The sequence below is a fragment of the Dunckerocampus dactyliophorus genome, chromosome 18 (assembly GCF_027744805.1).
Source record: "Dunckerocampus dactyliophorus isolate RoL2022-P2 chromosome 18, RoL_Ddac_1.1, whole genome shotgun sequence".
NCBI lineage: Eukaryota > Metazoa > Chordata > Actinopteri > Syngnathiformes > Syngnathidae > Dunckerocampus > Dunckerocampus dactyliophorus.
The window spans coordinates 2,154,357-2,208,040 of NC_072836.1; the positions used below are offsets into that span (position 1 = coordinate 2,154,357).

At 45.0% G+C, this 53,684-nt stretch overlaps 4 protein-coding genes across 6 annotated transcripts; all 4 read left to right on the forward strand.

Moving 5' to 3' along the window:
- The first annotated feature begins 3,978 nt into the window (after positions 1-3,978).
- Positions 3,979-31,258, forward strand: LOC129171635 (protein shisa-6). 2 transcript variants are annotated; one of them, XM_054760488.1, is made up of 8 exons: positions 3,979-4,822; positions 9,861-10,018; positions 14,331-14,426; positions 14,626-14,694; positions 29,195-29,263; positions 29,424-29,444; positions 29,737-29,865; positions 30,093-31,258. In XM_054760488.1, exons 1-8 carry the CDS (start codon positions 4,284-4,286, stop codon positions 30,674-30,676), a joined length of 1,665 nt encoding a protein of 554 aa, XP_054616463.1. In that variant the 5' UTR covers positions 3,979-4,283; the 3' UTR covers positions 30,677-31,258. The 2 variants fall into 2 exon arrangements, with proteins under 2 accessions (XP_054616463.1, XP_054616464.1); XM_054760489.1 differs by lacking the exon at positions 29,424-29,444.
- A 2,380-nt stretch (positions 31,259-33,638) lies between these two features.
- On the forward strand, positions 33,639-34,580 carry LOC129171505 (phosphoinositide-interacting protein-like). Its single transcript, XM_054760206.1, has one exon. It carries the CDS (start codon positions 33,769-33,771, stop codon positions 34,174-34,176), a length of 408 nt encoding a protein of 135 aa, XP_054616181.1. The 5' UTR covers positions 33,639-33,768; the 3' UTR covers positions 34,177-34,580.
- A 274-nt stretch (positions 34,581-34,854) lies between these two features.
- LOC129171733 (transmembrane protein 238-like) lies at positions 34,855-41,414 on the forward strand. The gene is made up of 2 exons (XM_054760686.1): positions 34,855-35,394; positions 38,211-41,414. The coding sequence occupies exon 1, from the start codon at positions 34,912-34,914 to the stop codon at positions 35,386-35,388; it is 477 nt and encodes a 158-aa protein (XP_054616661.1). The 5' UTR covers positions 34,855-34,911; the 3' UTR covers positions 35,389-35,394; positions 38,211-41,414.
- A 963-nt stretch (positions 41,415-42,377) lies between these two features.
- foxk2b (forkhead box K2b) lies at positions 42,378-51,120 on the forward strand. 2 transcript variants are annotated; one of them, XM_054760685.1, is made up of 10 exons: positions 42,378-42,878; positions 45,183-45,377; positions 47,367-47,520; positions 47,612-47,758; positions 47,840-48,033; positions 48,204-48,403; positions 48,512-48,748; positions 48,821-49,021; positions 49,113-49,274; positions 50,177-51,120. In XM_054760685.1, the coding sequence occupies exons 1-10, from the start codon at positions 42,586-42,588 to the stop codon at positions 50,197-50,199; spliced, it is 1,806 nt and encodes a 601-aa protein (XP_054616660.1). In that variant the 5' UTR covers positions 42,378-42,585; the 3' UTR covers positions 50,200-51,120. The 2 variants fall into 2 exon arrangements, with proteins under 2 accessions (XP_054616660.1, XP_054616659.1); XM_054760684.1 differs by having other exon boundaries at positions 42,379-42,878; positions 49,113-50,574.
- The last annotated feature ends 2,564 nt before the right edge of the window (positions 51,121-53,684 follow it).

Consider the following 53,684-nt stretch of genomic DNA (forward strand, 5'->3'; position numbering starts at 1 on the left):
CTATTTTTAAAATATTTACATTCTAACAGTCTGCATCTCAGCTTTGTTTTATCAGCAACAAAGCGGATTATTAGTATTTTCCTTACATAACTTTTTTCTGCTTTTTTTACTTTTACAAATATTTTTCCTCCAAATAGTATTACTTCATTCTCATAATATTTTGACTTTATTATCAGAATATTCTAACTTTTTTCCCCCAACTGAATTTTCCTACAATTTGAACTTTATTCTACAACTTTTGTCTCCAGTAATATTTCAGATTTATGGTATTTTTTTCTTAATATTTTGACTTAACTCTCTTAATATTTCATCTTTATTCTTGTAAAATGACTTCTCTTTGTTTCCATTTTTGCTGCTGTTTTTTTCAGTGGCTCCCGGGCTGCACTTTTGACACCCATGAAACATTATATACTGTTTATAGTACATTTAAAATATAGATTTGAAAAAATGTATATATTGTATTGTAAATTGTCTCCTGTTTGTGCCCAGACCTTGGAGACACCCTGCATAACAACAACGTTACTTCCACAAATGCTATTTTCAGAAGTGCTCTGCATTTATTTTTATTGACGAGACATTCTCTTCTTTGTCTTCTTTGGTTTCTAATTGAAAAAAAGGAATGTAAATGTATTTATTTATTCCATCAAGTAGCCAAAAATTAGGCTCATCAAAATGTCAAATCCTCTCCGTGCACGAGGAGTCTTGGTTTGATTTGCATAATGTTTTGTTAAATAATTCATGGCATCGTTGGGGTGCGCTCACGTAGGAATGAAGGCTGCGTGACAGGTGCGGCAGGCGGCCATTAAAACCAACCTGGGTGGTGGTGGAGTCAATAAATAACATTAAACAAGTTTAAAAGCTTCTTTTTTTAATACGCTGACTCACAATGAAGCTAAGACGCCAATTTCTACTGGAGAAAAATGAAGGATGTTTTTCTTTATCCAAGTAGTGCACTTGCATTCACACACTCGGGAAGTAAGTACACAGTGTACACTTATGGAAGTGTACTGACCGAGGCAGAAGAGAAGTGAGGCATCACGTATTTGCAGCGACGTTAAAGAGCATGTGAGGATCACTTTCTCCGCGTGTGTTCCACCTTAGAGAACTTCACGCCACGTCATCATTGGTGATGTCATCCACCTGAGGCTTCGTTACTCGTCGTCAGCGTGTGCTGCGTTCACGTAAACGGCCGATCCCGCCTCCCTTGCCGTCGGTGTGACATGTGATTGGCACGCCAGCAGAGGGCCAATTTGTACTCCTCCTCCACCGATGCTTATCCAAAGAGTCTCTGCGGCCCTTCTTCCCGTCTCAGTCACATTAGCGGCTTCAGGGGTGCGTTGACGCGTTTGAGCGTTCCTCCCGAGCGCTCGCTTAAGCTCCTCTCTGCTTCCTGCGAGGTGTGAAGTGAACAGTGTGGACTGGAGTGCTCCTGGCAGTCCTTCAAGGCTTTTAATGAACTCACAGGACGCCATTAAAAATCATCTGTGTGCAAAGATGCTTACAATGGTGTGATGGCCCACACTCTACTTATTTTATGGCTGCTTTGTGAGACTTTAAGATCAGGTGGCCCCAAACCTTTTCCACCCACAGAAAAAATGAAGGATGAGGGGTATACTGTACTGTAGGTCAGTATGCTAGGACTTTATGTAACGCTACCTCAGGATGCAAGGACATTGTGCCACATTGCTTCAATCGAGTCTAATGACCAACAGCGCAGCACCACACACAAAAAGAACCAAAAATGGGATCTAACCTAAAACTCACCATGGGAGGTGGAAAGAGAAAAGGAGAATAACAGCAAAAGAGCTAACGGAGCAGAATGCCTCAAACACACAGGTGACCATACGTAACAGTATGTTGGACGTTGGTAAACCTCACGTCCTCAACCTTAAGAGGCACGCTCGTGGGCGTCAAGTTGACAGTCTGGGCTCTTAGACTGACGCCGTGCTCCACTCTCATCCCGAAGGACCCATGGTTCAAGGCCATGGCAGCGCACCCAGGCGGTTTACACATGGTCCAAGGAAAACTGAAGAACTGGTGACTAGCTAAAGCTCCATCTGAACTAAATGGAACGCTCATTACAAATCTGAGGCAGGTGCGCTCCCCAGCTCCCTCTAACCACAGTAAAGGTGATGCATTCAGTCCAAACAAGAAACAGATGTAACAAAATAAAAGCACCAAACAGGAAATAAAAATATAACCCAACCAAAATCCCAAACATGACACAATATGATACGATCGAGATACAGATAACTGCTAACTTTTTTTTATATCTACTTTTTTTACATTTAGATTTAAGTATAGTTTGTGCACACCTGGAGGTAAAGACTGGAACAAATTAGGATTTGACAGGCTGTACCCGCTGCTTTGTCCTAATCAAATATCATAACATAGCTACTCCCACACCACCACTACGAGGAGAACCAGAGTTTTGAGCAAGAGGAGCCACCTGGCGTGGCCCAGCAAGCTGCACTATATTCGGACACACACCCCAAGCAGCCGGTGTGCCGCCATGGAGGTCTCTGGCAAAGCTTTTGCATTTTTCAAACACCACGGCGCAACATGCCCCAGGCCTGGTACCGATGTTGTCATGTTCTGTTTTAGCTGCTCTGCCGCCGCCTGTCTGTGTTTTGCAGTACACTGCTGGTCGTGCCAGGGCGGAGCCACCTGTGCACACCTGAGAACAATTAGTCATCCGGCCTCCATAAGCCATGCTGTGAGACTCACTCGTTGCCAGGTTGTTTCCTTGGACTTCACTCGCTCCCTGCTCAACTACTACCTCGTGTTGTGCCTCTCATGTGTAGCAACTTTCTGGTCATCTGCTCTTCTAGCATTCTGTTGTTGTTCTCCTTGGCGTTCTCCAGCAGTATTTTCTGTTCCTAGCAGCACCGTTTGCTTTATCTTTCTGCTTGGCTTTTCCAGCAGCACTTTTTGTTCCTGTTTTACTTTAGTACCTTTTCTGCTCAGTGTCTTCAGCAGCGCTTTTTGTTTTGTTTGTGTTTATTTTGTTTTAATGTGGCTTCGCCCGGCTGTTTCAGTTGTACTTTGTATTGTTTTTCTTGCTCTGGTGGAGAACTATTTTTGTAGTAACCTTTTTTTTGGTCCTTTTTTTTGTCCTTTCTGCATTGGGGTTCAACTACCGGCTTGTGCCAGTCTTAACAGATGTGGCTGATAAGGTTTTTGTGTGCTTGTTAGTTTTTTTCCCCCCCTCACCATTGGTACAATAGCGCTTCAAATGTCTCTGAAAGTGAATGTTTGTTTCCAAGTGAGCTCAGGGGAAGTTCTGACAGGCCGTTAACGTCACAGGCAGGAGAAAAAAGGAGCGCTTGATTTGCTCACCCACAGCACGGGTAATCTCGCCTCATCAGTGTTTTTTAAATTTTTTTATTATTGGTTATTGGAGCTATTTTTAATGTTACCGGTATGACGTCATAATTCCCTCGTATCGGCGATGTGATCGTTATCATGCATTCCATCCACATCAAGCATGTCAGTGTCATATCTAATAATATATCTCACGTATTGTATTGTTACAATTTGCCTGGTGACAATAAAAAGCTGAAAATGGCCCTTCAGCCACACTTTGGACAGCCTTGCTTTCGGAGAAACACATCTCTTTACTCTCTGAGACATGAAGACAGAAGATGATGCAAACATCTCAAAGACACCGCTGAGGAGGACAAAGAATGATGCTTGACGGTCCAAGGACACATGATGAGGACAGTAACGACCTCTTTGACACATGCCCATGCCAAAGGCTGCTGTCCTGCCTGCTCAGCAAAATCATAAAGAGGAATGGAAGGTCCAAAGTCTGCAGTGTTTCTTCATGGTGGATGTTCATGTTTGCTGCTGGCCAATCATGGAGTGTCCGGGGAGAGACGGAAAGGAGAGCACACAGCCAATTAAGGCTGGCACCTGACTGATGACGTAGGAGAGGGAGCATTGGGGCGGGGCGGGGGTCCTTGCTCTGGTTTGTTCACCTCTCTTCCAGTGAGTTGAGAGGAGAGGAGAGGAGCAGCAGAGCGGAGCTGCTAAGTTGCTCTTCTTCGCTTCCGACGAAGTGAGCATCAAGTCCAAAGTCTTTTTCGTCCAAGTTATCTCTTCCTCCAATACACCTTCTCCCCTGCCCCCCCCCCCCGCTCCAAAGTGCGCGAGTCTCGCGTGCGTGCGCGATGACAGGAGGATGCGGCGGCGTGCGCGCGGAGGTGCCGGCGTGGCGGGCGCGCGAGGACCTCGGGTAAATAAGTCCACGAGAAGCTCCCGGAAGTGAGCGGCGGGGAAGCATGAAGCCCCTCCTGCTCCTGCTGCTCTACCTGGACACCCTGCACGTGCTTTGCGCCCCCGCCAACAAAAGGACCAAAAGCCCTGCCAGGACCTCCAAGCCCAAATGGCTCAACGGCAGCACCACCGCGGTTCCGGACGGCGGACCGAGCCGGATCACGCAGCTGCGGGCCCCCGCCCTCCAGCACGACACCTGCCTGGGCTACTACGACGTGAGCGGCCAGTTCGACAAGGAGTTCGGCTGCAACAACACCGACCACCGCTTCTGCTGCGGCAGCTGCTTCCTGCGCTTCTGCTGCGCGGACCGAGCCAAGCGTCTGGAGCAGAGGAGCTGCACCAACTACAACACCCCCGACTGGATCAAGACGCAGCCCCCCTCCCCCGCGCCCACCGGGGACACCTACGACCCCGAACTGGACCGGACCAACGCCACCGTCTACATCACCTGCGGCGCGGTGGCTCTCGTCATCGCCGTCTGCATCTCCGCCAAAGTGGCCTACGACCACGCCACCAAGCCCCCCCAGGAGATGAACGTGCACAGGTGGGTGATCGACCCCTGCCGACTGTGTGCGTGTGTGTGTGTGTGCGCGCGCGCGCGTGTGTGCATGAACTGATATGAAAAGTAAAATAAACATTCCAGAAATGACTTCCAGCAGACCTTCATCACCATCGTCATCATGCTGCACGTGTAGGGGTGTGTGTGTGTGTGTCCAGAGGCAGAGGATGTTAAATGTCACACATTGTGATGATGATGATGATGATGATGTTTCAATGGAGGCCTGAGGCTGGCTGTGCTCACTGAGCCCAATCAGCGTTAACACAACACAAACACACAACCACCTGCCTCAGGATCAACACACAAACTGTGTCTCAATTCACATGCTCATACACTTACACACATCAGTACACATCAATAATTCTACTGTGTCCACTGTTAGTTCCTGAGTGTGTGAATGTGTAGTGCTGTCCCAAACCCATTACCGTTTTACACTTTCCACCGCTACGTGCTGTTGTGAACACACTTATGCACTCAAAAGAAGTGTTAGTATGCAGAGTATGCCAGTCTTGAGTGCATAAGTACGTTCACACTGAGAACGCTAAAGTGCGCTAAAGTGCAATAAGTACACTGACAGTACCCGGGACACACCTGCCCTTCTAGCATGGCGAAGTTCACCCAGATTCTTTTGTTGTACCAGCTGTGAAATCATGCACGGAAGGTTTACAATTGAACATTCATGGCAGCCGGAGAGAACGGTCAGCCCACCAGCCAAAGTCTAGCCAAGTCCAAGAGATCTGTAGAGTGAAACTGTGGTCGTCTTCCTCATAAGCCTGCTGTGGAGGCCGTCCCGTTGATCAAGAAACTTCCTGGTAACTGTTTGTTGGTGTATTGGTCTGGTTTGATTTCAACCAATCCTTGGCTAGGGGGCTGGGCATGTTGCAGAATCTGGAACAGAGTGGAAAACATTCCATTCCTAACAGTTGCGATGGACTCAAAAGTCATCATTTTGGCTGCGTCGCGAAAGGGGAGTGGCTACCACACAAAAGCGACACTTCATTTGAAGCAGGGCGTACATGCAAGCCAAAGAAAGTCAAACTGTAGTCGTTCGCTTATGGTGGCTAATTGGTTCCAGGCCCGACCACGATAAGTGAATTTAGGATTCAATATTAATAAATATATTTTCCTAGTTATGACATAGAAAACCTTTTTTAGGATCTTCAAAATCCAATTTTCAGCGTTAGAGCCCTCAAGACATGAAATATCACCCCTGTAGCCACCTTTCCACTCATATTACCCAATATAGTAGATATAAGCACAGAAAATAAGACATTAGACATAAATAACACTGACTCACACGTTAGCAGTTCCTTGTTTTTACTGGGCAGCGTACTTGAATCGTACTTCCTTATGGCTTTACACTTTTATTGTCCAATATAGTAGACAGGATAAGAGTAAGTAGGCCTGTCACGGTAACAAATTTTGAAACCATCGCTTCTGTGCCTTCATTCATGTTAGCGTATGCTGCCTCATGAAGCTAACTGCTAACCCTCTGTAGCCACTCGCTAACAGCCCCGCCTCCACAAAGAGGCTGAATGAGATGAGGGCTCACTCTCCGTTCATTCCACTGCAGAACCAATGCGCCAGAAATGTTTCATTGGGGTGGCCAAGGCGAGACCGTTATTCACATGGGGTGGCAATGAGTTGATACCTGAATTGTCTAGATGGCCAATGGGGTGGCCAGAGAGTGACCACCCCGTAGCTCCGCCCCTGCAATGTGCCTCATCCAGCCTGTGTGACACTGAGAGACGAGCAGATGAAACACACGCATACATGCACATGTCATTTTATCAAGAGCGTCATAATTATAGACTTGTTTTTTTTATCGTTTGATTAAACAATTTGATTATCATGGCAGGCCCACACGTAAGACGTAAATCAAATTCCTGCTCGAGCAGTGTAATGCTCTGTTGAGTGGTTGCAATTTAGCGTTAAAAAGGAGAGAAGAGGAAGAAGGTAAATATTGAGCTTGTCATTTACGTTAAGTGTACATCGACAATAATGGGACGGCACTCACACGCTCACTACACTACTTAGTGTACTTCTTGAAATGTGCTGATGAAAGTCTTGCATTTGACGAGTCGTGCCACGCCAACACTAGTTGTGCCACGCCAACACTAGTTGTGTGTTGCAGCAATACCAATAGTTGTGTGCCTGTCAGGCTCCACCCACTGGTGAAGAAAGCCGCGTTTGTCATGGTTTGATTGACACGTCGTCCTTCAACGTGTGGACGTCTGCTTGGTGACACAAATGCAGCAGCGTGACTTCCTGTCCCATCATGCATCACTCCTAAATGTTTGCACCGTCTTAGCAAACATGACACACGCCATCAGGGGTGTCCAAATGTTTTCCACTGATGGTGACATGCATACAATTGAAGGGAAAGGTGCACTCTTTTAATTTTATTTTGCCCAGCATCCACAATCCTTATGGGAGACGTGAACACACCACTTCCTCTGTTCTGTGCCTTCTAAAGATATAAAAACGGATAGAAAGAGGCAGGTAATTAATGCACATAATGTTTGTATATCTTTAGAACGCACAGAAACAGAAAGACACGTGTTAATGTCTCACATAAGATTCAAGATTCAAGATTCAAGAGAGTTTTATTGTCATGTGCATAGTACAACAGCAGTTATACCATGCAATGAAAATCTTATTCTGTTCATTCTCCCAAGAAAAGAAAGAAAACAAATGAAAGAATAAGAACATAAGAAACATAAACACATAAACATATATACCAATAAGGATTGTGGCTGAGGAGCAAAATTCCTTTAAAGGGTGGGGGTCACTGATGCATTTTGCACATGAAAGACGCTAACAGCAATCCAGTGAAGGTCAACACATGCTAAACTATCATTTTAGCTTACAAAGCTAATTGATGTTGTATCCAATAATAGCTCTCATTAATAATCGAGTAATTTTATTTTTGCAAAATGCCAAGGGACAGACCCGGGGTTGCACTTTGGACACCCCTGGTCTACAGTACATGCACACGGGGAAAGCGGTTACAACTTCCTGTCTTGTAGGAAGTGTGTCTGTGGGAATTATAATAATAATAATAATAATAATAATAATAATAATAATGAAGTAGATTTTACAGTAGCCAAACAACTTCACAGTAAGGTTTTAGTTGGAACCATGACTCATGCAGTCATCAGTCACACATTGGTCTTGGTCATCTACAACTGTAGCCACAGCTGCTCTGGGGTCGTCTGATGGAAAAATGGCTGCCAGCTTGTGCTTCCGGCCTCTCCGACCACCACCAAACATTCATGTGCATTCATACACCAGTGTGGGCAGCACTGGGGGCAAGATGGGTGAAGTGTCTTGCCCAGGGACACAACGCTAGCGACTGGGCAGAGGGAGGCAGGATCAAACCGCCTTCCGGTTTCTGGACGACCTGCTCTGCCTCCCGAGCCACTGTCTCCAAAAATATTGTCCATTTGTCAGGTCAGAGGTCACTGCTGTTGGACCTGTTCTAGTTCTTCCACACCAAACTCCCCCAAGCATGCCTGTGTGGCGCTTGCCTTGTGCACTGGGGACAGAAACGTTCCCCAAAGTCTTCCCACAAGTTGGAAGCGTACAATTGTCCAAAATGTGTCCCAGCACTTTTGTCCACATAGTGTTTAATAGAGACATAGTTACTGTATGTAACTGTAGTGTACTGTAGTGTATATACTGTATCCTGTATATATTTTTTGGACTGCTGGGATGCTGAGCAGAATGTTTATGGTCTGTCAGACCGTTGGTGTCCTCCTGTGTGACCTTCAGCAGAGTAGAAACCCAGCTAAATTCCCACATTTCAACAGGGACTATTGATCAGGTGATATCCAGCAAAGTGAGACACATACAGGGCTGAGTGCAGTGTGTGTGTGCGTGTGCGTGTGTGTGTGTATGTGTGTGTGGTCTCATGTTGCACAGACCCAACAGCGCAGATGGACACAATTTGACAAAAATAGAAGCCGAACAATTGATCACATATTTTGGACTATTTACATTGGTGTGTCCAAAGTGCGGCCTGGGTGCCATTTCCTGCCCGTGGCTCGTTATTTATTGTCCCTTGGTGTATTATAAATAAAAAAATGTGCAGGGGCTTTGTTCCAGAGCCACCAGCGAATGGTGGAAACCTGCGAGTAACTGATACGCCCATAAAAATGTCTCATTCTGACACGAGGCTCACTCCGGACCCTCCTGCTAGCTTGACGTTGATGTTCTTCTCCGATTTCGAATCAATATTTGTAATAAAAGTGATTGTTGTAATTATTAGTTTAAATTCAGCTCCAGAACCCTCCCCGTCTCTCTTCAATTGCCATTGTTCACTCGCCACACAATCCAGGTTTAATCCGTAAATATGCCTCACGCACTCATGAACACATTGAAATATCACATGTATAGCTACTCACCACTCGTCAATCATCAAGGACAATGATCCATTCACACATGGAATGGGAGTCACGGTGTAGCCAGTCACAGCATACGACTACGGTGCCTTCATGGACCGCTGAACAAAGTGCGAAATCTCCACACTTGATGAAAAAACATGATCAGTGAAGCATAAAGATGTAAAAATCATGACCTGTTTCTAAATTATAACTGACTTACGGTGAATGAGAAGCGTTTTTTTCATGAATGCTGATATTGAATGTGTGGGGATGCGACATCGGAGTGATATTAGTTGGGTTTGTTGTGTACCTAATGTTGTGTCCTGTGAGTTTTGTCCAAACAGTCTTCTTCTGTGGTGGTGTTCCTTCAGCTGAGTTTTTCAAATTGCAACCTTTGCTGCCTCGCTGGGCCAACTGGGACGATCCAAACCAGGCCGCCTGTGTTGCTAAAGTGTGCTTATCCTGGAAGGGAAGTGCTATTAATACTCCCAAAGTCACACACTTGTGGAAAAGTGGACTGCGTTGTGGCTCTAGGTGGACGCTGACACACTTCATGCGTCCTTTCACTGAAGTGTGAGACTATGTTTATTTGGGGGACAGTGTGTGGCTTCAGTTAAACGTCCATGTCGTCCTTTCAGAGCCCTGGCTGACATCCTGAGGCAGCAAGGACCCGTTCCCATTTCTCAGTACGAGCACGACAACATGGACGCCATGGACTGCTCGCCCAAGGACGAGACGCCGGTCAGAGCCTCAAAGAACCACTACACGCCCGTCCACAGCAAGTCCTCCAACCACGGTACGTTCCAAAACAGCTAACGCGTGGACTTGTTTATGTAAAAAACTGTCCCGGCGATGCCGTCCTCGCTTTCGCTAATCTGCGGCGTCCTTTGATTGACAGCCTCGAGGGAGCGCTGATCCTTTAGCTTTACGTGCCAATCTTTCTTAGCAGGGAATGTGACAAGTTAAATACCAGAGACCCAAGCCCGACTTCTACCCCTTCATGCTTTGCGCCCACTTGGCGTTAACCGCCAGCTGGGATGCTGATGGTCTCCTCGTGTCCGGGACGTCAAGCTTTTTGTCCTGTCTTGCCTTGCTGCTCCTCCTACTTTTATCCCCTCTCCACTTTCCTGCTCCAGGGATCAGCTCACCAGCTAAGTGGCCTACTATCATGTCCCAGATTCAACGTGTCACCCTCTCCTCTCATGCCCTCCTTTAAACATGACACCATGCATGCTAGCTAACCAGCTATCAGCGCAACATTTGACACATTTAAACACTTGAAAAACACGCTTCATTTATGCAACATTAAACCTGGATGAATGAAATGATGTCATCGTAAGGAAGGAACGTTCGTGTGGGGAAGTATTCCCCCGGTGGGCCGCTCTGTTGTGGCGGAATCTCATCCCAAACTACGTCAACCAGAAACACCGGCGAAAGTTGGCGCAAAGCCTTGGAAACCTCTGTGTCAATAATAATAATATCTTACATTTATAACATGACTGGAATTGCATGGGTGACTGCATTTCCTTCATCATCACAAGCACGAGCGTTAGTTACTCTCGGAGATTTTGTAGCAATGTCTGCAGAGCCTGACATCCCATTCGAGACGTTAGCCGGGCTACATCCATTTCTTACTGGGCTAAATTGGCAAATCATGTATTGCATCAATAAATGGAAGGATTTTTGCATTTAATTCACGGACATTTTATTCACTAACCCAAAAAGTGTAACATGTAAAAAAAAGAAGAAAAAAAAAGGAATTCTTAAAAATTAAAATGGAAAAAAACGGAATTTGGGAAAAATAAAATGGATTTCATGGGGCCCCAAATGCTGTACAGTGAAGCGCCGCATCTTCCCAAATCAGCATTTGCACACTTGTCCAACCAGAGGTTACCCAGTATGCCTTGCGGGTTACACGAGTATCAAATAGTATTGCTGTGCATGTATTTGTGTGTAAGCATTACCCACATGATCCGTGTGGTGCTGTTGCATGATGTGTTCCACTGAGGTCACTTGTTGTTTTTGCTTGCACCGTTGAGGGAGTGAGGGAGGCATTTGGTTTGATCGCCCCCTGCTGGTTTGTGTTAGAGCGTCAAAGTAGACATTTTTAGAGGCGTCTCAATTACTTCCTCATGAATAGCAGGGATCTACGGTGCTACACACCAGACCAGCCTCATCAACCTGAGCTTTCCAATGACGTATAACACACAAGGAAGAGGTCTGCATCAATTAAACCAAGAATTCCGTTTTGATCAGTTTTCAGTCAAACGGTGTCAATGATGTAACTCCTTATTGCACCGCCACACATACAGTCAACTTCCTCTGTCAGCACGTATGCATGTGCCTGATATGCTGATGATACGCTTGTTTATCTGCGGGGGAAAATGTTGATGATTCATGAGAACGGCGACCGCACCGCTAACGTCAGGTGGTGCCGCGCGCCGACTGTGATAAACGACAGAGAACCCAAGCTCCTTATTATCTGCAAGGATGTTCCTGGGCACTGCTTTATCGTAGAAAAAAAGATCCTCACCTTTGGGTAAAAGGCGCCATTAAAATGCATCATCCTTCGCCCGTGACGCGCCGCGCCGCTGGGTTTGTTCCACGGCTAAATGCGGCACGTTTACGCAAGCGGGAAAGCAAGAAGCAAGGTCGTTAGCAAGTTCTGCTTTATGGAAAGAGGGCAACCGCTAAGAATGATTATTGCAAATGTTAGTAAAACACGTGTGAGGCTGATGAAGATGTTTAAATTAACGCCATTAATACAGGGGTGTCCAAAGTATGGCTCGGGAGCCATTTTGCAGACCACAGATTTTTTTTATTGGCCTGCAGCACATTCTAAAAATATTAATATTAAACAAGAAAACTACCACAAACACCAAAAATGCTACAAAAATGAGCAGTAATTTTGCAAGGATAAAGACACAATATTCAGCAAAAAAGCTGTACTCTGAAAAGAAAAAAGCAGCATTTTATGAGAAAGTGTAACGATCATTTTAGTAGCATCAACTTGAAATATTAAAGGAAGACAAAAAAAAAACAACAGAAGAAATGGAAAAACAGCTGTAATTTTACCGGAATAAATTCAAAATATGAAGAGAAAAAAGTGGTATTCTAACAAGAAAAACAGTTACAATTTGACAAGAATAAAATTAGCATTTTAGCAGCAAAGAGTTGAAATATTAAATCATTGTTTAAAAGTAGTAGTGTTATGAGAAACAAACAAAACACAATGATGTAGTTTATGGAAAATTAGCTTGGGGAATATAGAAGTTATAATATTAGCAGAATATTATGAGAAAGAAAGTTGAAATATTTGGAAAGTTAAAAAAAAAAAAACAGCAGCAAAAATGTGCAAAAACAGTGAAGTTGATATTCACAATCGGCTGTTTTTTCCTGGAAGTATATCGAACTTCCTGGCATATTAGCAAAGTGGCAAAGTGGCATGGGTTCGTTTGTCAGCATATGGCGCTCGCTGGAGAAAAACATTTGCACACCCCTGCATGAATGGGTAAAGTGCATTTAATGAGGTTAAGTGCACAGCAGGGATGCGCTGCACTGTGGCGCTCGAGGCCAACAGCACATGCAGCGGTTCCCCTGCCATTATTTTAGGGGGGCACCCCAAAGGTAAGTGTGGAGGAGCCATGGCAGGATGGACGGAGCTTTGTTTTGAAATCCACCTTCTCCATTGAGAAGCACTCACGCCTGCAACGTGATGGCGGGCGAGCGAGGCGGCGGCGGCCACACAGGTTAGACAATGAAGACATCTTGTGTGGGGGCGCCGCGCAGCAGCACTGAATCACACCCAGGAACACTTTGCTTCCAACAAGCCTGCAGGCATGCACGCTAAGCACTCTTAATCACACACACACACACACACACACACACACACACACACACACACACACACACCAGGAAGAGCTTTTCACCAAGGCCGCCGCTTGTCAATAAGGCGGGAGTGAAGGTTTTATGTAAATGCATCGAGGCCTTTCAATGAAAACACTTGATTGATATTCAGCCCTGTTTTATAGAAAGACTGGCAACTAAACAGTTTGGCCGATGAGGTTAAATCAGCTTTTTACATCAAGCCTGAAAATGCTAACGCTGGTTTCAGCATCTCCGGCTCATCATGAGGTGCACATCATCAGTAAAAAGTTGTACTGATTTCCACCGCGGAACACATTAACAGTGCAGTCCGACCTTTGGCTAGCAGGAGTCATGGCTAGCGATAGCGCCACACCAAACCTTACGTCCATAAGAAACACACACTGCTACACACTTTCATCATTTTCATCAGATAATCATATTCCATCCATCCATGTATGCACTTTCTTCCACTTATCCGGGTCGAGGTCGTGGGGGCAGCAGTCTCAGTAGGGTGAGACATAATCCCTCCAGCGTGTCCGAGGTCTGCCGAGGTCCGGGGCCTTCCCCCAGCTGGGCATGGTCGGAACACCTCATCAGGGGGCCCCCCGGACTAGACGCCCGAGCCACCTCAAATGGCTCCTCTCCATGTGAAGGAGCAGCAGCTCTACTGTGAGCCCCTCCTGGGTGACTGAGCTCCTCAGCCTCTCTCTTAGGGTGACTCCAGCCACCCTACGGAGCAAACCTCACTTGTATTCGCGATCTTGTTCTTTCGGTCACGACCCAAAGCTCACGACGACCACAGGAGAGGCAAGGAACTCCGTAAATTGAGAGCCTTGCCTCCTGGCTCAGCACAAAAGCAAGGAACTCCTACGTAATGGAGCAACGTAAAGCACGGCCTCTACTCTGTTTATTTTCCAAATAATGATGATGAAACGGTCAGGAAGCCATGAAGTTTTGTCTCCGTGGAGTTAGTCAAGGCTTGGACCAAGTGTGACCAAATGGACACCTTTGGAACGCCTGATCCCAACTTTAGAGTAAAATACTCCATATTTGTGGTATGGTTGTACGTGTGGATGGGATTAGGTAAGGACTCAAGCTATGACCCCTTTGTGTTTAGCGCTCCATATCTCCAAACTTGTATTTGGAAGTACAGCTCTACATTCACTTTGGGTCTGACCTTCACTTTTTTTGCCAAAATGCAGTACTTTGAAGGTGTTAGTGATGTGTGTGTGTGCCAGCAGGTCATTATGGGATGGAGAGTCTTCACAGCGGAGGAGCAGACATGCACAACTTCATCTCATCAGGCTTCGTGACGCTAGGCCGCGGCCACCTGAAAGGTAACGTGCTAGCTGGAGAATACGCTGTCTTCTGACAGCAGAGTGGCTTGAAGTGACATCTTGCACACTCCGTCACGTACGTCCACACTTGGCTAAGTGACACGTCCTCACTCGGTAGGCGAGCGTGAACGCCGCATGCCGCCATTGTTCTCCCGCTCTGATTCATCAGCACCAAGACTCGTTGTTGTTGTTGTTACAGCGCAGCATTCCATCGACGAGTCAGCCCCCATGTCCTGGCAGGCCGATCTGGACCTCCCCATCTCTTACGGTATGTCCCCCAATTCTTCCTCCACATGAGACGCTTGCTAATGCAGTAACCCGCCCACCTGAGGGGAGGGGCGGGGCCTTGGTGGCTTTCTTGTGTTGTGTTTGCACTCTTTTCATTCTATTCTTGTCCCGTGTGGGACAGACCTGCTAAGTCCAATGATGTCCCCATTTATAAGTCCAATGATGGGATTTCATCAGAACATAATGCAGTACGACAGGACACACAATGATGAATGAGGCGTCAAGTTGTGGCTTTTACAATCTTTTACACTGTAAAACAAACGCTAGGTAACCCAAACCTCAATGGAAAATGCTGTACATTACACATGCAGGCTAGCAGGCTAGCAGGAAGTTAGCCAGGCTAGCAGGAGGTTAGCTACCAAGCTAGCAGGAGCACCAGACCTGAGAGATATTCGTCTTTAATGACTTACGGTGTAATATTTTACAGTAATATAGAGCAGATGATTTTAAGGCAAAACGTAAATAAAAATGTATCTTTATAGTCTTCCAACTTTCTTCATGTTTTTAAAAGATGAATATCCCTCAAGTGTGACTAATTACCAGCTTTCCTGGCTAACTTCCTGGTAGCCTGGCTAACTTCCTGGTAATGGGCACTGAACTCTATACTACTGGAAGGGACGTCCCTGCTGACCGCATGATGCCATTGGTCGGCCATCTTGCTTCACCCAAAAAGTCATAGACATACATCCATCTTCATTCACTACATTTATTATGTTTCGGTCTAAAAATTAACACGAATTAACAAAAAATCCATTGAAACAGAGTAAATTTACTAGACCCAAATCTCAAAATTTCCCTCCAGTTGAAGTTTTTTCCTACCTCTATGGTATGAAATTACAATGCATAACAAGTCAATTTCAGCGTTGACAAGGTATTTGTTATGATAAGGATCTACGTAGTATCAAAGTTAAATGCTAGCATACCTTTAGAAGATGATCGGGAAAGTCAAGTATTGTTGGAACTGCATTTTGTCGTAATCTAACAGTCTGGCCGGTCCTGTCCAAGTTCTCCTCGGTGAAATGACTTGAACAGAGTTGCGATCTGGCTGCAGGAATCCACCTGTCTCTCCGCATATTTACTACCCATTGCTTTAGAAGTTGAACATTGCAGTGTGGAAATCTAAAGGAGAATAAGGGCTCATTTACAACTACTTAGATGAAAAGATGCTTACAGATTTAAAGTATCTATTTTTATTATTTATAAGCATTTACCTACCTGTGAAATGTAAGTCCCTTCTTGCGATGTTCACGAGTATCACGATTTGTGCAATTAATAGCAGCACAAGACGGCATCTCGAACTCCACTTAGTTGTTAGGCTTTCTTGTTTTGGGTGAAACAACATGGCGACTTCTATACTTCCGGTGGCTTCAGGCCTCCAATGCCAGCAAGCGATCGGGGCCATTCCAGTTATAGAGTTCAGTGGTAACGGGACTGACTTCTTGCTTGCCTGGCTGACTTCTTGCTAGCCTAGCTAACTTTCTGTCTGACTAACTTCCTGGTAACCGGACTAAGGTCCTGTTAGCCAGCCTAACTTCCTGTTGTTCTGGCTAACTTCCTTGTAGCCTAGCTAACTTCCTGCTAGCTTAACTAACTTCCTGGTAGCCTAGCTACATTTCTGCGTGAGTAACTTCTTGGTAGCCTAGCTAGCTTCCTGCCTGAGTAACTTCCTGGTAGCATGGATAACTTCCTGGTATCTAGGTTGTAGCATTTATGTCATGCAGTTGTTGAGTGTTTGCTCGGCCTGTACAGCATTCTTATGCATTTGTGTTTGATTCTGCAACATTGATGTGATTGCAGCATTTTTAATTTGCAGCGGTTTCCCGTCACATTGGGTTTTTTGTGTTTGTGTGTTCTTGGTATGCATCATTTGTGAGTTTGGAGCGTTTGTCGGCCGCCGTACTTTGACCTTTTATAACAGCAGGCACCAAAAAACATCATTCTCTACCTTTTTACATTTCCAGCAAGAATAAAAGTCATTTGCAATCAATAAGCGGCACTCCTCCTCAATGACTCTAAAATCCACACAACTTGACTAAATAATGAAATTAGCATTTGAAAAGGCTACACACACACACACACACACACACACACGCACACAGACACACTATTGAATGGTCCAAACGATGAAATGTCAAAGTTTGCAAGGTGATGGATGAATATTTTAAGTTCAATGAGGGAAAATAATGTGACATTTTAAAACAACGTTTTTTGTAATAGCAATCACTTTGATGCTTTCAGGCTCTGTTGAAATATTTTGTGATCTGCTGGAATGACTGCTTGTCTAATGTGGCGCTCCATGCCTTGTGGTTCTGACGTTTGTGTTGAGGTTCTGGTTGTGCTGAGTGTCGACCCAAGCATGTCATCACCTTGTGCAGGCACAGGGAAACACACGCAGTACGAACGAAGACGTAAACACGTGTTGCTTCACTGATCCGCTGGTGTTGGTTCCGTGTCCAGACGTGGCGTGTTGGCATGAGCGGCCTGTGGCGTGTGCTGCTGTGCTTCTTGCTTAATTACTTTTTCACAAGTTGCTCCGTGTTTCGGCCCTGAGGGGATCGCGAGCCCCCAGCCCCAAGAGCCCCCGCCCCCACACTTCTTGTCGACAGCAAGCACTTAAGGTGACCTTGCTGCGGCTCCCCCGCCTCGCTGGGCTGGACCACATGTGGGCCGGGTTCTGGATGGGAGCCCATCATTTATTCTTATTACCTCTGCCAAGCACAAACGCATAATGCTGCTTTTTAACTTGGTTAGCAGGATTAAAACATAAACAAATATGTTTAGAACGTCACATGACCTTTCTTCTTTTTTAATGCGACAAACAAGACGGAGCCACCTGTGAGCACTGAAATGTGTTTTTCAAATGATTAATGTCAGCATTTCAACGTTTTCTTGTTACGTCACATCTTCTTGCTCTTTTTTTCATGTTTGCTGTAGTTTTGTGTGCATTTGGCCGCACTTTGGACACGCCCCCAAAGTAGAATGATCATCGCGGCGGAATGAATCTCATCTTTGCATTCACTGGAAAAGTGGGTGTGTCATTTGCACAATGACATGTGTGTGTGTGTGCGTGTGCGTGTGCGGTGACACAAAGCGAGCGAGCGAATGTAACAGCAGCACATGACAAGAGGAATCCTGTTAGCATGCAGATTAGTCTTATCTGCGGCGCACCTGTCAATATCATTTATGAGAGGACGCCAAGGACGGGCCGGGACATGGAAGTGCTTCTGTCAGCGCACAACAACAACACACAAGCACACTATGAGTGTATTGTGATGCAAAGGCCTGGCTGCGATACACAAGCCGCTGCTCGTTGGCCGCTTGGGACCCGAGGGAGGCCTGACGCACGGAGGCGAGGAAAGGAGCATCGGTGTTTGTGGAAGATGCTGATGATTCCTTTTGTGAAAGACGCAATCTGGGAAACAAGTAGGACTCACTTGCACAGCGAGCAAAGACACACGCTGCATTTTTTATTTGAAGAAAGAAAAAGGCTGGAAAGCGTAACGGAGCGTGCGTGAGAGGAGTCACTGCAAGGTCCAAGCGTGTATTTATAGTGCACGCTGGAAAGCATTCACACAAATTGGACAAAATTGTAACAACTGTAAAACGTCTTATAATTCCTCATTCATGGCGCTTCATCGGGTCCGGACCCGACCATGTCAAGTCAGTTTCCGCAAAGTAGGATTCTTTTTTTTTACAAGTTTCATAGAAGAAAACATGTTTACCAGCTTCTAATACACTTCTTAACAGTATTAGAGCCCTCTAACGTGAAATAACACCCCTATAGTCACCTTTACACTCCTATTATTTTTTTACTTGCGGGACTTTTTGCAGTGGCTAATGTAATGTAGCGTTCTTATAAGTCATACAGAGCCTGACGTTCTTTTCAGGTTTGATTGCCAGCCTCGGAACACCAATAGAAGTGCTCAATTCCGACAAAATGACTCATTTTCCAAAAATTGCAGTTTTTTTGTTACCACTTTTTCTTTAAAATGTGTTTTTAATTGAATATTTCATTCATTTGGTCCTAAAATGACATCATTGTTCCTTATAATATTATGAATTTATTCTGGTAAAATGACGACTTTTTTCTTGTTGGAATGTGACCTTTTCTTCTCTTCATGTTTAGATTTTTTTGTCATAAAATGTACTGCAGTTTTTGTTGAGTTTTTTTCATCTGCTGTTGTTGGGGTTTTCCCAACTATTTCAACCTTCAGTTACATTTTCTTCTCATACTGACGATTTTATTCTCTTTTTCTCGTAACATTCCACCTGATTTTCCACCTTTTTATTCAACGTTTTGTTTGTTTTTCATAATATTACGACTTCTTAAAAAATGTCTGTCTTTAGTATTTCAACTTGATGCTACTAAAATAGCAATATTGCGTCATTCTCCTAAAATTACGACTTTTTTTCTTGTTAGATTACATCTTTTTTCTCTGGGTATAGTGACTTTATTCTTGTGAAATGACTGCAGATTTTTCCATTTTTGATGTTGTTGGGTTTTTTCTTGTTTTCTTGTTCAGTGATATTTTTACAATGTGCCGTGGGCCAAAAAAAAAACAAAAACATCCACGGGCTGCAAATTGAACTTTGGACACCCCTGATTTCATAGTAGATTATTGAATTCAGTCGTTTTATTGTGGAAAGTTGTAACGTAAGTACATATCTTTACTACGGCATGAGAGTAAATGAAGATGTTTGAGTATTAGCGGTAGAGGAATGAAACTTGGAGCAATGGAGGGTGGAAGAGTTGGCTTTAAAACGCTGCTGCGTTTGTAGCGTTGCTGTTTTGTTTTATGAAGGATCCACCGCATGTGCTGCTTGCTTTTCGGCCAAATAAGTGCTTGTGCTTTGAATTGTCTTCAGTGTTCCTAAAATTTGTTTGGCCGAGCTTTTAGTGGAGGTTCCTCCAGTTATGTGGATGTAAAGCAGGCGTATGCTGATGCAGTCGTTACCATGGCAACACAAGAGCAAGCACGCTGCCCCTTGTACTGGGGTCCGTAGGGTTTAAGATTCAGGAACAAGCAAGGATTAAGATCACTTTTGGCCGTGCTGGAGGAGATGCTAACCAAGTCAGTGTCACACACACACACACACACACACACACACACACACACACACACACACACACACACACACACTGAGCTCGTCATGATGATGCCCGCACACAAAATGGCTGAAGTCATCAGCGGGTTGGCGTGATTTAGTCATGTTTGCTGTGAATGAAGGAAGCTTCTTCCTGTGACCCACTCGCCACGCCACGCTTCATTTATCTCATCGTTCTCACTTTCGCCAAGCACTCGTCTTATTGTGGCACGTCCGTCCGTTACAGTCGACACGCGCAGTCTCCTCACCGCGCCTTTCTGCTTTCAGCTGCTCCCTGTCGGGTGTTTACACTTTTCATCAGATTGACCATCAAAGTTTGTCACTGTGCCCCGCCCACATGCTATGCCGTAGGCTAAATTGGATCGGAATATATCATCATCCATCTGTCTCGTATCCGGGATTTTCATATGGGCTCATTCGGTCAAAGTGTCGAGGAGGAGTTAGTCAAAGTACGACCCCTGCTTTTTGCCCTAAATGGCTAGCAAAAACCAAAATGGCCGACTTCCTGTTTGTTTTCACACATGGGTTCTTTTTGTGTGTGTCCTGTCACGCCTGATGTTGAAATATTCAAATGTATCATACGCCCATTGGCCACTTCATTAGGTACACACTGCCTTTACAAAGATAATAAAATCATTTTGATTGACAGCAGGGAAGTTCTTTCATTTGTTTGCATTAGCAGAAGGTCCAAACATAAGAAAGGCATCTAGACGGACCCGTACTGATGCATGAGTCCATCTCGTCACCAGCGTGTTGCCACATTGTGACTTTAATTTGAAGCGGAACCGCGGCGCCATCGGATCCGACGTGTCTGTGGGCGCTTGGAGAGGAAAGAACGCGCGTGGCTTTCTGTCCAGAAGCGCACGACAGGCACGCCGCACAATGACTGGCGGTGCCGCCAACTGTGAAATTAATTGAACTTGTGATCCGGAGGCTGGAGAACGCCACCCGGCCCCGAGGAGACGAGCGAGCAGCCGAGCTCACATGACAAAGAAACACTTGAGAACACAAGCGCTGATTGCTTTTCTGCTCGCTCTGGACCCGCTTCTCCGGGCCCGTGTGACGCTGAAGAGGGGACAGAGGTAGCATCGCCTTGTTTGCTACTTGCTAGCAAAGTCTCTAACGCGCTTATTGTTTTCTAGTAGCAGGTAGTCTCATGAATTCCACCGTTGGCTTTAGCGACTGTGACGTGCGTGGCGTCGCTATGCACCGATATGTACTGTATGTCAAGCATGTGGGTGTGGCTTCATTGTTCACTGCTGCTACACAGGAAGCTAAACAGCTAGTCAACAAGCGCTCACTCTCAGGAAAACACTGCCCCCCCGCGTTTTGGTAGAGAATCGCAAGTGAAGGTTGTTGTTCTTGCAGTGGCTAATGTACGGTAACGTAGCGCTTTTTTCCACAGAAATTACAGCTTTATTTTGTTTTGTTTGTTTCCCATAATATTACCACTTTTTAAAAAAACATGTTTTTCTTTAACATTTCAACTCTTTGCTCCTGAAATGACATTATTTTTTAAATTATTTTTATCTCATAATATTACGAGTTTTAATTTTTTATTATTTTATTATTATTATTTTTATCTCATAATATTACGAGTTTATTCTATTACATTTTTCTCGTTAGAATGCAACTTTTTCTCTCCATATTTTGACTTAATTTTTGTACAATTGCAGCTTCTTCTTTTTTCCATTTCTGCTCTTTTTTTCTTTTCTGACTGTTGAAACGTTCTTGTAGATTTTCTTCTTCTTCTTAAAGATGACTTTATTCACAAATTTAGAACATATTCTCGTAACATAACATTTCCCGCAGACGAATATTCCAACTTCATTCACTGTTTTGTTTGTTTTTCATATTATGACTTTTTAAAAAAAATGGTCTTCCTTCGGTATTTCAACCTTATGTTACTAAAATATTACGTCATTCTCATAAGATGACTTTTTCTCGTTAGGTTGCAACTTCTGTCTCTCAGTATTGTGACTTTATTTTGTCGTTCAAGCTCAGCCCTGAGCGTTAGCCTCATGAACCAGCAGCGCGCTCCACCACTAAACTGAATCCCAGTTCTTTCACATATTTGAAGCTTCTTTCCAAATAGTGATGCAGTAACTAACTGCATTCATGAAGGAGTCACTCTTTTGGGAACGTAACTAGTAACTTCAACAAGTTACTTTTTAAAAGTACTTTTAAAAACACTGCTGATAAAATCCTCCTGGCCAAAGTGGGCGGAGCACGGGGGTGAATGGATGTGGTCTTTGCTGTGGGGGTTGTGTGTCGTCCCACATGGTGAAGAGTGGGACGTCTCCATCATCCAAGCCCGCCGTGTCCCTGAAGCACACAATCTGTGCTGGCCCACATGAGGCCAACATCCTGCAGCTTTTTGGGTCACATTGCAGCAGCAGTGCGGCGGGACTTCCTCAACTCTCATGACAAAGATCCAAAGTGTTCCAGGTCAAATCCTCATGCTGAATAAGAGGTCGACTTCGTGGGCCCAACTCATCACGCTGCACACTTCAACGTGTCTGAAGAGGAGTAGGAAGACTTGGTTTTTAATCCATGGGTGTTCTTGATCGATCGTTTGCTTTCGTAGACGATGTAGCTGAACAAAATATATTTCTTCATTTGGTGTTGTATCATGAAATATTACTCCGCTATAAAATTACTACTCTTCCATTTTTTTTACAAATATTTTATTCTATATTATTCTTGTGAATCATTTTGGACAGAAATATTTTGACTTTATTCTCATATTGGAACATTTTTGCCCAACTGATTGCATGTTTAGTCTTTTCTTCTTTTTCTTCATTACATTATTTTGAAAAAATAATCAATCTTTTTTTCTGTTCCTGATAATATTATACTAGACTATTTTCTGGTAAATTGTGACTTTTTTTTCTTGTAAGATTACAACTTTTTAAAATTTTACTCCTTTATCAAATTGCTGCTCTTTTCTTGCAGTTTTGCAGGGGGGGGGGGTTAACAAATATTTCAACTTTATTCTAATGAATCATTTTTCTAATAATGTGACTGAAACCCAAAATATTTTGCCTTTATTCTCATAATATTATGACATTTCCCCCCCCACCTCATTGCATGTTTATTCTTTTATTTTTGTCCTCATTATATTATTTTGAAAAAATAAGTATTTTTTTTCTTTAATATTTCAACTTCTGAAATGCTTCTAAAATAATTGTTTCCTCATAATATTATGACTTCACTGTGGTAAAATGAGTTTTTTCCTCATAAGATTACCACTTTTATCTCTTCTCATTATTAGTTTCAGTTTATTTCAACCAGCCAAATAAAATGAACACTTACAAAAATACATTACAATGTTGCTCTCCTAATATTTTGATGTTATTTTTGTAAAATGACAACTCTTTTCTTGCATTTTTGCTGGGTTTTTTTTGTTTGTTTAATTGTATTTTTAGAACGTGCCAAGGAGCATTAAAACCACAGCCCCCAGGCCACACTTTGGACACCCCTGATTTATGCTAATAAATATGTCGAATTTGCTTAAAAATGTGCTTTTGTTGATATAATAACAGGTTGTAATTATGGAATAAATGTCATTTAGCAAAAGCGTGCTAGAGTGACATCATAAAGCATGAAGTAGCGAGGGATGACTGTATTGGCCTGCATTGGATTGCTTTTAGCATCTTTACTGTACACTATGTGTCACCTGGACCCCCCCTCACCCCGCTTTAGACAGATGAAGATGCAGTTATCTTGTGTGGAGTCTTTCATCCAATCTGCGGGTTTAAATGTCGACACTCAGCAGGCAAAGAGTGCGAGTGAAGATAGAGTTTGCCAAGTGTGACTACCAGATAACAAGAGTGTTGAATTCAGTGGAAAGACTGATAGAAAGTAATGAGCAAATGTTGAATATGAAGTGAAAGGCTGTGGGTTTTTTATGACCACGTAAGAAGTAAAAGAGCCGCACGAATCAAAGCTTGCTTTCATGTATTTCTGATGGCTTGTGACATAATTGATGACACGGCTGACCTTGAGGGAAACAAAGCGTGGTTGTGATCAATTCAAGCAGGAAGCTTTTAAGCTCATTCCTCTTGATATCTGCCACGCATACTAACGAGCTCATTAGGGTGGCGGCCGGCTGCATGCAAACACGCTTTACTGCCGCTAATGTACCCTTCACGCAGCCTGCGGGAGCGTGCAACGCGCGTGCACGCGTGTGCGTGTTGTTGGTTGACCTGTGAGCTTGTGTTTGTTTGTCAGTGGCCGCCATCTTTGGAGAAGTTTCAGAAGGTGTTCTTGTTGTGTTCCTGGTGAGGGTCACCAAGCTTTGTGTTGTTTGGTGTGATGTGTGTGTGTTCTTTTCACATTCTCACCTTTTCAGCCTTTAAAGGTCCTTTTTTATGTTGTCAGGCCTTCGTTACGCAAGCAGACACTTTCTTGCTTGTAAAGGCCAACATGTCTTCGCTGCACACGCGCTTTTGACGTGTTTCATTGGCGCGCTCGTGACGAGAAAGCTGACAAAGCTGCGTTTGAGCGGCCGTGGAACTTCTTCAGAGACTTGAGGTGAAGTCACGTGACTGTCAGACAAGCTCAGTGCGACCTCGCAAGGTTTGAAACCACAGCAACAACCAAGGCAGCAAACAGACTCCACCCGTGTTCGCCATTGATGGACAGCCGAGGTTCTAGAAGCTTCTACTGACCGGACCTTATTGTCTACTCACACTTAGACATTGGTACCATCCCCCTCCCTCTCCTGGCCCCCGCCAGCCTGTGTTCCACTGATCATTAGGTATCATTGTGTTGCGTTTGTTCTTCCAAACGTGCCACAGGAGGGGAGGCGTGCCATGCCAGGGCCTGGATCAGTGCACTCACACCAGCCAAACGTCTTTAGGCGTGAAGTACGATACCATACTGTATGATACCATACCATACCATACTATATCATACTGTATTGTATCATAGCATACCATACTATACCATACTGTATAGTAGCATACCACATCCTACCATAACATACTGTATAATACCATAAAACTACAGTATCATACCATGCAATACCATATCATACTGTACCGTATTGTAAAATACGGTATCATTCTGTACTGTGCCACATCCTACTGTATCATACATACTATACCCTATTGTATAATACCATACCATATTGCACCATACCGTATCCTACCATATTATACCATACCATGCCGTATCATACCATATTACACGATACTGTATTTTACCGTATCATACCATACGATACCATAGCAACAGTGACATCACTGACATAAGCAACTTTCATTTTCAAAGATGAAGGATGTTTTCATGACAGAAGAGGAGCAGCAGAAAGTGATACCAAATTAAATTTCCTCTAAGAGCACTTGACCTGCTTATGGGTGGGGGGGGGTGCTTTAGCAGCCATGATGTTCTTCTCACTAAATGAGATCTTTGGGCCGGTGCTGCTGGCCCACTTTGTCAGTCAAGATCAGACCCAACGAAAAAACTTCTTCTTGGAGCTTCTCTCCTCCTTTCTTGCTGGTGTGGATGTTCTGATGTTCTTTCACACTCCAGCAGCTCAGCATGACAAGTGGGCCTTCCTGGTTCTGAATGACAACAATTCCCATGAATTGAACGACTCCGAAGAGTCGCGTGTCATCCGTGTTGCCACCCGTCTGTCTCCAGAGAGCAGCAGCACACTTACAAAAAGTGGAAGATTTGGTGTGGAGATATTTGGGTCGGTCCCTCCTCCCCGCAGAACAAAGTGCATGTGCTCCGTTTGAGCATCATTTGGACTTCCTTTTCACCACACGACCATCTTTAATTCATCACGTCATTCTTTTACCCTGTCTCAAGTCACACACTTGCATACTTACACTTTGGCTTTTCAGTGCATAAGTGCACACCTGTGTACTTACACTTGGTATTTTGACTGCATAAATGCATACTTGCAGACTTACACTTTGACTTTTCAGTGCATAAGAGCATTGCACACTTGCATACTGAAAGTTAGTATTTTGAGTGCATAAGTGCACACTTTCGTACTAACACTTTTGTCTTTTGAGTGCATAAGTGTACACTTGCGTACTTACACTTTGTCTTTTGAGTGCGTAAGTGCACACTTTGTACTTACACTTCGTCGTTTGAGTGCATAAGTGCACACTTGCGTATTTACACTTCATCTTTTCAGGGCATAAGTGCACACTTGCGTACTTACATTTCATCTTTTGAGTGCATAAGTGCACATTTGCATACTTACACTTCATCTTTTGAGTGCATAAGTGCACACTTGCATACTTACACTTCGTCTTTTGAGTGCATGACGGCACACTTGCCTGCTTACACTGCTTACTCTTTTGAGTGAATAAGTGTGCAAAATGCAGTACACTGTCCGTACCCAGATGTTGCACATACTGTACAGTACAATACTTTCTTGTCGATGATGTACATACATACTTTACTATAGGTGATGTACATACATACATACTTTACTGTGGTGATATACATACATAAATACTTTACTATAGGTGATGTACATACATACATACTTTACTGTGGTGATATACATACATAAATACTTTACTATAGGTGATGTACATACATACATGCATACATTACTATAGGTGATGTACATACAGTACATACATACTTTACTATAGGTGATATACAGTACATACATACATACTTTACTATAGGAGATATACATACATAAATACTTTACTATAGGTGATGTACATACATACATACTTTACTATGGTCATATACATACATAAATACTTTACTATAGGTGATATACATACATACATGCATACATTACTATAGGTGATGTACATACAGTACATACATACATTACTATAGGTGATATACAGTATATACATACATACTTTACTATAGGTGATGTACATACATACATACATACATACATAATTTACTATCGGTGATGTACATACATACATACATACTTTACTATAGGTGATGTACATACATACATACATACATACTTTACTATAGGTGATGTACATACATACATACATACATACTTTACTATAGGTGATATACATACATACATACATAATTTACGATAGGCGATGTACATACATACATACATACTTTACTATACTGTAGGTGATATACATACATACATACATACATACATACATACTTTACTATAGGTGATGTACATACATACATACATACTTTACTATACTGTAGGTGATATACATAAATACATACATACATACATACATACATACTTTACTATAGGTGATGTACATACATACATACATACTTTACTATACTGTAGGTGATATACATAAATACATACATACATACATACATACATACATACTTTACTATAGGTGATGTACATACATACATACATACTTTACTATAGGTGATGTACATACATACATACTTTACATTAGGTGATATACTGTGTGTACACACATACATACAGTACATACTTACATACATACTTTACATTAGGTGATATACTGTACGAACATACATACATACTTACATACATACAGTATGTGAGGTACATACAATACTGACCATTGACCTGCAGTGGCCACCATGAAACTTTATTTTGATTGACAGTTTGACTCCTCCTTGATGATTTGAGGTTGCTCAGCACTTTCTTCTCCTTCTTCTTCTTTGAACACATGCTCTGATCCTGCGGCGCCACGTGCACGTGGACGTACGCTGCCCCACTTAGACATGTATTTTAAGACGCTCCCACTCGGGCACGTTTGTCCTCGTCTCCGTCTCCTCGTGGAGACTCCTGCATCTTCACCATCTTCATCCTCACGTGTTGGCCGAGTCTCTTTGGAGGAAGAGGACATCAACATCTTCACCCGTGGAAGAACATCTAATGTCACATTTCTACTTCCTGTCTTCTTGTCTCACCTTGACCAGCAAGCGGGACATTTTAAAGTACACATGCAGTACTTTCCTTTACTTGACTTTACTGCTGCAGTACTTTACAGGTGTGTTAGCTCTTTGAAGGCCAGCCTGGATGCTGTGAAGGTGGTCGTCCATGGTATGAAGGAGGACTTCCTGCTAGCGTGAAAATGAGTTTGCGGCGTTAAGGTGATAAAAGTTGCGGAGAAAGAAAAAAGGAATATTTTCGTTGTGTTCTCAGAGATCATTTGTGTCTTCATGAAATGTTCACGATGGAGCTGTAGATCATCTTTAGACTTGCTGATATGTACTCACAATAAAGCCTCTGCGGAGCAGGGAGACATAACTTATTCATAAAAACTAACCAAACACGTTTTATTCATCATTTACTTTTTAGTTTTGGTATGTTTCAACTTCCTGCAGAAGTGTGCGTGTGTCAATGATGTATAGTACATGAAAAAGTGCTGCAATGAGGAGCAGGAGAGGGACATGAAAGTGAAAGTGACAGCAGGAGTTTTGGCTTAGAAGCGGAGAGTGGCCTGATTTGGTCGTCCAACGTGAAGTGGAGCTGCAGGTTCCTCCACCTGGTTCAGCAGGTGAGGTTGAGGCCAGCAGGGGGCGCCAGGGTGTTGTGTTTTCCTATGGTTGGGGTTAGAAGAAGTCCTGACGGGATTGCCGCTCGTCCCAGATTTCCGTGAGCGCTCCTGACCGTGTGTCTCCATTATGGCCGCCTGGTTGAGGTTGATGAGGTGCGATTAAACCCACTGATGGACAGCTGTCAATCATATTCACGTGTAAACACTTGACGAGGTCGCTGGCCGTGGAAACCATGCCGTCCTCCCACCATGCCTCTTCTGTCCATCAGTGTTTAGTCAGCGTTAGCGCCACTTCCTGTTTGGACGTATCCCTGGAGGAGTGATGCCTCTCACACGGGATGTCTGAACGTCTTTGTTTTGTTGACGTCATCATGGCGACTAGCATCGCCACCATGTCTTTCAAGAAGCTTCGTTTTGGCGGGACAAACGTTGGGAAATCTAACCCCAGTCGTCCATCGCTGGTGACGCCATCACATGACATGACGTCATGTGACCTGCAGGGCGAGGCTAGCGGCAGCTTTGTGTGATGTTACTTCTCCGCTAACAAGGAAGACATCAGATAAATCTGTGCTTATCCTCGTCCGTCTCGTCCTCACCTAGAACCCTGAAAGGTTATGATGAGCAAGACGCGGGCCGTGCGTGCGGCATCAGAACCTTCCCGATGGAAGACAGAACAAACCCTGCGGGGTGGAGTCCACAAAGGAGGACGACGTCTCATCAGGGTCGGAACTTTTAGTTGTTGTCATGCTGGCACCGCCTACTTTCTTGAGAGACAACTTCCTGTCTCGACAAACCCGACTGTGGCGGTCCACCAAGGTTCTTCAGGATTAGAAAAGATTGATCATCTTCAGTCCTTCAGTCCTTCTTATGAAACAAGAATGCTACTGATTTGAAACCCTTTCCCCCCACCAGGTGAGCATCATCACCATGACTACCAGCACAGCCACCTGGACCTCACTGCTGCCCTCACACCTCAGCTGGGTAAGAACACTGTTGCTCTTGCTGCTGGATCGCTGCTGTTTGCTATGATAGGCTGTGATGTTTAGTGTGTCATTACTGAGGGGGAGGAGCCTTTAGCGGCCACTCCCTGTGGAGGCGTGCTCATATCCTGTCATTGACGCTTCTTCTTTGGCTTTGTCAGCAAACAGACACGTGCGCCACGGTGAGTCATACACATGCACGTTGTGTGTATGTGTATCTGCTTCCTGCTACGTGCACGCACATGCACACACACACATGCACACGCTAACGGTCCCGGTCTGCTCTAGCTAGCTTGTTGCTATTGTGAGCGTCTCCTCACCGCCGTCTTTGTGTGCATCCTCATCCTAGACCCCGCCCTCTCACCTCACCCGCATTTGACCCAACAGTAGCTGACCCCTCCCCCCTCCCCAGCTCATGTAAGCCCCGCCCCCACTGCCATACTGACCACTCTGCTTTGCCTCCTCCCCCCGCAGAGAGACCACAGCGAAGCAACAACATCCTGACGGCCGCCACCGAGCCGTACGACGTGTCGCTGTCCAGATCCTTCCAGAACCTCAGCCACCTGCCCCCCTCCTACGAGCTGGCCCTCCAGTCCGACTTAAGTAAATACTCTCTGCGCTCACACGACACCCTCTCATCAAGTTTTACGTGACTTGAAAGACGCATTTTGCGTCTTTCAAATTCCACCAATTAAAGGTGTACCTGAACCCAATTCAAACACATTAAAAAAAGATGTTAAAACACATTAAATCCCATTCAAACACATTAAATAACACACATTGGAACATGAATTCACTTTAGCGTCTGACGGGTTTGTTTTGTGTGTCAGGTGACAAGGACGTGGACGACTTCTACAGCAGGAAGCATCACCACGGCGGTCGAGGCCCCGCCCACATGGTGAAGCTTAACGATCCCCCCCAGCACCACCAGCAGCGCCAGCGGCCTCGCCGCGTGCAGCGGGCCATGTCCCAGGACCACGTCCTGTCCCCGCCCAGGACACCGCGCCGTGGGGACTACGGCTTGTCCTCGTACGGCGCCGTGGCGGCGGCGGCGTACGGGAGCAGTCGCCACCTCTCAGACGAGCAGCTGCTGTCGGCGGACCGCCTGCACTCCCAGGATCCTCTGCTCTCGCCCGCCGTGCGGCGTGACAAGTTCCGAGAGAAGGCCATAGCGCGCGCCATGTCGCACGCCGACATGCTGCTCCCGGCCACGCCCGTCATGGACCGCCACAAGATGACCAAGATGCACTCTCAGCCCGGTGACACCTACAACACGCTGACGCTCAGCCAGCACGCCAGCGCCACCAAGAGGCAGGCCTTCGCCTCGCGGCGGACGCACACGGTGGACCACCTGCAGTTCATCCCGGGTCACCACCACACGTACCGCGGCGGCAAGAACGAGGTGACCGTCTGACCTCTTCCTGCTTCTCAGCATCCTGACGGTCATCATCAAAAAGGGCTTCGAGCGGCGCCATGGCGAAGAATCCTCCATTTTCTAACTGGAACCTGTGAGGCTTGAGTTGGCCCCGCCCATCAGGAGGCGGGCTGGAGGGTTAACAAGCACAACGGTTAGCGTTCATGCTAGCAAAAGACTGTAAATACGCTTCTCGCTTCATTCTAGAACCTTCTTTCAACTTAGATAACGCTGCGCCCACATGGCTTTCTTCTTCTTCTCGTGTTTGGGCCTGGTTCTATGTCCGTGTGTGTGCAGGAGCAATCAGAAGCAAACAGAACCTCACGGCCAATCAAAGTCTTAGAAACTTCTTTGAAATACAACAATCACACTGTAAAAAGTTCTGGTCGTTTGGTACCAACAGAACCAGCACTCAAAACCAGGCAGCCATCCTTCCAAGAGGTATGTGTGTAACAGAGTTGCATTAGCCCCGCCTCCTCCTCGTGTTCAGCCAATCAGCATGTCCTCATGTTTCAGGCCAGCCGGGTCATCTTTGTCATGGTTCTGTTCAGCTCCTCTGGTTCTGTTCACACTTTGAAATAAAGGGATTTACTTTGATGACCGCTGTGTGTTTGTCTTTACTGATGGACATCAAACACATCTGCAAGGTCTGAAGTCAGTGAACGCAGCACCGCAGCGACCCAGAAAGACTGGACCGACCCAGTTTCTGCAGGCCAGACCTGCTTTTCAGCTGCTGACTATTTCCATCCACTCACTCACCGGGTTCCAGGTTCTGCTCTTTTGCAGTGGGCTCTGCCTTGCAGCTCGTAGGAAGAATCCCGGATGAGGTTCCGCGCCAAAGCCAAATGCCGCGCATCATGTCTGTCCATAAATGTCTGCTAGCGTGACCTTTGGAAGAAGTGTGAACTTCATGCTGTCCTTCCTCTAAGGTGTCAGACGGGTTTTTGATGCATTCACCTCATCACTCCCTGATCGGGTCAGAACCTGCCGAAGCGAGGTCGCTCCGCTGATGCGCCAAACAAGAAGTTGTGTCACAAACGAAGAATCAGCAACACCAGAAACATGCTAGCACTGCTGCTAATGTTAGCCAGCACGGGGGTGGAGCTAGTAGACTGGTCCCCTTTGTTGTCGTCATGGAAACTCAGCGTAAGCGTCACTGTCTGGATACAAGCGTGAAAAGAAGTTCAGCACTGTTAGTAAGTTATCTTAAGCCTCAAATCACAGTGACTTTGATTGCCACGGTAACGTGGATGGTCATCTTGATTAGGCCCCGCCCATCAGAGCCTCACTGGGCCTCAGAGCCTCGCCTGGGGAAGGACGCGGAACGGTCAAACGCTTTCATGCCGCACCGCCGATCAATAGCATTGACCGCTAGGCACTGAATTAGCATGTGCGAGTTAATAAAGCAGCTGCGCTCGCCTGGTCTGGCGGGACGTCTCTCGTCAGCTAAAGCGCAAAACCTGGTCACCATGGTAACCTCATGGCCTATTCAGTCTGTCATATTCTTTTTTTATTATTTATGTAGACAGTTCTGGTTTTGACTTGTTTTTTATTTATTTATATAGGCATTTTCTATTTTTTATTTTTATATCTTTTTTTATTTATTTATGTATCTTTTTTTTACTTTGTAATTTTTTTACGTAGGCAGTTCTTTTTTATATCTTTCTTTTTTATAAATATTATTTATGTAGTCATTTTATACTTTAAATTTTTAGATCCTATTTTTATATTTATATATGTAGGCAGTTCTTTTTTAAAGTTATTTTTAATTTTTATCATTATTTATGTAAGCAGTTCCTTTTTTAAACTATTTTTTAAATATGTTTTTTAATCCTATTTTTATTATTATTTATTCATGAAGACGCTTATTTTTTTATCTCTCTGGCACTGACAGGCCACGCCTCCTCATTAGATTCGTAGGTGTGTGTGTTGTATATACTGTATACACACACACACACCCACACACACACACACACACACACACTACCTATGACGTCTAACAGCAGGCCCCAAAGTGATAACCGCCCGTGGGAAGGTCAAAGGTTGTCAATCAGACAAAGTGGGCGGGGCATAAGACAACCGTTGACTTTACTACAGTGGTGAGGTCATCAGTTAGACGACCCTTTTTTTCTGATCATATGACAAGTGTAGAAAAACGAGTGAGTGTAGGAAAATGTGCTTAACTTATTTTATTTCCCTTATTAGTTAAGCAAATGACGTACACGCTGTAAGATGGATGAGTTAATTCTAGTCAAATACAAGCTTGAAGCGAACGAGAATGACCGTCAATTCATTTCCGCATTCACGTGGAGTCAACTGTGTGTCACTGTCGTCCTCTGGTGGATTACTGGTGCTATTGCAGGTCTGACAACACGGAAGTTTTAAAGGAAGTTCATTTACAAAACAAAAGTGCTGTGTGTGCGTGTGCGCGTGTGTGTGTGTGTGTTAGAGTTGTACTCATTTAACACGCAAGCAACACACAATACAACACTGCTACGATACTACAATACATTTTGTTCATGTTATAAAACAAGAAAATAAAATGTAGCTGCTGTTTTAAGTGGGCATAAAAGACACTTGAAAAAAATGTAAAAGTGTTGTGTTGTACGTGTGTCAGTGTGTGTCTGCAACGTGTGTCACCACCATAGTGTTGTGATGACACACACACACACACACACACACACACACACGCACACACACACTGTATTGATGATGGCTGATGGCTGCTTGGTGATCAATAAAGTTCAAAGCTCTCATCGTTCCCGGGAGCGTCTCCATGTCCATGGAGGTCCTCTGGGCAGCGCCAGGCGAGTCCTGCATGAGATGAGCGAGGGGGGGGGTTAGGAGGAGGACGGAAGAGGAGGAGGTGGGTGGAGTGCAGGAGGGTGGGAAGCGTCCACGCATCCTCTTACTGGTTTCTCTGGTCACACTCCAGGCGTCCAGGCTGCATGAGGGACATCTTCTCACGCTTGATAAAAGGTAGGTGATGTTTAGACATTCTCTACATCAGCATGCTAACGCTAGGACAGCTGGTGTCCAACGCTAAAGGTCAAAGGTGAAACGTCTCGTCCTTCCTCCTCCAGGAGGAAGTCATGACGGGAAGTCCGGAGAACATTCCGCTGGGCGAGTGCAAGCTCTCCCAGTCGCAGGACCAGCTGACGCCGCCCAGTCGCACCGAGAGCACCGTGTTCAGCTTGTCCCGCAGCGACTCGGTGTGGACCGCCGAGAGCCCCCCGGGCAGGTGCCAGGTCTTCTGGTTCCCCATCCACTTCATGTCCACGGGCGGCGGCTTCCTGGCGTGCGGCGTCATCATCAGCGGCCTCTACTTCGCCGGCCACAGCAAGAAGCTGAGCAACATCCTGGGCCCCGCCTTGCTCTCCATCGGCCTCATGGTCTTTGTGGTGGGTGTGGTCCTCATCCCCATCACCAAGGAGAACAGGAGACGCTCCAGCATGAAGAAGCCCCTCGCCTTCCACCGGCAGCCTGCCTTCAACATCTAGCCTCGGCCAAGGAAGGACGCCAGGACGCCACAAGACCGCTTGGGAGCGTTTAGGACGGGAAAGTGCACTCTGGCTGACGTGGATCTACATTTTAACAGCAGGAGGAACGACAGCAGAAACTCTGAACACTAACTGCTCCCATGCAAATAGTCTGTTCCAGGATCAAACTGTGGCCGCCAAAAAAGCTTTATGAATATAAGTCACATGTTAACGCACTAAAGTGTCATACAAGTGTAAAAAGAATATGGTGACGTCTTCCTGCTGTGACTCTGACGTCACTTCCTGTCTTTATGCTTCTTCTTTGCCTTGTTGACGTTGACTGGCGGCTAAAAAAAGGACAAAGAAAATGTTCATCCTTTGATGTTGTGAGCTGAGCTGCTTTTGTGGGACGTTGGAGACGTGTTGTCCCCCACATGTTCTTGTTCTACGTCAAGTGTGTTCCACTCTACTTCATGTCTCTCTGAAAGGCGGAATGCTTGCATGTTGAATGAATTATGATAATATAATATCAAGTAATGTATATATAATCATGTTACATGTTGTAGAATGAACTATGAACTCTTTAATACACTTTTATAAATGAAATGGTGTTTGCATAGTCACTCCAATTGCCGACTTCCGGGACCTTGTTTGTCGTATGGGCGTGACCATACTGCATATGGGCGTGGCCAGGCTGCAGGTGAGCAGGCAGAGCATCCTCCGTTATTCCAGGCAAGACCAGCTAGCTGTTCCGGCATGGACGTGAGGGTCTTGCTCGGAAACTGGGCCCCTCTCTTCTTCGTCGGCCTGGCCTGTGACGTCATCGGCCTGGTCATCCTCTTCGTGGGCATCTTCGGCGACGTGCGCGTGGACGGCCGCTTCTACGGAGACTTCCTGATCTTCAGCGGCGCGCTCGTCATCTTCCTCAGCCTGGCCTTCTGGGTCATGTGGTACGCGGGCAACGTGAGGACCGTGACCAAGGCGAGGAGGAAGAAGAGCAGCCTGGCTCGTCTGGTGAGGAAGATCTCGGAGAGGATCACGCACAACATGGCCTCCGCAGCGTGCGTCAAGCGCGTGGACAGCGGCGGCGAGGTAGGGGGGGCGACCACGGACCCCCACCCGGCGGGTAAGGTCACGTGGGGCAAATCCACGGCATACGACAACGCAGGTTACGACCATGGTGGACAGGACCATCACCTGGACCACGAGGACAAGGAGGAAGAAGCGCTGTGACGTCATGTAAATAGCAATATCGCCTTTATTTCATTCCTATCAGCTAACATGCTCAGACATGGACACTCCCTTGTCTTTCACACTTTATTCTAAGCTTCACAAAGTTCATGTCTCATATTTATTGGACATTGAGGGGTGGGCTGACATGGCGGCCCCTCGTGTTGCTGCCATCTTAATAAGTTATCCTGTTGTAGATGTTTATGATAATAAAACATCTTCTTCAAACCTTCCTGATGAAGAGACAAAAGAGAAAAGGTTGGGAATGTGATGGTGACAATGACGATGTTTACTACTTGCAGAACGTTCCTTTATTCTTATACGTATTCCTATATGTGTTGTTGTACATTCCGCTGCGTCTTTTCTTTTGCTTTGTTGGCACAAAAGAGCGGACTCATGTTAGCTCTTTGATTGAGAGAGTGTCATGTGACACCGTCTGACCGGTTTGACTGTTGGCTAAACAAACACGACAATGCTAACACTGTCACACACATTAACACAATAATACAGTGGAACCTCGGTTAGCGTTCACCCCGGTTAGCGTGTTTTTCTGTTAACGTCGAACATTTACGCCATGATTTTGCCTCAGTTTGCATACATTTTCCGGTTAGCGTACAATATGGCGCGCGTCTTGTTGTGTTATTAAACACCGCATAAGTCCAACTGTGTTCTTCATGTATATTTTAATGATATTTAATCACAAAACAGCCTTTCTTATTAGCATCCTATTAGCTAGCTAAAAAAATGATCAACTACATGGACCCGCTATGATGTCATCAGTGGTTTACGCTCAAAAATGTTAACACAAAACATGTTTTTTATAGTTTTACATGCACAAAACAATTCTAAATACATGTGCTTATCACGTGATGTTGTTGTTGTGAGTGTTACCAAAGACATGATGTGGCGGTGAAACACCACACGGACACCACCTTTCTGTTTTGTGTTTCTTACCTTCTTGATCAAAATGCTGGCACTTGAAACTTTCTGTGGCTCTATTTTGGGTTATTGAGGTGAGAAACACTTTTGAATTAAAAAAATAACTCATGGCGAAACAGGAAGGTGGTGTCTCGCTGCCACATTGTCTCTTTGGGAACACTCCTATCAAGAATCACATCTTCAGTGAAGGTGAAAGTAACCTTAAATGTTCATTTATCCCTTTCATTCATCATTTATATGCATTTCCAATTGTCTTCTGCATGCAAGACTATAATCTAAAACTATAAAAAGGTGTTATGTGTGAACATTTTGTCACGTTTACGTGTGGTCGTGACCCAAGGAAGCAGTGACCAGAGCGTAGTGCAGGTAAAAAAAAGGTCTTTAATAGCTGCACAACCAGGTGTAAACAGGCAAAAAACTAACAAAAGGAAGCAGTGCAAAAAAAGGAAGCACTGTGGGGACGAAAAAAACTACACAGAAGTAGTGAGAGGTGAAGCAGTGGAATGCAAACAATCACGAGTCCAACAACCAAAAAACAATGAACCAGCAAGACCACACACTCCTGAAGAAGCCACTTAGTTACAAAGGAGGGCCAGCTGTGACTGGGAGCTTCATCAGAAATACATAAAGGTGACTGAAAATGGCACAAAACAGGAAGCACTTGCAAAATAAGAGTATAAAACACAAACTAAGGAGAACCAAAACAAAATAAATAAGTCACGCACATTATTGGCTGTCTGGAATGGATGAATTGGATTTACATGATTTCTTATGGCAAAAATTTGATTCAGTTAGCGTTCGTTTTGGTCAGAGTCGGACCTTCTGGAACAAATGAATGACAATAGCCAAGGTTCTACTGTACATCGCAAAACACTGTAGGCCCAACAATAATACACAATACACAATAACACACAGTAATGCACTGTGACTCATGGTAACACACAGTAACAGACCTATACTGATTGGCAGGGTGAGATATTATGGGATGTCAACACACATCCTCTTTGTGACATCATAGCAATATCATGGTAACATGGTGATTTCATATGATGTCATGGTGGCATAACGCTATCATGGTAACATAGTGATGTCATCGTGACATCACAGCGATATCATTGTAACATGGTGATATGATGGCATCATAGCGGTATCGTGGAAACATGGTGCTATCATAGTGATATCATGGTGACATCATGATATACTGGGACCATTGTAGTGATATCATGGTGATGTGGCGATATCACAATGATATAATGGTAACATCATAGTGATGTCAGTGACATCATAGTGATATCATGGTGACATCACAGTGGTATCATGGTGGCATAACGATATCATGTGATATCATGATAATACAGTGATATCATACTGACATTATAGTCATCAAAAACATGCTGATATCATGGTGACAGTGATACATTGGGGCCATCATGGTGATATCATTGAAACATGCTGATATCATGGTGACATGGTGATATCACAGCGACATCATGGTGGTGGCATCATAACGATATCATGTGATATCATGATAAGACAGTGATATCATACTGACATCATGGTCATGGTGGTAGCATGGAAACATGCTAATATCATGGCAACATCATAGTGATACATTGGGGCCATCATAGTGATATCATGGTGACGTCATAGTGACATTACTGTGATGGGCTGGTAACCGGTCCAGGGTTTACACTGTCACTTGCCCAAAGTCATCTGGGACAGGCTGCAGCATACCTGCGACCCCAGTGAGGACAAGCGCTATAGAGAATGGATGGATGGATCATACTGCCATTATGCTACCACACTGGTTGTTATTAAATGTAGCCTAGCATGGTGTAGTGTTGGTCAAAGGGTGTTTTATTGATGCATTCATGATTGATTGACAGCTGGCTAAAGTGCGGCTTGAGGCGTGTAGTGAGGCAGCAGAACAAGTCGATCCAGCGCAGGAATGAAGATGGACTTCCTGTCCATGAACCCGTCCTTCCACTTGTCAGACATCAGCTATGAAGACATGACGAGCGCTGCCAGTGTGCAAGAAGACAACAGCCGGCGTCCTCCTCAGCATGGCTCTGGACCCCAACAAATGCACCGTCCTCTTCCTGTCCCTGGCCGTCCTCCTGGACGTCATCGGCCTGCTCCTCTTCCTCATCGGCGTCTTCTCCTCACTGAGCTTCTGGGACTTTTTTGTGCTGTCTGGACCTCTGCTGATCTTCCTTAGCCTCTTCCTGTGGATCTTCTGGTACATGGGCAGCCTGATGGTACCTGAGGAAGAGCTGGGCCTGCCCAAAAACGACATCCTGTGACCACCAGCAGGATGCCGCTAATGGCGAGTTGAGGATGAAGCCTCGGCAGGACGATTACGGCGACATCCACAGCTCCGTGAGGCTTCATGGAGGAGGTCATCCTGAGGGATCACCAGTGGGTCTGAAGGAGAGGAGGAATGAAGGAAGCATGAAGGACGTCATTTAAGTACAAGTGGACGTTTCTGATGGGCGTTTGGCAGCACAGAGACACGGTGTTTGTGTTTATGGTGATTATTTCATGTCAGCACCTTTCATGTACGTGAATGAAATAATTTAAGCTTGAAACTAAACCTGCTTGCTGAAACCACCGCTCTTGTTTCGATTCTCCTCAAATCCTTCGTCACAACTCGTCAAACAGGCGGCGCAAGATTTTTCCACCAGGAAGGGAAAAAAAACACGACTGGCTAGTCATGACGTCTGCTCTATACTACAGTGCTGCCACACGACTGCACTAAGTACACATGAAAAGCCTGTCAAGTGCATTCCAGAACAACAGGTGGCGCTGCAATCCCACTACCTGTCAGACCATTTCAGCCAATGACAGGCCTGAGGAAAAGACACATAGGGTAAAAGAAGGAAGTAAAGAATTCTTGGAAGCTGGAGCCTATCCCAGCTGACTGAGGGGAAAGAGGCGGGGTTATTCCTGGATTGATTGACAGTTGATAGAAGGCCAATATCCATACCTGTCAACATTTGTATTGGACAATAAGGGACAGAAAACAAGGAAAACTCTGGTCCGGATTGCCTACAGTGATGTAACTGTGTTATTGATTTTATTTTGAAGGCCTGACTTTACCAGCTACAGGATCAATTACATCGATGTTGCCAAGCGGTGCTGATTTTTTTTTTTTTTTCATGAAGGTTAAAATACAGGAAACTATAAAAAGGGGAGGTGCTGGGGAGAAGGACAAAATGCAAAAGCAGATGACATTGCATACTGTGATGTCAGGATACTGCTAAGTGGGCATTGTCTACATCAGGGGGTGTCCAAAGTCTGGCCTGGGAGCGTTTTATGGCCTGCGGCTAATAAATAAGCTACTTAAAGGAAAAGCACTTTTTTGGGAATTTTGCCGATCATCCACAATCCTTATGTGAGACATAAACACTCGTCTTTCTCTTTTCTGAATCTTTATTTGATGTATTTTTCAGTAGTTTGGACACCCCTGGTCTAAACTCTTTCACTCTTTATACTATTTTGTCACACTATGTAACATTTATGACTATAAAACAGTTTCCCACAGGACTGCAATCTATTGGTGGTGGTGGTGGCAAATTTGGACAATTGTTCTTTTGAGCAAAAACATGAAAGGCAAAACAAATATGTTTGGAAATACAAATGAACTTTCTTCTGTTCTTTCCTTTTGTCGTTTATTTTTTTTTTGCAAGACAAAGCCGTCTGTGAGTACCTTTAGATGGGGGATTTTAGATTTTAGATTTTTTGCTAGTCGCTTTGTTGAATAAAAGAGTATCTAGAGGGGTCTGATTAGTCGCTAAATATAGCATCAAGGTAGCAACACTGCTCCTTCCTGCTACATCTTCTTATTCTCTGGCAGAACAGCTGCGTTGTAATGTGTTTATAAGCTCTTAAATGTCCTAGCGTGAGGGCATCTCGAGAAGTTTTGTTTGCACGAGCAGCCAGAGAGGACAAGGAGACAAAGCCTCACAAACACGCCCCTTTCTTAGCAGCATAAATCAGCACTCATGGCGCCATTAGTCCTCTCATGGCGAGCATTATTAATGGCGTCCATTTGCTTCCCGGCCCTCGGAGAGGAAGTGGAGGAGAGACGTAATGGAGCTCTCTTTCTGCAAAGAGATGCAAAGTACTGCTCGCTCATCTTTCCCCGAGGGACGCCTTCCTCCTCCTCCTCCTCCTCTGATGTTTGTTTGGCTGAATGGTCTCCATGGTGCACATACTCATGATCTTCCTGGTGTCCTCATGTTTCACGACACTCTGACTGGCAAAATCAAGTCTCATGATTCGTCATGGTGAGGTTTGAGTGATTGACATCCGTTAGCGTCGGTGCTACGTGTCCTCAGTGGAAACACAAGTGTGGTCCCCACAGGAGCAACAAAGAGCTCCAACATGAAGACGACATCGTCTAACAGCATCCTGTACAGCCGATATTATTGTTAGCTTTTAAGGCGGCGCCACCAGCGAGGTAAAAGGTCATGGCTGTTTACTGTAGGTTCTCAGCCTCGCCCTTTACGTCAGCCTTTCAGTCTTACAGTCTTACTTACATGCCGGGAAATGTCCTCATATAAAATATCATTCAAGCCAATAGTGATGCTACTATACCCACTGCAAATAATGATTGTGGCAAAGATATCATTTACACTTTTAACATGATTAAAGTGAAGGAGGAAGGAAGGAAGTGAGGATGTGTTCATTATTCTGCTCTGTTGGTAGCACCATGACATAACCATAAAGCACTGTACATGTGAATGGCTCCCTCTAGTGGCCACCGGTGAAATAAATATTAATACAGGTACCGTACGTAAACGTCCCTGAAGGTTTTTTTTATTTCACATCCTTAGTACATTTAGTTCTTCTTTCTTTCATTTGTTTTGAAGGTTTTGATCACGTGACTGAGCTCATCAATAAAGTTTGCCTGTATAGTGATTTGTCAAGTGTTTTCCACTGGCGGGCCGCCACAAATAAATCTGGACTGCCAGAAATACATTTGTATTTTGCACATCATGGGACTGTCTGTGAATGGAGCTTGTCGTTCCAACTCCGTACAGTAGAAGGCACTGTAACTCTGCTTCTAAGCACACCTGGTTAGCCGGAGAATAAGAAGATGTAGCAGGAGGGATCAGTCTTGCCTACGTAGAATGAGTAGCCAGACCCCTCTCAATTATATTTTTTGAAAAAGCGACTAGCAACAAAAAATAGCAGTGTTTTCTGGTCTTACTCTGACATGAAAGCATGTAACGATCTTCTCAACAAGCAGCAGGTCCTGCTGTCCCACCCCCATTTACCCCCCCCCATCTGAAAGCACTCACTTGCTTGTAATATTTAAAAAAAGCAGCGAGCGACAAAAGTTCATCACATGACCTCACGCCACACAGTTCCAACTCCGTACAGTACATGGCATCGTAACTCTGCTTCTTAACACACCTCCTAGTACCTGCTCTGCCAGAGAATAAGAATACGTAGCGGGAGGGATCACTGTTGCAGACTTAGCCACTATACTTTTACTATACTATATTATATTATATTTAGCAAGTATTCACACAGAGTACAGTACAATTTTAATTTGATTTTCTCCACATTTGTTTTGCTTTTCATGTGTGTGCTCACAGAGCCAATAAAAATGACACGCACATTCGTCATGGCCGATTATGCAAATTAGATTACTTCCGCAGTTAAACTGCAGTCCTGTGATAAACATATATACATATACTATTTCTACAATATAATAATAATAATGTATAATCTGCTTGGTGCAACTGTAGCGACGTGCACGAGCAGGCGTGTACGAGCATGGAGCGTCGTGGTTTTAAGATGCACCATGGTAATAGAGCCAGTTAGTGAGTTGGTTAGTTGTTTAGTCTGCATGGAAGGTCATGTTGTGGAGCAGGCACTAGTTAGCCGCCATTGCTGTGCACGTCCTCGCTCACTGGAAGCATATGTGCTGACTGTACCCCCCAACCGACCTTGAATGTGTCCCTGGATTAATGCTCTTCTCCGATTGGCGGTCCTCGTGGGGCTGCATCATCACTCTGAAGCGTGATTGGCGGAGGGCGATGTCAGCAGACGCATATCCAGCCCCCTGTTAGGTAGGACCTCTTGGCTAGCCTTTCTGTCTGCGGTGGTCTAAGCCGCTGTCCAGGCCTGCATGGTCCCCTCCTAAGTCCTCTTTTAATTCATGTCCCCTTTGTAGCTTCGACCACTTAGCGCCTCTACCGCGTCCCCTCGTCCCTGTCTTTTTATTTGGTCCCCGCATTGACCGCCAACATGGCTGCGGTGAGCGCGTCGTCCGGGCCGGTGGCGCGGCTGGAGGGCCGTGATTTCGAGTACCTGATGAAAAAGCGCTCGGTGACCATCGGGAGGAACTCTTCCCAGGGTTCCGTGGACGTCAGCATGGGCCACTCCAGCTTCATCTCACGGCGGCACCTGGAGATTTTCACCGCCAGCGACGACGGCACCGGCGGCGGAGACTTTTACCTGCGGTGCCTGGGCAAGAACGGAGTGTTCGTGGACGGCGTGTTCCTCCGCCGGGGCGCCGCTCCTCTGCAGCTGCCACCAATGTGAGTGCTCGCTCCATGTGGAGGCTAGCTCGTTAGCCGGCAGCTAAATGCACATTATTATTGTTATGAATGGTGTGGTGTTTGCTAACATGGAGGGCCAGAGGAGCACATGTTTTAGCTCGTTAGCTTAGAGTACATCCTTCCTCCTCAGCCATCTTCTTTGTTGACATTCTTGTTAGCAACAGTAGTCATTAGCCTCCACTCGCAGCATGTCAGGGCTTGGCTCAAGCTAACGTAAATACTATTGTCAATACTCCTCACGAGTGCTTGTTGGTTCACATTAGCTCGTGTTTTGGATGTGCTATTGTTGCTCGTCTTTGCATGCGTGCAGACGTGTTAGCTAGCAGCTAGCATTAGCTTGGCCGTGTTTGTGAATGGAGCTGCTGAACGTAAACAAACCAAAGCGTCTCCGCCCTGCCGGCTGACAAAAGCACAACCTGTGTCCTCTCTGCTTCCTTTCCGTGGTCAACTCTGCATAGCAACTGTCCTCTTAGAGCCACTGCATCACATGTTTACTAGCTGGGAGGAGTGCTACCATCATTGTAGTGCCTCAGTTTAGATTATCATGGAAGATGAGTAAATATCTTCCATTATCCATGTGCGGGAAAACCTGCCACTGCGGGGGAAATGTCCGTCTTTGGTTCAAATGCCCCAAAACGATGACTGAATGAAAGCAAGTTAATATATAGCAGAGGTATCGTAACTATTTCAGTACTTAACCACTGCTTTTCATTAGGGCTGCACCATTCTGCAAGTAATGTGAATGACAATTTTCTTAGAAATGAGATTGCACACACTTGTTCAGGTCCATGTGCGATCATGTAAACTAATCCAGTCAAAAACATTTGTGCAGATAATAAAGACAAGTCATAAGAGGAGTCAATTAACTATGCGATCATTTCTCCCAGCGAGCCGATAAATGATATCTAGTGAGCTTTGCTGGCCAGGGCAGCAGAGCCAACTCGCCCTGGCAAGTATAGTGGCAAAGTCGGCAACACTGATCCCTCCTGCTATGTATTCTTATTCTTTGGCAGAGGAGGTATGTATGAGGTGTGTTAAGAAGCAGAGTTGTGATGCCATGTACTGTACGGAGTTGGAACTACAGGCTCCATTTGTATGAATGAGGAGCAATAAGTAGCACCAAATCTATTTGTGGAGGCCTAAATTTATTTGTGGTGTGAATCGTGTGTGTGTGTGTGTGTGTGAGGTCATGAGATTCGCTGATGTTGCCAGCATGTTTACATCCTCCATGATGAGAAATGGCATGGTGGCGTCAGTGTGAGGGGACTGGCGTGGCGGCAGCCCGGGGTACAGTTGGTATTCCTGGGATTCCTCTCTGCTGATGTAAACACAAGAAGCTCCCCTCCCCCGCTCTCTTCTCCCACTCCCCCGCCCCTCGCATTCCGTCCTTCCTGTCCTCTTTTGTTGACATTCCTTTTTTGTTGTCGTGAGGCGGGCGGGGGTGAAAATCAAGTGAAAGTCTTCCTCGGTTGATCAGCTTTGTTTGTTTGTTTGCTGGCGTCCTTGTGTGCTTTTTATCACTGGACACAAACGTGCTCCTCTTACTGGGGGTTGTGGCGGGTTACTGAGGGTAGGGAGGGAAACTGGCAGTTTATGTCCACTGGGAGTTTAGTTCTTCTGCACCAAACTCCTCCAACATGGCTTAATGGTGCTTGCTTTGTGCACTGGGAGCAGAAAAGGCCCTCCAAAGCATACAGAGATCCAAAATGTCTTGTTAAGATGAAGATTGAGGGACAACTAAGGAATCTGGTCCAACTTCTCATTCATTCATGATGAAGAACTCTGTGTGTGTTTCCCCTCTTGTGTTTATATTTTAAGACAGTACTGTCATCTATTTGTGGTGGGTAATTAGCTATGACACAAAAACACAACAAACATGCCTGTGAATATTGTCATTCATCCAGCTCATTGTATTCTCAAGGCATTCAATCGATCACAACTGGACTGTCAGACTAGATAGGACAGCTGTAGTCCAGATCTAGTCTATCTAGGACTATCTGGTGTGTGTCCCACCTAGTCTTTGAGCATGAACTGATGAAGCCTGCTCGGATGAGAGGAGAAACATCTTCTAAGACAACATGAACAGTCCAGTTGCGATTGATTTGAATGCCCTGACAAATCAAATATGTTTACAACAACACATTTACTTTCTTCTGACGCTTATTTTATTCATTTATTTGTTTTTAATGTCCCAAACAAGACTGCGCTGCATGGTAATGTCGTTGCCGCTAATTAAACCAGCTTTCATTCAGAGATAACGCTCATGATGTTCCTCTCCCCCAGATGCACGTTCCGGTTCCCCAGCACCAACATCAAGATCACCTTCACGGCTCTGTCCAGCGGGAAGAAGGTGAAGCATGAAGCTCCCGAGTCTCCCGTCAAGCCGGTGCAGCCTCAGATCTCCCCGCTGACCATCAACATTCCAGACAACATCGCCCACCTCATGAGCCCACTGCCCTCACCCACCGGAACCATCAGGTACCCGCCGGACCTCAACATGTCACACACACACACGCACTATACAAACGTCATGCTAGCTGGCATGTGTCCTGTGACCTTGAAGACCAGCTGGCAGCAGAGAGGATGATTCTAAGGTCGTAATCGCACTCGTACATTCGTGCCGTGATGGGCTTTGGGTTTGATTTCCCGCTCCTTCTCTTGGCCCCCGCAGGCCCCGTTCATTTACTGACCCATCACGTCTATTCTGCTGTCTTACTGCAATTTCCCTGACTTTGTGGATGATTGAGTCATTCTGACTATTTGTCCTGTGCAATCTGGCAGCTGTCATGAATTATTTGCAAGAGGGGGGAGGGACCACATGAATGAAATGACACGTCTTTATTACACACACGGATGTCGTCACAGGTGAGCGAGCATGCTGTCGAGTTGGTGGACAAGGACGGGTTAAATACATACATTGGACAGACTTATGATAACAGACACATTTCATCAAAGAAATAAAATGCAATGACTCAAAAGAATCCAAAAGTTAAACCCACAGCACACTTGCTCACCTCAGACTACATTTGCATCATTTAATTCATGCGATTGCTCCTCTTGCAAGTCGTTAATGATAACCGCCACCTAGCAGAAAATAAATCATCAGAAAGACTCAAAATAAGGTTGGAAATAATCCACACAGTCAGATAAGTTGCGGTAAAACAGCAGAATAGACGTGATGGGAGAAGTGAGTGTGTCGCAGCACAAATGATCAGCATGAACGCAGGAGAGCACTACGTGCTAGTGTGAGTACGCCTTTAAGAATGCTGTGTCTAGGCCTGTCACGATAACGCATTTTGTTGGGCAATAATTGTCCTACAAATGATTGCCAACAACGATAACATTGTCAACATTATTTTGAGACCATTTTTTCTTTGATGTAATGATGATATGTGGCATAATAATGCCAGTACAGCCTATCAAACATTGTAATTGGAATGCCAGGAGCTTTTTAAATAAAAACAGACAAAACAAAAACAATGAAAATAAAATGGACCCTGAGTCTCTTTTTAAAATAAATAAATACATATAATATAAAAATCCCAATTATAACCAAAAACTGGGCATGCACCCATCAGGGTGTTATGCCTCTGATTCTGATATCGATCATCCACTTGTGAAATCGGCCAATACCGATCACACATTTTTCAATTTATTTATGATGAGTGCTGTCGACCAGGGGTGCCGTATAAGGGGGGAAAGGACGATTCCAAGGTCCCCAGACTGCCGGGGGCCCAGAAAATAGGTAATTAATTTTTTATTTTTCATTTTTTTCCCAAGGGGACCAGAATTCCTGACTGCACCCCTGCTATTGGTTGCTTTTGGCTGCTATTGGCTGTATGCTATGAAAAAGGGAATCACAAAACCTTAATTTAGACAAAAACAAATATTAGACTCACTTTGTCAAGAGAACACATATCACTGGAGAAACTTCCAGAGGATGAGACGTCTTTAATGAGACGTTGGATGTGAGAGTACATTGGTGGAACCCTAGCAGGGCTTCCAGGTAGCACGTAGGTGGCTTCCACGTGAGAGAGCAGTCCGCGAATCTGGTGTCTTCCACTGTTCTATAAGCACTCCAATAAAAATCACACACAACAATAAAAACACTAAATAAAATGGAGTATAAAGTCTCTGTAAACAAAACTGCACCCAGTTGGACGGGATGGTTGTGTTTGAGGTGCGCATGCAAGTTGGTCGTATTCCCCTTCTTCGCCGCCACTACTTTCCAACAAATGCGACATATCGTCTCTCTGTGTGCGCACTTGTTAGCGGCCCCACCACTCCCCACTGGGATAAAGAGAATGACTGACAGGAGAATTCACTCACTCCTTTCATTCTGCTTTAGAAGCAACACGCTCAGGTGTTGAGACAAATGCACAGAGTGAACCCTCTTGGTAGAAAGAGATTATCGTGCAGTTAATTGATTTGATTGTTGTTTACCCTCCCACCCCACCCCGCCCCCAGTGCTGCTAACTCATGCCCCTCAAGCCCGCGAGGTGCCGGGTCCTCTGGCTACCGCATGGGGGGCCGCATGGTGAGCTCTGCTGAACTGCAGCTCATCAACGACAACTCTCAGCCTGACAACGACAAGGAGGCATCGGGAGAGGACAGTCCCAAAGTGAGAGCAACGCCACGTTGAACTAAAAAAAGATTCTGGTCCGCAATCCCTGAAGCTGGGGTGTTTTTTAAAAATTTTTTTCCATATCCAGGACGACTCCAAGCCGCCGTACTCGTACGCTCAGCTGATCGTGCAGGCCATCACCATGGCGCAGGACAAGCAGCTCACACTAAACGGAATCTACAACCACATCACCAAGAACTATCCCTACTACAGAACCGCAGACAAGGGCTGGCAGGTCAGTTTGATTGACAGCACCGTCGACAAACCGAAGTGACCGCTCACGTCTCTGTCCTTCCTCTCGTCCTTGCTGCTGCAGAACTCCATCCGTCACAACCTGTCACTGAACCGCTACTTCATCAAAGTGGCTCGCTCGCAGGAGGAGCCCGGCAAAGGTTCCTTCTGGAGGATAGACCCGTCCTCCGAGGGCAAGCTCATCGAGCAAGCCTTCAGGAAACGACGGCCCCGAGGTGTCCCCTGCTTCAGGACCCCGCACGGACCCCTCTCCTCCAGGTGGGACACAGCCAAAATTCTTTTTCAGGCTTTGTTGTCATGGAAACCAATGTCTAAACTCATGTGCCGCTTGAAGAACGAACATGCAGCTAGAAAGTGTCTTCAGAGTATTTAAACGGGACCTTGGATGAGGTGAATGTGTCCTGATGCGCTTGTTTGTTCTCCTTCAGGAGCGCTCCAGCCTCTCCCAACCACTCGGGAGTCCTTTCCGCCCACTCCAGCGGCGTGCAGACGCCTGACAGCCTGTCCCGAGAGGGCTCCCCTGTGCCCTTGGAGATGGACACCTCTTCGGCCCCCACTGTCGTCGCCACGGCGGTGCAGCCCAAGCTGGCTGTGATCCAGGAGGCTCGCTTTGCACAGACTACATCAGGTTTGCTTTAGGACAGGGGTGGCCAAACTTTTTGGCAGTGTTCCCTTGACTTTTTGACCTTTTGGAGCCTTCCTGTCAGCCTCTCAATGTCGTCATGCGGTCTTCCAGGCTCCCCAGTCAGCAACCAGCCGGTCCTCATCGCTGTTCAGGGTCAGTTACCTCAGAGCATGAAGCCCGTCACCTACACCATGGCGTCTCCTGTCAGCACCAGCGCCTCCCAGCCGGCGGTTCAGACCGTTCATGTCCTGCAGCAGATCCCGGCGGGCTCCACCGTCATCACCCAGCCGGCCACCATCATCAGCAAGAGCGAACTGCAGGAGAATGGCGAGCATGCTGAGGTCAAAGGTGAGACGCTACCGCCGTGTGACATTAGAGACACGCATATTAGCTAACGTGTGTGTGCGTGTGTGTGGTCAGTCAAAGTGGAAGGGGTGTCTACCATCACCTCAACAGGCGGGGCCAGTCGCATCATCCAGAGCGCCCAGACGGCCACACCCTTGCAGACAGTCACCATCGTGCAGCAGGCGCCCCTGGGTCAGCACCAGCTGCCCATCAAAGCCATCACGCAGAACGGCACCCACAGCATCACCACTGCCATCCAGAGCGTCGCCAATTCCGGTGAGGCCCTCCTAACACACAGCAACCGACGCCGGGTTGTCCCAAAATATCGCGTGGCACTTGAACGCTGCTGTTTCTTGCTCTTCATCAGCTGCGACCGTGGCCAGCCCGCTGCACCTGCTGGCGGACCACGCCTCCGCTTCCGCATCCCTCCCCACCAAGCGGCAGAACGGCGACCAGCAGGCGGCGGGAGCGCCCGACGCCAAGCGGGTCAAAGCGGAGGACGAGGCGAGGCCGGTGGACTCGTCAGCAGGTAACGACCCAAGCAGCCACCTCAATTAGCTCGTTACCCACAGGCCACACCGCTCCAGCACCGCGACTCCTCCCCCCACGCACCCCTCCGTCATTTCTTTTACTTGTCCCGCCTCTTGATCCCGAGGTGCCAAACGAGGAGGAATCTCTTCATTTTCACTCTTGTGGACTCAAAGAACTGGAACTTAAAAGGGGCGGAGCGAAACGGACATACACCCCCTTCAGGCCGCTGACGCAACACGACCACAGGAAGCCTTAAATCCACCTTAAGAGCTGACTTTTGTCCTGGAGTGGTCCCGCCTCCGCTCGAGCCGGACGCCACCTCTCTGTCGCATCTACCTCAGCAGATAGGAGACCCCGGCGGACCCTACCCCTCCCCTTCAGTGTCACCAAAACCTACCGGGCGGGCGGCGAAGGTGGCGACCATCATGAAAACCATCAACACAATCAGAAAGGGAGTCCATATTCCCGAAAGTTTGGCAGCTAGCCGCTCAGCTCGGAACTTCCTGTCCCGCAGCAGCGTGGCCGTGTGGAGCATAGGACTTTTTTTTTTTTTTTTTAAGGTATTTTCACAAACTTACATCATTGAAATAAAGATGCGAGCTCGGTGACTAATCTATAAAAAATGATGACTTGTGTGGCAACAAACCCCCCCCTCCCCGTGACGTCCACGTGAAAAGCTTAGCAACATATTGGAGCGCCACGTTTATCCTGCATGAGTGCGACGACTTTGAACCCGACGGAAGAAAAAGAAAAAAAAAACAATCCAAAGCAGACCTGCACTTGATGAAATGTTTGTGTTTCCACTTCTTTTTTTTTTTTTTTTTTTTGTACACTTTCTTTGTCGTCCTCTTCCTCATGTTTTCTTCCTCCAACATTCTCTCTTTGTCGTGTTGTTGGCAGACCCCCCCGTGACTTGGCTCTGATTGTACACCTTCCAAACATAGTCAAAGAAGAAATGTTTGTTCAGCTTCAGTGGAGAAATGCTTTTTTTTTTTTTTTTTTTTAATAAATTAATTTAAAGTCTGTGTCATCCCTTTGTCGTTTATTACAAGAAGCATCACCACGTGTCACCACGAGGGGGCAGCGCTTCACAGTAATCCCTCGCTATATAGTAGTTCAAACATGACTCCCTGACTATATCACGGTTTTTCAAATATGACTAAATGATTGCTGTTTGGCTGACTATCGACTATTCTTAGTCCAAAGTATTGTAAGACAAGTTATATGTAGTATTCTGGTCACTATGCATCAGTAATGTTATGAGACATGTTAGATGCCATTACTACGGGGAGCACTGGAGGGGACATGGAGGGGAAAAAATTTAAACTCAATTTAAACGATTTCAAGTGTTTGTGTCGTAATTTGGGCTTCCAGCTCAGAAAACCCACGAAAACAGGAATTCAAAAAAATAGAATACTGTGAAGAAATCACCATTTACTTCTCAGTTTTTGCAGGAAAAAAAGAAAGAAAGAAATTAGGATCACATCAAATCAATCAAAATATGGTACTTTCAAAACGATATGTCAATCTTCAATACTTGGTTGGGAATCCCTTTGCCTTAATCACTGCCTCGATGCCACGTGGCATTGAAGCAATCAGCCTGTGGCATTGCCTGGGAGTTATGGAAGCCCAGATTTCCTTGATGCTTGCTGTCAGCTCTTCTTTGTTGTTGGGTCTGGTGCCCCTCATGTTCCTCTTGAGAATACCCCATAGATTCTCAATGGGGTTTAGGTCCGGTGAGTTGGCTGGCCAGTCAAGCACTGTGATGGCATGGGCATCAAAACAGGTTTTGGTGCTTCTGGCGGTATGGGCAGGGGCCGAAATGAGACAGTTGAACCAAACTGAAGCAATTTAATGACACCTGGGGAAGCCTGTGCAGGTGATTTGAGCTTAGTAGATGATTAGTGTGTGACACTCAGTTTAAAACATTCATGCCCTGCAAAATTTGGGCTGATTTCTTCACAGTATTCTAATTTTTGGAATTCCTGTTTTCGTGGGTTTAATGAGCCGGAAGCCCAAATTATGTAAAAATAAACAAATAAATACTTGAAATTGTGGGCCCTGAATCTATAATCTATGAAAGTTTAAGGAATGGAATTATGGAAATTAAACAACTTTTCCATGACATTCAAATTTTTTGGAAAGGGTCTGTATATATATATAATTGCGTCCTGTCATTTATCTTTTTGTTAATAAAATACAGTAAAAATTGGCATATTTCACATAGTTGCAAATGGTGATTAATTAATTTGAAAACTGACTAATTTGACTTTATTAATGTGATCATTTTACAGCCATACTACGTACACAGGCCAGTTTTAAATCTATACATTTGTTATATTAATATTTTTCATTTAACATTTTGTGCACCAAAAAGACCAACAAAGAAGGACATAACCGAACTTTTGAAGGTCTGAAAGTGCACAACTGTGCAAAAAAAAAGTCAACACATGCTGTGTTAACGAGGTGCTGCTATTATTACGTGTGAACAAACGTGTGAGTGTATCATCATCACATGTTGCAGGTGTTCTTTGTTGTCATACACACGAAATCAGTCAACTCACCACTTATACATCACGCTAAATGTGCTAATTACTTCATTGCCAAATAAAGCCAAGCAGTACATAGGTTTGGCCACTCGGGGGCGCTAAAGTGTAACAATTATTTACTTGCTTTGTGAGCTCAGCTCTTGCTGCCTTTCAGTGGCTGACAATCATGTGAGCTACTTCCTGTTGGCCCCAGGATGCAGCAGCGTGTCATCTTATGCAGCAGCACGCCTGTATCATGTAGTATCATGTAGTAACATTCATTAGTTTGTATGTGTGGGCTGGCCGACTAAGGCTGCTGCAGCATCCTTCGCTGCTGTGTGTGTAGGTGTCGTCTCCATGGCAACCATTTTGTTGAGCCTGCCTCCGTGGAATGTGGATACACTGGATGAGGAAGAGGCGGCCATCTGCCAATATCAAAAGGAAGACAAAAAAAGGACAGCAGCTAACGAATGGTCTGGCAAAGTCAGCACCATGTGACCGCTCTTTCATTAGCTGACCTCTGACCTCTTCTTGCACTCTTATCCTTTTTTTTTTTTAATAAATCCAAATTTTATTTTGATTTCTTTCTTGCTAAATGTATTTGTTCTGTTAATTTCCTCCAGTCACATGATCAGACCTCATGGCATATATATTTATATATATTATTATTCATGTACATTTCTTTAATTATTTTTGAAAATGTATTCAATACAGTAATTTATAAATAAATAAATTATAAAAATAAAAAGAATTTATAAATTCTAAAGTAAATAATTTATAAATCTATACATCAAAAAATAACAAAAAAAAGACTTATTTTTTTATTTTATTTTTATTATAAAATATATCTGGAAAATATATAGTATATTAAATGAAGTAAAAATAATGCTACGTCCAAAATACATTTTTAATAATTTAATTAATTTTAAATATATTTTAATTTATTTATTTTTGAAACTATATTCAATTCAGTAAAAAAAAAAAAAAAAAAAATCAAAAAGCCACTTATTTTTTTATATACTTTTATTTTTAATGTTTATTGTTTTGTCAATTTCATGACACAAGAGCGTGAACTCACCTGTTACCGTGACAACCACACACACACACCTGCCCCCCCCATCTCCCGCTTTCCGTTACGTAGCCAAGATGGCGACTATTGAGGGTGTTAAGCGCCCATCACTGCACACTCATCATTTTGAGTGTTTCGCATTTCAATGTAATGTGAGTGTGGATGCACTTATTAGGGTGGGAACCTCTGGCCGCCTCTTGATTCGATGCGGTTACGATTCAGAGGCCTGTGATGATAAAACGATTACCGATGCATCTTTTTTTGTTTGTTTGTCAGTTTTTTCATGCATAATTTTTTCCATATATATATACTCACTGCTACTAAAACAAAGCATATTTGTAAAGATCCACAATTAAAATAAACATAACATGAAACAGATGAATTCACTTCCATTATCTTTTAATAATTCTATTCTATTCTACCGACATATTTCCCATTGCAGAGAACCAGCAGGAAAGGTAAAGTGCAGCAGTAGCAGCACGTATAAAATGAACATACTTCAGCATATTCTGAGTAACCAACATAAAGTAATCTGCCATTATTCACAAATAAATAATAGACTTCTGAATTCAAACTAAAATCCTGACAAAATAATATGTTTGCTGTATAGCAAAGTCAAAAACAGCTTTCATACAAAATATAGGTTTGTGTACCAGCGGCTCTCGTACAAGAATAATGCTTGCAGACGTCAGCATATTATGAATAACCAAAATAAACTAAGCTGCCCTTATTCACAAGCGCAGTGTCAGTGAAATAACGTTGCAATGGGACGTTCTGGGTTGCAAAGTGTGCAACAAAGCACGAAAGCCCC

Coding starts and splice junctions, on each gene's coding strand:
- LOC129171635 (XM_054760488.1), top strand. CDS start 4,284: ATGAAGCCCCTCCTGCTCCTGCTGCTCTACCTGGACACCCTGCACGTG. Junction 4,823..9,860: donor CAGGAGATGAACGTGCACAG/GTGGGTGATCGA, acceptor TCGTCCTTTCAG/AGCCCTGGCTGACATCCTGA. Junction 14,427..14,625: donor AGGCCGCGGCCACCTGAAAG/GTAACGTGCTAG, acceptor TTGTTGTTACAG/CGCAGCATTCCATCGACGAG.
- foxk2b (XM_054760684.1), top strand. CDS start 42,586: ATGGCTGCGGTGAGCGCGTCGTCCGGGCCGGTGGCGCGGCTGGAGGGC. Junction 42,879..45,182: donor CCTCTGCAGCTGCCACCAAT/GTGAGTGCTCGC, acceptor CCTCTCCCCCAG/ATGCACGTTCCGGTTCCCCA. Junction 45,378..47,366: donor TCACCCACCGGAACCATCAG/GTACCCGCCGGA, acceptor CCCCGCCCCCAG/TGCTGCTAACTCATGCCCCT.
- LOC129171733 (XM_054760686.1), top strand. CDS start 34,912: ATGGACGTGAGGGTCTTGCTCGGAAACTGGGCCCCTCTCTTCTTCGTC.
- LOC129171505 (XM_054760206.1), top strand. CDS start 33,769: ATGACGGGAAGTCCGGAGAACATTCCGCTGGGCGAGTGCAAGCTCTCC.